The following is a 72089-nucleotide window of genomic DNA, read 5'->3' on the forward strand; positions in this document are numbered from 1 at the left end:
TCCAATAGAGCTGTTCAAAGACACCACCACCTTTCCTTCCATATCAAGTCCTGCTGGGTTGTGCGTGCTAGAATCAATCAATGCAACATCCATAACTTCATGCTGGGAAATTTAAAATGCAAATAACCAAGGAGAAAGGTAAAGCTGGTCCAGCCATTTCAAAACTAACATTACCATATGTACAGGGGTGCACATAACTATTTTGATCTGGTTCTCAATGGAGCACCTGGAGATGTTGCTTGGTACTCAGTCTTTATGCGGCACAGTTATCTTACAAGCTGTCATCATCACTACCCTCCTGACTGCTCTCCTCACTGTCTTCCTCTCTTTCAAACATGGCAGATGAAGCTGTAGACCTACTTCCTTCTCCCTGGTTGAGTCTCCAATTAGCTGTTTGCATCCATAAGTCAACAGCTGGCTTCAGTTCAAAAGTCTCTGTTGTCCTCTTAGACAAGTGGATGTGCATCAGGGATGAGAGGCGAGAGTCTAACAGGCGGGATATGTACTTGCTTTTTATTATATTGAGATGTGAAAAATCCCCTCTTGCATGCAGCGCTGCTCAAGGGGCAGTGTAAGAGACAACAGAAGGACTTTATGAGTGTTGGAGTAACTATCTGGATTACTTATCTTCACTGTGTTGACCAAGTCATACACAGAGGAGGCTGCCAAACGTTTTCCTGCTTACTTTAAACACGTCCATTCTCTTACAGTGGAGTCTCTGTCAACAGACAAGCTGGCCTCATATTTCTGGAGGACATTAGTAAGTGTCGTGTTGCCAAAACTATGGATGTCTTGCATTTCTTGAGGGCAAGTTGAAGGATCAAAAATTAAAAATTGATCACATAACTTAAGGGATTCATATCTGCTTTCAAACTCATGAATTAGACCTCTCAATACATCAGCCTTGTCCCTGTCAGCATCAGCATTTGAAACAGTGTCTTTCCGGTTACTTGTCTTCACTGTCAAGCAATAGTGTCAGCTGTCCAGCAGCTATCATGAGCTCATCTTTGCATTCACTAATAGTCAGTTTATCTTGCTGGAACCCGAGGGAGGTGAACTGTAAAATGTTTCCAGTGTCAAGCATGTTGGCTAGGAAACACGGAAAACACTCTGTGCAGATATGTTTTAGGTCACTGTCATCACTTGTAGCCACTTGAATTTGAATGGCAGGTAATAGCCTCCATATTTTCAACAGTCTCTTGCCTCCAGGCAGACCATCTGATGTTGGGAAACTTTCCTAGTTTCACAAAGGCAATGCCATTCTCATCACATATCTTCTTTAGTTCTGTTCTTTTTGCGCCCCCTCTCTGTAAATAAAAACTCAGGAACCTGACAACGGAGCGATCAAATGTCTCACAGTACGGTACCATGGGAACAGCTGACTGAGCAGTTCTCGAGGGTGTGGGCAGTACACAGACGCAGACACAGGCACAAGGGAATTCTCGATTGCCACCATCTGACACAATTTGGGAACGACCCCACTGTAAACTCCAACGTTGACTGCTGCTCCGTCTGTACACACCGAGACCAACTTTGTCTTCCACTGATCCCCTAAACCACAAGTATGGAAGAGCTGCTCCAGTCCGTTCACTATGTCCTGTGCCACTCGGTTCACACCCAAATTAATTAACCCAAGGAATCTGAGGTAAACTCTCTGTAGCGAGACACAGACACAACGTACACAATTTCCTGCTCCACTTGTGTTTTGACTTCTGATCCATCAAAGTGCACTCCCCAAAATTCAGCTGCCTTCAATTTTTCACTCAATTGTCTGTGCGATGCTCTGCATGATGCGGGCCCCCCCCCTTCTCGTGAATACGCACTCCTGACATTAACTTAAGCCTCTTGAAAAGTACAATATCCTCATATGAACGCATCAGACGTGCATGTTTTGCTTTGTGAAAGGCCAACAGAAAAATATGACACAGTGCGTGATGCCGTTCTTCATTCAGTTTGTCCTGCCACCTGTCAAGAGGATGGGTTTCTGATCCTGACTGCACCTGTTATCAATAGTTTGCACCATGTTCATGTGCTCTGCTCTTCTCACGCTTTTCAAAACCTGGATGACTGAAATTTTTTGCCCCTATATAAAAGGCGCCGCTTTTATCCGCGAGACTGGGATTTTCACCGCGTATTTTGCACCACATCTCTGCGGTCATCACCTGTTTGGAGCCAGGCTACTTCCTGCAGCCACTTTCCCGCGTTTTTTTTTTATGTACACGTTCAGTCTGGCATTTCTTTGGAGGTGGTGCAACACCAAAGTAATTAATTAATGTAGCTTGTTTCTTGGACATTTTGATGAATGGACGAAAATCCTAAAACCAGAGAAAAAACATGTAACATTAAGCTAGTTGTAACGTAAGCTAACTATTTGCTGGAGCTCAAGGTTTGACAGTTAACCTTGCTAACTTGGAAAAAAACTGAATCCACTTAATCAAGAATGAAGGTTAAAAGTGTCACGATTAACAGCTGATTATTAAAATTGACACATTTGTCATAATGACTTTCGGATAACGGATGGATGGATGGACTTTCTTACCAGTGATATATGGAGAAAATCCTGTTGTTTCAGTAAGTAATTGTGTCCCAAAAATGTTGGTAAGCAAAAGTGCCTCTTTTCATATTATCTGCTGCGCAATTTATTTTGACCACACGTGTGCACCTGCGCCGCAGTTAGTTGCACCTCTGCACATGTATATTGAATTAGAAGAAGAGGTGATTGGATAAGGTCCTGGTCAGCTGTCTGGGGGTGCAAGCTCACCCTTATCCTCAGTCATATCCTCTACCAGAGTACAGTTGGCAATGATATCGTTGTTGGAAACCACTGGGGTTGTTGGCTGAGTGTCAGGGGCCAGTTTGACAGGCTCATTAGCCACTACATTTATTGGGGTTAGTCACTGCTCACAGTCAGCTAAAGTCACGACCCTCAGCCCTGTAACTTCTCAACACGAACAGCGAGTCTCCCTCTAAACCAGATATGAGGCAAACTGATTCAAAGGTCATATCAGTATGTTTAATATTTTATCTTAAAGTCAAGTGTCAGGAGTCCCAAAATTAATTGCCAAGATGCAGTGAGGTCTAACATTGCTGTTTTGGGTTCAACTAACCTGCCTACTGCACAGACTTTGTGTTGGGTCTTTATTTAGGGTAAACTGGATAGTGTACTTTCCAACACATTCTGGGATGGCTTTACCTCTAAAACAGAACACACATACACAACCTTACAGGGCTTGACATGATATTCCTACACATTTTTTTTACCAAGATGTTATGACCCTGGTACCGTGTGTCTGTGATTTTCCCTCTCCAGGTAATGCCCCACCTCCTTCTGGAACTGCTGATTGAGCCCTGGTGATCCCAATTGCTCATCAGCTGGGTATATACCTTGGAGAAAGACACCCAACAGGGCCAGTGGGCCATTGTTGGCAGAGAGAGAGCGAGAGTGAGAGCGGGAGCGGTCGGTTGGTTGGTCGGTTGGCCGGCCAGCCGGCCGGCCATTGTTGTCAACCAGAGAGCAAGCTCTTGTGTCAGAACTCTACATTCCTTGAGAGGGAGGGTGAAACCTGTTAGTGTTCTTGTTTCTTTCTTTTGATTTGAGTTTGTTTTGTTATCTAAGCCTGGTTTGTTAAGAGCCAGCATCTTCAGTTGCCTTTTCTTAGTGTATATAGGGTTAGTTTTTGTGAATAAATCTGTTTGTTTTTACACCTGGTTCCACCTCCCACCTTTTGTATTTCCCCGGGGCACTTCTATTTTCTTTGTTACTTCCCCTCATCCTCTAGACCTTTAACGGAGTACATAACACAAGGCAAAAAGGAAAGCCGCTGGGATCTATATTCACTTCACTAGAAGTAAAAACAAGTCATCACTTTCATTCTCCATGGGTTTATTGCATTTCAGCTGTATGGCCTTGACAGGAGAAGTGGAAAGGAAACAAAAAAGCAGCCCTAAAAAATAACACATCATCAATACTTAATTGCTGTTTCAACCAATTTATCATTTGAGACTCCAGCAAGCAAAAAATGTGAGAACGCCACAGTAGCCCCTCAGTCTATTAGTCACTCACCTCTTTCAGGGACATTTTTTTCTGATGAGTCTCCCTTTTCCATCAACATGGAGACATCAGCAGGACTGATGTTCTTTATTGGGCTCCCTTCATCTGACACAACGGTGACTAAAAACAGTGAACATAGAGACACACCCATCGCTATAGTTTGTTGAGAGAAAAAGAGATATTACAATTGTATACAAAATAACTCAAGTAGGCCCATAATTATACAGTAAACAAACATGGATACAAATGCAAACCTGGAAGGGTGCCTCCTGCAGGAAGTTTAGCGCCTGTGTCATGCTCTACTGCTTGGCTGATGAGTTTGTTTGGCTCAAGGACAATAGTAAATGTCACTTAAGGTCCAGGGATGGGTTTATCATGGCAGAGTCCTGTAAACTCCAGCTCATATTCTGCTCTGGAGGAACAACAGACTGTCAACACTATAGGTTGATGTCTGGTGGGGTATCAAATAGGAAGCCACTTAAAAAGGGGATTAAAAGGTTTTGGCACTCACTTTGGCCTGCTCACATTTTCAAAGTATAAAAGGAAATTCTGTCTACATCTACTGGTTGTGAAATAACAGTTGACCTCACCTGAAATTACCAGAAGACCCGGAAACTAAGAGAAAAAAACAACAACACTTATCAGGCATCACAAAGGGATTGTAATTGCACAGTCCTTCATGTGTCTTCATTCCTTCTCAAGATAACTTTCAGGGCTGAGGATGAGGTTTTCAGAGCCACCACAACCCTCTGGTCTAGGGAAGGGTTTCCCCACTCGTCACAGAGCTGCATGTGGAAGGGTTTGGGGATGCCATGTTAATTCAACACCTGCAAAGGCTAGTACATGAACAGTGTGTGGTTTAATGGTTAATTTGGGCTATTAAAAATTAAAGAAAAAAAACAAATAAAAACCCAACACAGCTACAAAAGAACAACACACCAAAGACCACCAAGACCAGGTTTTACCTGCTCAGTCACTTTGATCGTGATGTGCTCCATATAGTCTCTGAATGTGAAGCGCAAGTTCTTGAGACCAGGTACACCAGGCTGGAACTGCACTCCTGCAAAGACATCAGTGTTAGCCAGCTAGTGTCTAAATTCAGGATTATCCAGGTTCCAGGTTCTCCTCTGAGACAAACTTCAGGGCTAAAAACTTCCATGGGTGTGTAAGAACAAATTTGTATGTACAAACGATTGATGAATGAGGGTCAATGTCTCTATAATTTTCCCGAGTGGGATATGTAGACTCATTTTGAGCCCCTGTTTTTCATTAACTAAAAGCTGGGAAACTTGGACAAGGACATACACTTGTCTCTCAAGTGGCAAGTCCAAGTATGACAGCATAGCGGGGTACTGAGTTTGGTCAGGCTAGGTCATGTTACTAGTTCATTAAAATACTCCGCTTACGTTGGAACTGAGGAAGGAGAAATCTGACAGTGATCTTCATCACGGGAAACTATACAACAAAGCAGGATTGCTGAGCAAATGCCTCTCCGTACCTGGCATTTAACAATCAGTTTGGGGTGAGCTGTAATGCTTCCAGCCTCATCATGAATTTCAGTATTAAATTTGACCAGTTTTCCATTCTTTACTGTGATTGGTTCGTCTTCCAGTTTCACATGGAGAGAATGTAGGTTACCTGAGAAAAACAACACAATATTAACATGCAGCTTAGAACTATTTACTTATGCCTGATACTTATACACTGATACTGACACACCACCTGAGGTACCCTGTGTTCAAAGATGGTTATGTGTACCTTCAGTCCTGTTTTAAGGTAGTAGCTTACCAGTACACTACTGCACAAGGTCAGCTGGATGAAGTGTGTGACTTTGTCACGATGGCGAGTACTTCTCTCAAGTCCTCAGACTCCAAACAAAAGGAGGCCCCTGGTAATTACACTGGACAATGAAGATTTTGTTTCCTGAACACTTTTGGGTGTATTTTATTGATTTTAGGCTGATCATGAACATCACCTTCACATTTTCCCATCACATACCATTTTGTAGATAGAACCTAATAATTATAGGTTGCTTACTAGTGATGGTCATAACTATGGCACTAGAAATGCCTTGAGGGGCTATTTCACCTTGCCTGAAGCCAGAACTGGAATGGACTTCTGCAACATTTGGTTTCAATTACTAGCCGAATTGGATTCAAGAACAGGCTGAGAGAATATGTAATGCAGAAAGAGATTGTTTTAGATTAGGTCTAATTTTTATGTCTGCTTACTGTATTCTGTTGTTATGAGATATATCTGCTTTATCTTAATCTTTTTTTCTCATTTACGGTAATTGTTTTTGTTTAATTGGGTATGTTGGGTATATAGAATTTCGTGTAGTGCTCAAAGCTGTTTGATACGTTGTTTTGTGTGATGTTTCTGGTTATTGCTGTTATACTGATATATGTTCTGTTTTTGCTTGTTGACTTTTAAATTGTAACTGTTGTACTCTTTGACCCCCAAGAAGAATAGTTTCTGCTGAGGCAGTGATTAATGGGGATCTGAAATAAATAAATAAATGACAAAATCGTTTTCTTTTTTATTTTCTTTTTTTTACTCGTGTTACTTGAATTTCACAAGAAATAGTTTTCCTATAACATAACATGTATTCTGGCTGCATTCTGAACTGGAGGTTATTTTACCCAGCAACAGAGATAATTACAAATCTGTAGATAAATTTAACATAAAACAAACAAGCAGGTCAAAACAGAAAACTGTATGAAAACTGAAATTACATCAGTAAATTACACAAACTTTAGAACAATGCCTGCAGTTGGTGCCAGACTTGGGCATAAACATTTTACAAGTAGTGAGGAAAAAATGTTTTGCATAAATACACAAGCAAGCACAAATCTTGTAGTTGAAATTGAGAAGGATTCATGAGTGGCTTTTTCTGTTTTACAGCCCAAGGCTTGAATTAAGTTTGACTTGGGAAGCTGAAATGAGAGAGAGAAAATGGACTTGACCAGCTCTCATTGTTTTCCTGCAGTCGTTTCCTCCAGCGATGCCTCAGGGTGCTTTGAATCTGACTTGACAACCTCATCAGTGACAGGCATCTCTGCTCTAACTGTTTTGTTTAAGCATGCCAACGCTCCCTGGGTTTCTTCAACATTACATCTCTCCAGCACCACACTCGGGATTTTGGTCACTTGTGGATGCTTTGTAATCTTGGTCAGCGGCTCAACGTCATAGCTGTGATTTGATGGCTCTTCCATGGTGCGATCTAACACTCTGCTTTCTTGACTGTAACTTCTTAGGTGACGCTCTGGCAGGAGTGATGGCCTTTTTCGCAGAAGCATTGGCCCTCTTCCTCTTTGGGGTTGTGGCATTTCTTGCACCTCTTTGTGGCCTTGTTTTCCTGAGGTTGATCAGAGGTTCATCATTTGAGCTTTCATCAGTTATCGCCTGTTTCTTCCTTCTGGCTGGGGTGCTTCTTGACAGCAGTGTTTTCATTGCAGGTTTATCGTGCTTTGCAAAAAAGCTTTGCCAAGGGCACGTCATCATCTGAACTGCCATCCTTTCGATCTTGTCTCTTCCTTTTAGTTGCACTACTTCTTGACACCAGCGTCTCCTTTACAGGTTTATGCTGCTCGTCAATAAGCTTTACCACGGGCACATCATCTGAGCTGCCATCTTTTGGTTTTGTTTTCCTCCCATTGGATGAAATCTTTTTATCAGAAAGGCTCTTCCTCGTATTTATTTTTATCAATGGCTCATTGGAGCTGTCCCTGGAAGGCTCCAGTTTCTCTAGAGCACTATTTTTGCTTCTCTTGGTTCTTGTTCTGGACAGCATGAGAGGTACCTCCGTCTGTGGCTGTGTCTTCACTCTGTTGGAGAGTTCATTCAAAGGCTCATCATCTGGGCTAATGCCATCATCATCATCCTTTGTCAAAGAGGTATTAGAAGTGAGAACTGGATACTGTGTCCTTTGACACTGCCATTCATCACCCTGTGACTTTTTTAAATTATCTATCCAAAAAAAAAAAAACCTCTTAGGACAGTGCAACAGAAATTAGGAGCTTCGTTTAGCTGCGTTTTTTCTTCTCAAAATGCCCTCAGATGTCCCCTCATCTACCTACACCATCTGAACAATGAAAAGAAAAAAAAGTATCCTCAAATACAACTTGAAAATTAACAAAAACATCCCTGAACATGGGCTTCTTTTTTTTATGACTGTGCTTGACCTAACTCAGTGTCCAGCTTGGCCATTTCCCGAAGGTAAATTTCAGTGCTCTCGCTGTCAAACACGACAATGTAGATGTTTTTCAGGGAGGAGATGGTGGAGGACACAAAATGGTTGGAGATGGCCTTGATAATCAGCTGGGCCACTGTCTGCTGAGGGAATCCGTTCCATCCAGTGGGTAGTGAGGGAAAAGCGACAGATTTGAGTTCCTTCTCCTCTGCCGCAGCGAGGCAGTTCTTCACCGTTTTCTCCAGCTGGTCCTCACACTCCTCTGAGCCCCACTGGGGAATGTTGCAGTGGATCACGAAGCATGCCGCCATCCCGCTGGCCTGACTTACTGCCACCGACGCTACATCCAATGGCCCCTGTGGCTCTCGGAGCGCCTTCACTCTCTCTAAGAACTCCTGGCCCCCGACTTTCTCTAAGGCGTTGCCCACTCCTTCTTTCAGATCCATCTCTGCGTTTGTGGGGTTAATTATTCCCTCCACTTTGATTGTGCCGATCTTACTGATTTCACTCTCTGTTAGTGAAAGCTTTTGCCTGAGGGAGAGGCTTTTTGCAGAGAGGATGGTGAACCCATCTCCTGGACCGTCCTCCACTGTCGAGTTTTGCACCGCCTCTTGGTAATTTTCCACACTACTCCCCATGCTGTTGGAGCGTTCCTCTCTCTCGGGGAGGGAAACCTTGGCGTTCACCTTTACCTGCCCTCCCCTCTTCTCGAGAAACAGCTCTGGGTGGATACGGGGAAGAACGCCACCGTTTGATATGGTCACCCCCTGCAACAGCTGGTTGAGCTCATCGTCAGTGGCCATTGCCAGCTTGATGTGTCTAGGCGTTATTCTGCCCCTCTTGTTGTCTCGCGCTGCTTTTCCAGCCAACTCCAAGACCTCCGCTGTCAGGTACTCGACGACAGCTGCAATGTAGACGGGTGCCCCCATGCTTATGCGGTACCGCGGCGTCTCCGCGCGGAGATACCTCATCATTCTGCCCACGGGAAAAATGACCCCGGCCCGGGCTGAGCCGGACCGCCTAGTAGCCTTCGTTTTGCCTCCTTCTGCAGACATCCTGCCTCAGCTACCTCGCGTGTAAAGTTGACAAACTTCAGAAACGACGCTGAAAAGTTAAATGGTTGGTCCAATGTTCTCCCCCGGGACGAACTATCGTAACACAACGCGGAGACTCGCTATTCCAATATTATTTCCTGTTTGCGTTGTAGCGAATACACATGTCGATTTCTTATTGGCTAAATCAACTATAATCCGATTGGAGAAGGGAAATAAGTCCCGCCCCCTCTAGGCAGCTTTTCGACAGTACAGAGTAGTCGTCTTTCGTCTGAGACGGCCCGAATTTGCGCAGTGTATACCGGCTTTAAGGTTTTCATGTTATCACAGCCCAGTACGCCTGGTGTTGTGGGAGTTTCTGGAGAATGTGTGCAGCTGCTGCCGAGAGACTTTAAAAAAGGCGGCACGGTGGCGCAGTGGTTAGCGCTGTCGCCTAACAGCAAGAATGTCGCCGGTTCGAACCCCGGGGTTGTCCAATCTTGGGGGTCATCATCTGTGTGGAGTTTGCATGTTCTCCCTTCGTGGGCTTTCTCCGGGTGCCCCGGTTTCCCCCACCATCAAAAAGACATGCGTATTGGAATTAATACTCCTGCCTGTGCCCCTGACCGAGGCATGGCAAGACGAACTGGAGTTGGTCCCCGGGCGCTGCACGGTGGCTGCCCACTGCCCCTAGCTACACAGCTAGGATGGGTCAAATGCAGAGAAAGAATTTCCCCATGGGGGTTAATAATGTAGTGAAAGGTTTTTAGTACCTCTTAGAAACCTGTTAAATAACTAGTTTAATTGAGAAGGTTTTTTTTTAAAACGGGTCAATTCTCCTTTCCAGTTGGTGGCGGTAATGCAGCAAATCGTCGTTTGCCAACCGCCAATAACCCCATGAAGAAGAAGAAAGACGAAGAAGCAGGAGAAGACGTGAAGAAGAAAACGAGGACGCTGCTGCTGCTGCCTTTCCACGTTAGCATGGTTAGCTGCTAGCTGGAGTAGATTTTGTTTACGTCTTCGGTGTCACGATGTCGATTACGCATCAGAACATGAAGGGGTGGGTTTTGGACGCTTGTTCGCTAATTGATCGGGGGCATTCACGATGCATCCGATTGAGCAGAGACCCCAAAGCACGTTTCGGGTATCGTTTCAAGCGGCAATGTTTTCGGATAACTAAAAGTTATTATGGTGCGAACTCCAGCAGTGCGGATGCTGGAAGCAACTCGGACACGATGCCGAAGTTGCGCTGCAAGCCACCGAAGGTAAGCAACCTTGCGCCATCAGCAGCTACGACCCACGCGTACGACCGCTGCTATTTTATGAATACTTCAGAAATCCAAGTATACACGAACACTGCTTTGCACACTTTATCTAATATGTCATATTCCAAAAAAAATCAAATAAAACATCGTAAACCACTCACCAGTATTTGTAATTTCTAAATATCAGAAAAGAAAACGAAAAAACGGTGAACTCAACCAAGGGGAAATTGATTCAAGGACCTACCATCAAAAGGTAGGTTCAGTTTCTTTAATTTTTCAATGTGTCTTCTTAAATTCACTTTTTTTGCAAAATTCAAGACTATGCTGATAAAATTGGGACACTGCCCTTAATTTGCAATGCCAGCAGACATGCAGTCAGCCTTTGCACATCAACCTGCCAGACTTAAATGATTTGTGCAATGATACAGATCAGGTCTGTCATTCTGGAGGGAGCCGAATCCTTGGTGGATGCTGTCAAAGCCCATGGACATTTGAATGGAGCGGCAGATGAAGCAGAGGAGCCCCTCCCTAATCAGGAATGTCCTTTGGCGGCCCTGTGTAACATGGCTAAGGAGCTCTTCCAACTGGAGAACGCTGATGGGGAGGACCGAGTTCAGTTTATTAGTGCTGAGGACAGCTGTCCATCACATCTTGATTTATTCTCTAGGATAACGGAGAACAACTCAGACCTGGCCATGGAGGTTACATTAATGGGAGAGCAATATGTAATACCACCGCATACAGCATTTCTGCTCTCAGATTTCAGCAGAATACAACCACTGGTCCATTGTGAGTAGGTACACTATTGTCCAAGTATTTGGCTGACTTTCCAAAAAGAAAAACTGTTCAGGAAAAAAGACAGCATAATACAGACCAAGTAAAATCAACTGTTATGGTTGTAACATTGCAGACCTTGCTAGGTATCACCTTGATTCTGATTGTCCTGCAACTTGGAAATAAACTGTATTGCTTCTGCAACAATGATTGCATCGAATTTCTGTGACAGTTTTTTTCTTCTTCATACAGCTGGAAAGAGATTTGATCTTATAGTAATGGATCCGCCATGGGAAAACAAGTCTCTCAAAAGAAGTGGAAGGTATACACTTGTGCCCATCCTCAGAAGGGTAAAACAGCATGTGAATGATCACAACAAGGATCAAGTTTTTACTCCACAAACGCATTAAATGACACATTCTGATTACTGTTGTTATTGTTCGTTATTTTATTAAGATACAGTTCCCTGCCTTCATCCCAGCTGAAATATCTCCCCATACCTCTGCTGGCGTCCCTAAACTGTTTAGTTGTCACCTGGGTTACAAATCGGCCCAGCCATCAGCGCTTTGTCCGTGACGAGCTGTACCCGCACTGGGGTGTAGAGGTCTTGGCCGAATGGTTCTGGGTCAAGGTAAAGAAAGAAACCTTGGTGTGACAACTCTTAACAACAGATCACATTTGATCTTATTTTAGATTTAATCCCATGTACCCTTATCCCCTTAGGTCACCAGGACTGGTGAATTTGTATATCCGCTGGATTCACAGCACAAGAAGCCATATGAGGTGCTGATCCTTGGACGATTTCGCTGCAGTGCAGAAGACTCCCAAAGGTGTCCAATTAGACATATTGTGTTCATATAATAGCTGCATTTTCTATTAACATTGTTTTATTCTGTAACCAAAGTCAAATTATGTTTTTCCCTGACCGTCTTTCAGCTCTCCAGCGAAGTCTGTGGCCCCTGTGGAGGATCAGCGTGTGATTGTTAGTCTCCCATCAGCTCTCCACTCTCATAAGCCCTCACTTTCAGGTATGTTAGTACTGCCAGTTTTTATTTTCTTAATAGTAAATCTAAAACATTGCACAGCCAAAAATTACTATCAGAAAAAAAGCTATTTTTATGTTTATATTGACTTCTGTCACTAGAGAGCAGCACACCAGCATTAATGATAACAGGGTTTTTTTCATGTAACTCCCGATCTGAAGTTTTTTAGAATTTTGTTTTTTAATGCGTTTCCGCCTCCCTGGCAACCATTGGTTTCCATTCATTTGTCAATGTTATTGTGGTCAGATAATGGTACAGTTGAAAGCTGACAACATTAGTTTGACTAAAAATAGAGGGGTCTAAATGTTCACTGTGATGGAGTTTCAAGTTGATTACAATATCGTACAGATGTGAATGGAAGCCAGTGGCTGCCGTGAAGGAAGGGAAGCGCATTCAAAAAAATCTAAAACACTATGGTATATCTTGGGAAATGGTCGAGAGCAATGTGAGGTAATTCCTTGTAAATGGGCAAAAGCAGGCAAAAACACTGGTATTGTCCTAAACTCTGTCCACCTGGCATCAGGTCTTCTATTTTGCTGCAAATTATGCTTGCATGTGAACTTACTGAGCTCATTGGTCACCTTGACACAAAATATTGTTCTGACATTAGTTTAATAGCAAACCACCTTCATAAAATCATTAAACAGAACTGCAACATTGGCTATTTTTAGTCAGTTCTGTAGTGTTCATGGGCTCTTATGTTAAATATCAACATCTTAGACTTAAAGAGAGGGTGTTTTCCTATTTTTTGACAAATTGGCATAACTACTGTATGTCTGTGAAACAGATTTGTGACTTTCTTCCTATCAAACGTTGTTAGGTTTCAACAAAACTCATTCGATTTACAGCGCTCTACACCCACCTCTAATGAAATGGGCTGTTTGGGGGGGGTCATTAAGGTAATAATGATAACAGCTCAATTATTCATGAGCTGTAACACTGATTGGCTGGCGGTATTGCTGGGCCCGTCCCCTTCCTTGACAAAAAAAGAAAAAAAGGGCTGACCAAACAGAAGCCACCTCTCAGTTGTCATGGGAGGTGGAAAACAAATTTTCGGTTGATCTTTCCCAGTGTGACATCACGCTGAGAGGGCAATTCTGAATGGCTTGTTCAAATCGTGCTATTTCATGTTGAGATGAAAGCATGAAAGTGGTGCTCCTTGCTGATGGCAAAATCCACCTCAAGACTAAACAATGTTTTCCATAGTACCCCCTTTAAAATTCATATTCATGGTGACACCAGGCATGCTCAGATCGTATCCCCGTTGTCTGCAGGGACGTCTTTCTGCCTTAAGATGTCGCCAGTTGATTTGGTTAGAAATGAACAAATTGGACCAGACTTCCTGACTGTGGATTGATGTGGTGAGATGTGAACCAGAATCAACAGATCACAGAAGGATTTATGAATCAGTATAGAGTATTCAATAGTGCCCCCCCAATCACATCTGTAAAGTAAAAGCAGCGTTTCGACCTCTGGAACATTAGGATCTGTGAGGTTATTATGATTGTAAATTAAAAACGGTGCTGTATCGCATTCCCTCACATGCCGAAAGACTTAATTCCACCAAAGGGTTCTATTGATTGGTTGGGAACTTGTGTATCTTATGTAAGACACATTTTCGCCAGATTTGATTGATTGTCAGTTAATTAAATAAGAGTGTACTTAGAATGAATGCGAGACCTTGACAATGTATATGTGGAAACTAAATGAATAAGAGGGGCTTGACGTCATTTCCCTTCTTCTCAGGGGAAAGGACTTTATTGTGCTGTATGACGAGCAGAACTGGGCAAAAGAACTGTCGTTGCCCTTTCAGTGACATAGAATCCATGGAGATGTCTAGATACTGCAAGTGAAAGTTATCATTTATCACACTGCCACTGTAATAGTGTGATATAGTATGTAGATCCAGAGTGTGAATTATACAATGACAATCAGGCAGGGTCAACTTTTTCTCCAGGGCGTAAAGGGAACTGGTACTGTGCAGGCATGTGCTTCAGTGACCTAACGTCTTACAATCCTTATAGTATCTTGCGTGTTTGATGTAATATCTGTAGTCTGTACATGGTGATAAATCAAATCCATTACACCAGCTCATGGGAGACATACCACACAACTTTTGTAGTCAGGGGTCACCAAAAAAGTATTCTAGAGCAAAACTGCCAGCAAGTCAGACACACACACACACACACACACACACACCATCATTTCCACTCAAACACAGACCCACACAATGCTGTACCAGAACCAAAGACACTATCAATACGCCAGAGAGGTAGGCGGATGTCTTACTACCACACAGCATCCAGGCCTGTGTCTGACTAACATTAAAGGCATGGAACACTAAATAATCTAAAATTGTCAGCCATTTTCTTACTGTGAAAATAGCCTAATAGAAAAAATAAATCAGCATTCCACATAATCTCATTCATCATCATCATTCTGTACTACCAGTAGTCAACACTTTATTAAAAGTTTTAGTGTATTAGTTGAGAAGAGTAGGGTATAATTGTTGTGCATCCCATCAATTTATGAAAGTACCATTTGCCTAAACATCTGGTATGATGGCATACATGTTTAAGTGCAGTCTCCTTCGTAACTCACCTCTTTGCTACTAGGTCCTGCCTACTCCCTGTCCTCCTGACCTCCTCCTGCCTGCTGTAATTCTGACCTCCCTCTGCTTCCTTAATACAACATACATAAATGTAAAACTCACCATCACCCATACTATCCTGCTCAGTATTAATCCTGCATGACAACCACAGAAAATACAAGCTGCATTATAATCTCTTAAGTTCCAGTTCTTACAAGTTTCAACTTACTCTTTTTTTAGCACCAGAAAAGTGCCGGATAGCTCCTCTCCTCTTGCTCATGTTGACTCTGTGAATGAAATCAAATCTAAGTTCAATAAAGTAGTCATACATTTGAACTAATACAATTACTCGGCCTTCAGCACACATGGATTTTAATGTTGTTCAATTACCCAACCAGGAAAAACTCCAGCATTCCTGAGTGAAAACAAAGGCAAACATTAGAAACTAGCTAACGTTAGCATTCATCCGTAGACACCAGACACAATCTAATTCAGAAACTCTGAAGGTAAGAAACTAAAGTGTATTAAACTAGCTAGATGGCTAGCCACTTACATGAACCTACAGCATTTCCATTGGCTTGCGTGAAGCATGTGAGCATAGACTTTAATGAGGATGCGAGCCCCTGCAATGAGGCAGGCAGACAAGACGAACTACCGTCAAGGCTAAGAAATGGTATGGTCCACTTTAGGGTGTCTGAAATCATATTACAAGATTCTTTCAGGCATGAATATGAGAAATTAAGATTACAGGTAAGAAGTCTATATACAGTGCTGCTTGAAAGTATGTGAACCCCTTGAGCAGTTTAGATTTTTCTGTTGTTTTACCATGATTTTCTTATTCTATCATCACCAGTTTTTATGTATGAAATGTCAGATATATGTTTATCAGTTGCATGTACTTGTTTAGTGGGACTTGTTTAAGTAGCCCAAAAACTACATGAAACATGGAATTAGTGTATTTGCAAAAGTAAGTGAACCCCCAGCTGCATTGGTTAAGTCAAGCAGGTAACAGACTGAGGTGAAACACATTTGGGTGCTTAATTAATCATTTAAGCAGACCAATGAAATGAGACATCCTTGGGAAAGGGTTTGGCCTGCACCAATTAAAAGAGAGAGGAAACCAACCAAACCACTGTGGTCCCATACAAATCAACAATGCCGAGAGCAAAGGAGATATCCGAGGACATGAAGAAGAGGGTAGTGACAGCCCATCAGTCTGGGGAGGGATATAAGACCATCTCCAAAAGATTCCAGCTCCATCCATCCACTGTAAGACAAATACTTTACAAATGGAGGGCCTTCAACATGACAGCAACTCTGCCTAGAAGTGGATGCCCATCAAAACTATCACCCAGAAGCACTAGAAAAATAATAAATCAGGTAAAGGCCAACCCACACATCACCTCTAGAGAGTTGCAGACCTCTCTGGTAGCATCTGGGACCAATGTGCATGCGTTTACAATCAGACAGAAATTGAATAGCCATGACATTCATGGGAGGGTTGCTAGAAGGAAGCCTCTGCTCTCAAAAAAGAACAAAGCTGCCCATTTCAACTTTGCCAGAGAGCACTTGGACAAACCAGAGACCTTCTGGAAGTCCATTCTCTGAACAGACGAGTCCAAAATAGAATTATTTGGTCACAATCAAAACCAACATGTTTGGAGAAAAGCCAACACTGCATATGAAGAAAAGAACCTCCTCCCAACAGTGAAGCATGGTGGTGGAAATGTGAAGGTCTGGGGCTGCTTTTCTGCTTCTGGACCTGGACGACTCCATATTATCCAAGGAACCATGAATTCTCCGGCATATCAACAAATTCTTGACCAGAATCTCCTGCCATCAGTCAGGGAGTTGAAGCTGGGACGAAAATGGATTATGCAACAAGACAATGACCCAAAGCATTCCAGTAAAACTACAAAGGCATGGCTTCAGAGAAAGAGGATTTGTACTCTGGATAGGCCCAGTCAAAGTCCGGATCTTAATCCAATTGAAATGTTGTGGCAAGACCTGAAGAAGTTGGTACATACCAGATGTCCCTCCAACCTCTCTCAACTGGCTGAGTTCTGCAAGGAGGAGTGGGCAAAAATCCCCATAAGCAGATGCGAGAGACTGGTTACAGAAGACGTTTGGTTGAAGTAATGGCTGCAAAAGGAGGAGCCACAAGCTACTAATACAAGGGTTCACATACTTTTGCACATGTTAAATTTTCAGTTTTTGTGAAATAAACTACGTTTGTTGAATTAAATAATGAAAATATATCTCTTTTTGTGTGTGTGTCCATTATTTGGAAGGTGTGCTTTACAAATTGGGATTTGGATGTATGTGTAATAAGCTTATTTTAATGTTTTTTACAAAAACAGTGACCATGTCTGGAGGGTTCACAAACTTTCAAGCAGCACTGTATACATATATATATAATATATAGCGACTAATGAGGAGCGGAATATCACATACACACACACACACACACACACATATATATATACACACACACACACACACATACATACATATACTATATACATATATATGTTTCAACCTCCCCGACCTGTTGGTTTTACCTCGTTTGGGGAGTCCAAGTCTTACTTTATTCAATTAATTAGTTAAGTTTGTTTATTTAGTTAGTTAGTTAGTGGGTTTCCTCCGGGTGCTCCGGTTTCCTCCCACAGTCCAAAGACATGTAGGTCAGGTGAATCGGCCGTACTAAATTGTCCCTAGGTGTGTGTGTGTGTGTGTGTGGGGGCTCTGTGATGGCCTGGCGGCCTGTTCAGGGTGTCTCCCCACCTGCTGCCCAGTGACTGCTGGGATAGGCTCCAGCATCCCCGCGACCCAGAGAGCAGAATAAGCAGTTTAGATAATGGATGTATTATTATTAATTAGGGGGGGTCAGACCCCCCATATCCCCCGAATCATTCGAACCGTGTGTAGATTAAGATGAGGTTCAGGATGAATTTGATCTCTGTATCTCCTGGTTTATGGCGTTAGGGTTGTCATCTCTGCATGCCAGTTAATGCTTGGCAGTTTGTTTTTCGCAATTGATTTGGCCATTGTATAACTTGTGGCATATGTTAGTTTTATTCTTCTTTTTTTTTTCTTCTTTTTTTTTTACATTTTTACCCCTTTTTCTCCCCAATTGTACCTGGCCAATTACCCTATTTTGTGAGCTGTCCTGGTCTTTGCGCCACCCCCTCTGCCGATCCGGAGAGGGCTGCAGACTACCACATGCTTCCTCTGATACATGTGGAGTCGCTAGTTGCTTCTTTTCACCTGACAGTGAGGAGTTTCGCCAGGGGGACGTAGAACATGGGAGGATCATGCTATTCCCCCGAGTCCCCCCCGAACAGGCGCCGTGTCCGACTAGAGGAGGCACTAGTGCAGTGCCCAGGACACATACCTACATCCGGCTCCCTACACGCAGACAAGGCCAACTGTGTCTGCAGGGACACCTGACCGAGCTGGTGGTAACACGGGGATTCAAACCGGCGATCCCCGTGTTGGTAGGCAACGGAATAGACCGCTACGCAACCCGGATGCCCCATATGTTAGTTTTATTCTTGAAAGACCAGGGAAACTAGGAGATGTTGTGAGTGGGTATGGTGGAACAAGCGCCCATCTTCCATCAGGGCTGGAGACTCGCTGATTTCATTCAACGAAGGCTCAAATACTTCCCTCTTCCACGCCTACCTTAATCTAAAGATGGTCTCTAAACATCACTGGGATATGGGTTTTTGGCATTTATTGGCTACTTTCAAACCGCTTTGACTTGCATCACTACTGGTGGTCTATTTATTGCACACTTAGAGTAATTTCTTTAGAAATGACATGCACTCTGTGCAAAATGCTATTATCACTGTTCAGTGCTCTGTGGTGCCTGTGGGTTGACATACCAGTATATCTGCTAATTGCTGACTCTTTTAGTGAGTCGCTTTACTACTTACTACTTTTTATTTTTACTAATCCCCGTGGGGCAATTATTTTTCTGCATCTAACCCATCCTAGCTGTGTAGCTAGGAGCAGTGGGCAGCCGCTAGTGCAGCATTTTGGGACCACCTCCAGTTCTTCTTTCCATTGCCTTGGTCAGGGGCACAGACAGGAGTATGAACCCCAATATGCATGTCTTTTTGATGGTGGGGGAAACTGGAGCACCGGAAGGAAACCCACACAGACACGGGGAGAATATGCAAAATACACACAGAGGACGACCTAAGATGACCTTCAAGGTTGAACAACCCCGGGGTTCGAACCCAGGACCTTCTTGCTGTGAGGCGACAGCGCTAACCACTGCACCACCATGCTGCACTGCTTTGGATAAACATGGTGGCTAAATGAGAAGATGTAAATATTAATATGTATTTCTGTTATCAAACATTAGAGGGGCTGAACCCAAGTCTCGCTGAGATACAGCTGGGTGAAATTCCAGATATTAGATATGAACAAAGCCTTTGTGTCAGGGGATAGTGTGCTAGTCAAGACCCCTGTCACTACCTCTGGAGCGTTTAAAGTGTTAGTTTTCTACAGTCCACGTTATGTCTCTGGAGTCAGAAGGAACTGACAGAATCCCAGGATGAAATCCCAACAGAGCCATTGTTGTTCTACAGATGATGCATGCCTTTCGCTCACAGCAACAATGGTTAATTAAGTACCTGCAATTAATTGTTAATTAAGTACATGAAAAGCTCTATACAACTTCTTATTATTATCGTTACCTGGGATTGCAACATGGGGTTGCATTTTAACATGCAAGGGCATTAACAATGTATTCCTCCTTTGAGCACATCTGTAGCGATTGTACAACAAAATATTCTTAGACGGCCATCATTCAGCACACCCACTCCTGCTCTCCTTACAAGTTATTTATCCTCTGGATGGCATTCGTGTGCCGGTTGAGTGTGCCAGCGTCCTCCAGAGATATCAGGCTGCCGTCTGGTTCTACATTCAGAGGTGAACAAGAACTCCTGACCCACGACTTTGCTCTCTCTCACCCCCCCAGCTGTGGGTCCTGACGGTGACGTCATGCTCGCGGTAGAGGAGGCGAGGGATGCTGATACTCCCTCACAGATAAAATACATCCTTGCCAGATGGTCTGACTGCTGAAAAAAGAAACTGCTTCTTTGAATGTGAATATTATTTTCATTAATTAGGGCTTGCTGAAGCTTTCACAGTTGTGACAAGTTGACTCTCCTGAACTACTGTTGTAATCAGTGGTTATTTTGGCTGCACTGTCCTCTAGTCTGTCTCCTGCACATGCATGCAGTCAGTCATGTGGCTTACATTGCTTTTCAGTTGGGTGATTGGATGTATGTTTTGTTAAAAATCCATCCATTATCTAAGCCGCTTATCCTGCTCACAGGCTCGTGGGGATGCTGGCGCCTATCCCAGCAGTCACTGGGCAGCAGGTGGGGCGACACCCTGGACAGGCCGCCAGACCATCACAGGGCCAACACACACACACACACACACACATTCACACCTAGGGCCTATTTAGTACGGCCGATTCACCTGACCTACATGTCTTTGGACTGTGGGAGGAAACCGGAGCCCCCGGAGGAAACCCACGCAGACACAGGGAGAACATACAAACTACACAGAGGACGACCTGGGACGACCCCCAAGGTTGGACTGCCCTGGGGCTCGAACCCAGGACCTTCTTGCTGTGAGATGACCACTGTGCCACCATGCCACCCTTTGTTTATATATATCAGCTTATTTTAAGTAATGAGGGTTTTTGTGTTTGTGCTTAGAAAATGTAGTTGTTTGTTGCTCATATGAAAACAGCCAGATGTATAACACATTTGGTAGCAGTTGATTAGGGCAAAGCAATTCATTTACTCTGAACGGTCGTCAGTCTAATTGGACTAATGGAGCAGCCTTGTACAGCATGATTAATTTCTCACCTGGCCGCCCCCCGTATCATTTGAAGAGGGCTGTGTGGCGGTGCTGTCTGAATGACAGTTACCTGGTGAGAAAGCAGCCATTTAAAACATTTCTGCCCTTTCTTACCAAAAAAGAGAAAAGACAAGCACATTGTTCTCTTTCAGAGTTAAGAGGCTAATTAGACCTTTTATTCACCCTCTAGCTTCGAGCGCTGAGTCACCAGAAGGGGCTTCGTTAGTCGCAGAAATGCATGTTTGGCCTTTACCCATCTCTGCCCGGTGTGCATAGAAAGGAAGGCAGGGGGAGTTGGCAGTGTATAGGCTGGGTTGTGTGCGTACGTGTATTTGGTTGCGGTTGATCTCATTAGCTCCCAGAGCATCAGCTGAGTTGAGTATTAGGGGGGCGTGAGTGTGCATGCCGGCAAGACCGACCAGCGCAGGGGCGGAGGTGAAATGAAACGAATCTGTCAGGTGTGCAGCCCCTGGAGAGTCATTGTTCACAGACTCAAGGTCAGGACCATCCTCCACAAGCTAGCGCCACGGCAAGAAGTGCCAAGGCTGTTTCCCGTGCCATGTGCCGCCTACAGTGCCTCAAGACTACTGGACCAGAATGCACTCAATAGAAACCAACCCCCGTAATCCCGATCTGGCTCCAGAGTTGTGAAAACCGAAATGCTCAATTGAATCGGCTGCCTCTCATTCATTCCTTTGTCCCCTCCCCTCCCCCCACTTCCTCTCATAGAGGTGTTGATGCCGTACGTCGGAGCTGAAGCCAAGTGCCTGGAGCTGTTTGCCCGAAGCCTGCAGCCGGGGTGGACCAGCTGGGGTAACGAAGTACTCAAGTTTCAGCACACCAGCTATTTCACAGCGACACCCACAGATGAGCCGGCAGACACCCCTTCAGGTGAAACCGCAGGCAGACGCCCAGAGGCCGTCGTCATCTCGGCCGGCGAACCCCCTCCTCCTTTATCACCGACTGATGGATGACTGCTGTTGAACAGCCATTCATTCGCCGATGTCAGTATATAGGTTTGATTTTTGAAAAGTTTAAGACCCCACACCCCCACCCACCCCCCCCAAAAAAAACAAAAAAACCCCATCTTCCATCACATTCCCTTTGATCTATTTTTTTCTATTCATTTGGGACCTTTGGTATCCACTTTCTGGATCTTAGTATGTTTTGGAGGTGGTGAATCAGGGAGTGGGTGATGCTGTGGGAGAGATGAAAGTGCATTTCTGCGGAGCTCAGATCAAGGTTTGGGTTTTGAACTTCCCCTGTTACCGTTAGAAAAACAGCTCTCCGTTTTTCCTCTTTTTGATTTTTGATTATTTATTTATTTAGTTTACTCCAAGTAACGGGTGTAATTTGGCCCGATGTCGATATTGGCAGTGACTGGCTGACATATCCCTGTTTGTAAATATTTTACGTTGTTTTTAAATGTATTGCCTTTTTTTTTTTCAATACAGTTGACTAGAAAACTTTTTTCACCGGCGGCTCCTCTTTTCCTCTGAACTGTCTCTGATTCATCGAACACGTCGCAGCGACGTCACAACTCACGCTGCTTATTATATAAAACTGCATAACAAGCCAATAGCACATAAGCAACCCCCCCCCCCCCCCGCTTTTTCTCCCCTATTGTACCCGGCCAATTCCCCCACTCTTCCGAGCCATCCCGGTCACTGCTCCGCCCCCTCTGCTGATCCGGGGAGGGCTGCAGACTTCCACATGTCTCCTCTGATACATGTGGAGTCGCCAGCCGCTTCTTTTCACCTGACAGTGAAGAGTTTAACCAGGGGGACGTAGCGCGTGGGAGGATCACACTATTCCCCCAGTTCCCCCCTCCCCCCCAAACAGGCACCCCGGCCGACCAGAGGAGGCGCTAGTGCAGCGACCAGGACTCATACCCACATCTGGCTTCCCTCCCGCAGACACGGCCAATTGTGTCTGTAGGGACGCCCGACAAAGCCGGAGGCAACACGGGGATTCGAAGCGAAGATCCCTGTGATGGTAGGCAAGGGAATAGACCGCTACGCCACCCACACCCATTCTAGAGAGACTTTTCCCTCCTGCCAACCATAATGCAAGAGCTGATGCTGATGTTTTTCCCTCAAAACGGTCTGAAAGACGGACACGGTATCAACTAACAACCATCACTGCACCCCTTCACCTCCCTGCCTTGTTGAGTTGATCCTCTCTAATGAGTCTGTGGTCTTCTGGGGGGGCTGTCATTCAGCCAGATGAGGATGAGTAACTGCCACCGCAGCACAGTGCATGGCACAGCTAATGAAGCCGGAGCGAGACTCCTGCAGGATCACTCGCACATTATCTTGTCATGTTTCTCTCTTTTACTCCATCTCTCCTTTTGTGTGTGTGTGTGTGTGTGTGTGTGTGTGTGTGTGTGTGTGTGCCTGTCTCATTCACATAACATGACATACACACACTTCTGTCTCTGTATTTTTTATTTTTCATCCTAAAAAATGTTGGCGAGGATGAGAATAAATGGGCATTTTAATTTAAATGCATTCATCTTGGGGCAAGGTTGAAGATGCCCCCAAAGTTTTCAGGAAACATTAAAATTTGAAAGTTGCACCAAACTCGGCTTGTGTCCCTCAACTCCAGCTATTTGGGTACTCAAGTGACTGTAACTAAAAAGGTTAATGGCCAAATAAATGGCTGATTCTATTTTTAACCTCTACGAGGTATACCGCTACCCACTTTTTTTGGGGGGGGGGACTTGGAGCAGTGGCGAACGCACCGGCGGATGAAGATTACACAGATAGTATATGAAAAATGACAGCACATAGCCCGGGTGTCTGAAGCGTTCTGCGCTGCGGCTCAGAGGAGCATAGTGGAGCGTGAAGGTGCTCCGTACATATAACGGTATAGGAGGTGGGAGGTGTTACGAGGAGATTGATCTCCCTCCTCGTTCTCCTCTGTCCTGCTGACTCCTGGGAGTCCGGGCTCAGACCTGTGACAGAGCTTGTCTCTTCTTACACGTATTGAACCTGCTGTCACCTTGCTGCCTTGATGCCCACGATGCGTGTACGTAGGAGACCGCTGTGCTGATGGACCATAGCTTTAAGCTTTCTGATAGTGAAAACACTTTTGTTGTTTGTAGATTTTTTTTTTTTTGTGTAGGGTTTAAAATCATTGTGTGTGGTTTAGTAATCCCCTGGTTCTGAGAATCCAAACTATTTTTCACAGAATGAAACCTTGGACAGTTTCGAATTAAGCACACAAAGCCTTATTATCTATTAGATTACTTAATTTACTTTTAATTTGGGAATGGCATTGGGACTGAAACTGAGTTGTGCCCGGTATCATTGTGGTGTATATTCTGTTGTGTATGAATAAGTACAACTGTTTCTGTAATGACAAAGTTGAATCAGTTCATCTGGTTCCAACGTTTATCGACAGATATGTTTCATCACTCATCTAAGTGTCCTCTTCAGTCTCAACTGACTGCAGGTATCCCCACCCTTATAAACAAATTCAGTGGCACAACGACCGAAAACAACGATCAGTTTCATATGCAAATTACCACGACCATTAACTAGAGTGGCCATGTGTACTATTCACAGAGGATTGGGGAATGTTTGCAATCACAGCATTGTAAGAGGGTGACAGATGTACTCTTAGGCCCCCCCCCCCGGTTCAGGGATGGTCGTTCCCTCTTCACATAGATGGCCTCTTTGACTCCCCGTTCAAACCAGCGTTCCTCCCTATCAAGGATGTGCACATCCTGGTGTGAGTCTGCATGCATGGCCACATGAGGGTGACTGCATCTCTTGCCCATGTACTAATCTTTCTATTGTCTCTGACATAATGGTGATTGCCACTTGTCTGTGAGTTTATGTTTGGTCTGGGTAGGTTGTAAAAACTGAATTGCCCTTCTGGGGTAAATAAAGTTGTCTGAATCTGAATCATCCTTGAAAGAGTGGCCACTGGCCTGTAGATGGTGTAGACTGCAGAGTCCTGGCCTGACGTGTTAGCTCTCCTGTGTTGTGCCGTCCTCTTGGCCAGCATCTGTTTGGTTTCCCCAATGTACAAGTCACGGCAATCCTCCCGGCCCTTAACAGCGTACACTTTATTGCTCTGTTTGTGCCGGAGGACCCGATCCTTGGGGTGGACCAACTTCTGGTGCAGCGTGCTTTGGGGTTTGAAAACAACTGAGACGCAGTGTTTGGAAGACACGTGTCTCAACTTTTCCGACCATCCCACCAAATACGGAATCACCACTATTCCCCAATCCTCTGTGAATCGTACAAATGGCCATTGTAACTCTAGTTAATGGTCACGGTAATTTGCATATGAAACTGATCGTTGTTTTCAGTCGTTATGCCACTTTGTTGTTTATAAGGGTGGGGGTACCTGCAGTCAGTTGAGGCTGAAGAGGTCACTTAGATGAGTGATGAAACGTTTCTCTCAACGTCGTGTCCAGATGAACTGATTCAACTTCCTGTGAGTTCCTTACCTGGATTATTGAGCATGCATAAAGACATTTCTGCAATGCTATAATTCTTGAGGAGAGAAGGCAGAATATTATCTACATCATCTCGGTGAGGCCCAGAAGCCTCAGTCTAAAAGGAGTTGAAGGTGGGGTACTTTTGAGTTAACATGAGCTGATGATGCTGGAAAGACAGACATGATTGACACCCTGCGGGGTACTAGTGGTCGCTGCAGGCGGCGACAAGCTTCTGACGTTGTTTCTGCCATTTGTTAGACTCCTGCTTTGTTTGTCGTCGCTGCAGGACCTTGATTCTCTTTGTGTGTGTTCTGATGAGAGCTACGGCGGTTAGGTCTGGGCAAAATTCAATATTATCGTTTATTGTCTTTTCAGTGGTATAACAGGATGACATTTGGATATTGTCCTATTGTAATAAGTCAAGTCAAGTTTATTTTTATAGTCCAAATTCACTAGGTAGTCCCGAAGGGCTTTACAGTCAGTACAATATACATACAACATTATACGATATACAACACCTTCTATCCCTGGACCCTAAACCCGAAGGAGGAAAAACTCCACAAGAAAAATCTTATAAGGAAAAAATAAAAATATGGGAGAAACCTCGGGGAAGAGCGACAGAGGAGAGATCCCTCTTCCAGGACGGACAGGCATGCAATAGGTGTCAAATGCACAAAATATACAAAACATGACAGCATTGTAATGTAACATCATATATTACACACAGAGCAAGGTAAACAGTTAATGCATACAATTGATGACATTTAAATTAAATTTAAATGGGTAATAAACTTGTTAAGAGAGAGCAATGCAAATTTAGTGAATCTGTATCCATGCAAGACAACGTCAGGAACCTCACAGATGCAGTGTAGAGCCGGCAGGACCCTGTGCCACAAACCCAGCTCTGCTCAGTGGAGCCCTGCAGAGAGAATAGACTTCACATGCACACAAGAGGCGAGGCAGCTATGACCAAGGGAAAACAGGACGCATCACAAACAGTCTCTGAAGTCATCAGGCGATCGAAAGAGAGAGAGAGAGAGATGGTCCATGGTCATCAGACAGTCGATGAAGGAAGAAAAATTGTCCTGGAAAGCGAGAAAGAGAGACAGAGATAGAGAGAGAAAGCAAAATGGGCACGCATATGCTCGAAGATACAAACAGAAGTTAGAATGGTGCAATGCATTAAGAAAGTTCAGGAACATCCTCGTCGGCAAGACAAAACCAAGAGATGAATCCTAAGACCTACAGTTATACATACATTGACAGTGAGACCCTCCCAAAAGAGGATGGTTGTGAGACTCCTGCTAGTTTGTTATCATCGCTGCCGGATCTCGATTCTCTTTTCGTGTATTCTTATGAGATCTGCAGCGGTTAGGGCTGGGCAATAATTCAATGTTATCGTTTATTGTCTTTCCAGTTGTATCGTATCAGGGTGAAATTTGGGATATGATCATATTGTGTGATAAGCAATTTTGTTGTCTAGATGAATGAAAACGAGATTTTATTACCTAAAATTTCTCACAAAATGAGGTCTGACATGTTTGAGGAGGTATTATTTGAATACTTTGATAGCATACTTTACCAAACAGTTCAATGTGATTCTTAAATATGGTGGTGGGGGATGGAAAGGGGGGGGGGGGGCAAACCATAACAACATGGTTGAACTTGGATATTAGCTATTGATATTTTAGTTTTGGTCAGTAAAGTTCTTCAACAAGCTTGTTCTGCCGTATGCGTTTGTTAGCCACAGCATGTCTGGTTCTCCTTCAAACTGGCCACCGCACTGTCCTCCCCGCCACTAACCATGTAAATGAGAAGTGTTACTCACGGAGATCGCTGGTTCAAATCCCTGTTTTACCTCCGGCTTGGTCGGGCATCCCTACAGACACAATTGGCCGTGTCTGTGGGTGGGAAGCCGGATGTGGGTACGTGTCCTGGTTGCCGCACTAGCGCCTCCTCTGGTCGGTCGGGGCGCCTGTTCAGGAGGAGGGGGAGGGGGAACTGGGGGGGGGATAGCGTGATCCTCCCACACGCTACATCCCCCTGGTGAAACTCCTCACTGTCAGGTGAAAAGAAGCAGCTGGCGACTCCACATGTATCGGAGGAGGCATGTGGTAGTCTGCAGCCCTCCCCGGATCAGCAGACGGGGTGGAGCAGCGACCGGGACGGCTTGGATGAGTGGGGTGATTGGCCAGATACAATTGGGAAGAAAAAGGAGGGAGGGGGGGGATCCAACAAAAAAAGAATAGTGTTACTGATTTGGAAACGGCAATATAGAAAGTATCAAAAAGGACATTTGTTTGCATGGAAATCTTCAGCATCATAACATTAACTGAGGCAGTGTACCGATGAGGTAGTGGGATAAACATTTCATCACTCCAGAGAGTCCTTCTGCTTCATTTATTTCATCAATTTTTAAACAAGCTTTACTCACGCGTAAAAAAAAAAATCAACTTCGACCTATCACAGTGTTACATGAGGAACGGCGTGTGCGCACATGTACATTGTAGAGAATTCCTGAACCCTGTTGTCTGTTGATTTGACTAAAACCATGCAATGGCATTTCTTTCTTTTAACTTGGTAGAAAGAGGAAAACTACTCGGCGATGTGCCTGTAACTAACAAAGCCAGTCTGGTTGCCAGGGGTGTCTCCATAGAGAGGTAGGCAAGGGTATTGTCTGCATTTACTTGGAAACGTAGTGCAAATCAGAAATCATCACACTCATCCTTGACTCTCAGAGAAGCCCTACTGCAAAACAAGGCGTGAATGCGTTTACTCCGGGGATGTGAGAGATACCGCATCGTGTCCGTTCCACAAAGGTTTCATCAGCTTGCTATTCACTGAGGTCTTCTCAATTTCTTCTCTTTTCAATGTCGTTCTTTATCCCCCCCCCCCCCGATACACAGGCTCCTGAATGGCTTGTAAAATGACTTTAGCCCCGGAGAACACAGCCGTTGAGCCGGGTCGTTCGTGTGGCAGCATTGCACCAAAATTTCTTTTGTCCCATTTCGTTTGGGCGACTATGTTGTATCTCATGGCTCACAAAATGTGCGCTGTTTTCTCACAATATTCAGAAGGGAAGAGGTACAGTAAGATGGGTTGAAGACAACAGTAGGGCTCCCTCCTGCTTCCCTTGTCTCCACCTGAGGGTTGATCTATTTAAAGTTCCTTTATGACAGTCTGCCCCCTGTTCACAATCTCCTGTTCTGCCCCCTTCACAACCGTCTTGGTGTCATCGTCTCCTCCCTGTGCTCTCCTTCCCCATCGCCGACTTTCATGCTCGGCGGTGCTTCTCTCTGACCACGTAATCACTCTAAAACATGCAACCCACTGCGCCGCATGATGTCACCGCGGTCATTAGGACCTTTCCTCCAGGCGCCAGCTCGGGGTAAGTGTCCTGTCTACCGCTACATAAAGCTCTGCAGCCCAGACTTGGACCCTACCCCACCCTCCCCATCCCCAGTCCCTCCTTTTCCTCCTCATTTCTCCTGTAATAGCCTGCTAAAGTCAGGGTAAAGAGGCCAGTGTGAGCCGGCTAAAACTTAACCGTCTCTAGTCTAATACCTGAGCATAAATAACCATTTCTAACTGTGTACTTAAATTTAACCGTGTCTAATCCAATAGCACTAAAGCAGATGATCAGAGTGGATGTCCTGAAAACTGTCCTGAAATATTGATAGTATACGTTGAAATTTGTTGCATGCAGGGGGAAGGGTGTAAATCTGAGAAAGGGATTTGCTATGTTGACATGTCGTCTCATGAGGCCAGACACATATGTGTGTTCTTGTCACGAGGTGGCGTAGTCACGTCCGGCCCCGAGAGACTAGTTAACATGCATCGTATTCACATGACAGTACATTAGCAATTAACATGTTTTGGGACTTACAAATATTTTACACTGCTCAAAAAAATAAAGGGAACACATAAGCAATGCAATGTAGCTCCAAGTCAATCACACTTTTGAGATATCAACCTGTCCAGTTAGGAAGCAACACTGATTTGTGAATCAAATTCACCTGTTGGTAAATTGTCTAATTTCCACCAGGTGGAAATTAGACAATTTGCAAGACAACCCCTATAAAAGGAATGGATTTGCAGGTGGTGGCCACAGACCATTTGCCTGTCCTCATCTTTTCTGGCCGATCTTTGGTTAGTTTTTCATTTTGCTAGTGCCCTCACCACTAGAGGTGGCATGAGGCGGTATCTGCAACCTACAGAAGTTTGCTCAGGTAGTGCAGCTCATCCAGGATGGCACATCAATGCGTGCTGTGGCAAGAAGATTTGATGTGTCTCCCAGCACAGTGTCCAGAGCATGGAGGAGGTACCAGGAGACAGGCCAGTACACCAGGAGACGTGGAGGGGGCCGCAGGAGGACAACAACCCCGCAGCAGGACCGCTATCTGGTCCTTTGTGCAAGGAGGAACAGGAGGAGCACTGCCGGAGCCCTACAAAACGACCTTCAACAGGCCACTAATGTGCAGGTTTCTGCTCAAACAGTGAGAAACAGAATGCATGAGGATGGTATGAGGGCCCGACGTCCACAATTGGGGCCTGTGCTCACAGCCCAACACCGTGCAGCCCGATTGACCTTTGCCAGAGAACATCTTGGTTGGCAGATTCGCCATTGGCGCCCTGTGCTCTTCACAGATGAGAGCAGGTTCACACTGAACACATGTGACAGACGTGAGAGAGTCTGGAGACGCTGTGGAGAACGTTCTGCTGCCTGCAACATCCTCCAGCATGACCGGTTTGGCGGTGGGTCAGTGATGGTCTGGGGAGGCATATCCTTGGAGGGCCGCACAGACCTCTACGTGCTAGCCAGAGGTACCATGACTGCCATTAGGTACCGGGATGAGATCCTCAGACCCCTTGTCAGACCATATGCTGGTGCAGTGGGCCCTGGGTTCCTGCTCATGCATGACAATGCTCGTCCTCATGTGGCCAGAGTGTGTCAGCAGTTCCTGTATGTCGAGGGCATTGATGCTATGGACTGGCCTGCACGTTCCCCAGACCTGAATCCAATCGAGCACCTCTGGGACATCATGTCTCGTACCATCCGCCAACGCGATGTCGCACCACAGACTGTCCAGGAGTTGACCGATGCCCTGATCCAGGTCTGGGAGGAGATCCCTCAGGAGACCATCCGTCGTCTCATCAGGAGCATGCCCAGACGTTGTAGGGAGTGCATACAGGCACGTGGAGGCCACACATACTACTGAGCCTCATTTTGAATCGTCTTGAAGAATTTCCACAGAAGTTGGATCAGCCTATGTTCTCATTTTCCACTTTGAGTTTGAGTATGATTCTGAATCCAGACCTTAATTGGCTAATGATTTTGATTTCCATTGATCATTCTTAGGTTATTTTGCTCTAAACACATTCCTCTGTCTAATAAATAAAGATTTTCAGCTGAAATATTTCATTCATCGAGGTCTATATTGTGTTTTTAGGTGTTCCCTTTATTTTTTTGAGCAGTGTACATACATCTGTTAGCCTAGGTTGAGATGTGTAAGTGTCAGTAAAATAGGAAACAGCCCATTCATTTTTTTTTGGGGGGGGGGTGGGGGGGTTCTCCCTTTTTTCCCCCAATTGAATCCAGCCAGTTACCCGCTCTTCCTTTCAAGCTGTCCCAATTGCTGCTCCAACCCCCTCTGCCAATCCGAGGAGGGCTGCAGACTACCACGTGTCTCCTCCGATACACGTGGGGTCACCAGCCGCTTCTTTTCACCTGACAGTGAGGAGTTTCACCAGGGGGACATAGCGTGTGGGAGGATCATGCTATCCCCCCCCAGTTCCCCCTCCCCCCCAACAGATGCACCTGACCGACCAGAGGAGGCGCTAGTGCAGCGGCCAGGACACACCCACATCCGGCTTCCCACCCGCAGACACGGCCAATTGTGTCTGTAGGGACGCCCGAACAAGCCGAAGGTAACACGAGGATTCGAACCGGCGATCCCCATGTTGGTAGGCAATGGAATAGATCGCTACACTACCCAGACAGCCCTCATTAATTCTTAACATGTTTAATCGATTGCTCTTTAACAAGAATGGACAATTGGCCCATTTGTGATAAACTAAGCTAATTTTGTGCTATCATCCATAGCGCACTGTGAGAGGGTATTCGATACCTGTAGGTTTGCCAGGCAAAATTTTCCACAAATTTCTGCATGTGAGGTAGACGGGAGAAAGTGATGGCTGCAAATAGTTGGCAAATTTTGTCAACAGCTCGACTCACAAAGGGGAAACAGAGCCTTTGGTTAAGAGACAGCCGTGTGGCGAACTGGCAGCCATCAGAGCTCCAGTAGATTTCCCCAGAGGACGGGGCTTGAGGATGAGAGAGATAATTATTTCCTGAGAGTTGCCTCTTTATCCTTGTCTGTCTCTATCCCAAGACGCTGTTTCTCAGTGGAGAGAAACTTCTGGAGACACGCACATCCCAAACTTCCAGAAAGTCATTGGAGAGAGATAAGAACTACAGCGTATGAGTAGTCACACGCTCGGTAGTTTCATCAGCTGTATCCGTCCACATCATCAGACAGAATATCTAATAAAAAGCTGAGTGTGCACGCTTAGATTATATTCCCATGGACCACATTCATTACGACTGACTGGCATTTGTAGCTGTAGACTCTTTTTGTTTCTTATGTTATTTCCGATAGAAGCGTTCATGGGGGGTGGGGGGGGGGAACCAAGCGATGGTTTGATTTTATTACAACAAACTAGACTTTGTCTTTTCTTTCTTGCCTTATTTGTTATCACTGAGTGTACTCATTAATTGCTTTTCTTAAGGGTTTTATTTCTAAATTCCTTACTGTATTGTCTACCTATTGCATGCCTGTCATTCCTGGAAGATTTATCCCTCCTCTTGAGTTTTACCTCATCCGAAATCGAGGATCCAGGGGTGGAGAGTGTCGTCCGTTGCTGTTTACTGCATCTACCTGTTGTTCACGATGTGAACGCAAAGCGCTTTGAGGGCTCGGTCTTCATGAAACTGGGTGCAAACGCAACACGCTGGCACAAGTGGCACAAGTGGGTGTGTCCAATATGTTTTGGGTAATTTGGTGACCAGGGATGCAAGCGCAACCCTGGCGCAGTGGATAAAGGGGGTGAATACATTATAAGCAGGTGGAGTTGGTGGCGGGCTTCGGCCAATCAAGTCAGCTCCTCTCATACCCTTTAAATACTTTGTGGTGCAGCGTGTTGTCGTTTTGGTGACGGATGAAGGGGGAAGCCATCAGAACAGCTCTGCATTCCTGCTCGATTAAATGGACGAATGAAATCCGGCGGCACTAAATTCTTTCCCTGCACCGCCGCCACCCCCCTCCAATTACATACCTGTAGATTGTGGCAAAACAAAATATACGTAATTTGAAGCAGCACGTGGAAAGATTGTGGTTCAACAGCCTGGCTAGCATAACTTACAAACTTACTGCCTTTCAGAGCTCTCATGTCATACTAGAGCCCAGAGAGATTGACAGTAGATACAATAGTTTACTCTATGCAGCCTGACATGGTAATGGATTTTCATTCTGTTTCCACTATGTAAAAAAAAAACTCCCCTCCTACTCAAGGGCTTAATTGTTTGATTCCCATCCCGCAGGAGTCCCGTTACCAGATGTCAGGCTCCATCAAGACAATTAGTACTCATGGATTAGTGATGCGGGTCAGCTCTGGAATCGCCCGAACATGCTCACAGCTTTAATGGACCCGCCCACAGTGGATGTCAGTGGCTCTGTAGTCCACAACTTCTCTTCTGCATTCAGCATGCAAGTTTCTTCTTCTTCTACTGTTCCTTTTGAGGCAGACTTGACGTATACCCTGTGGATGTGCTATTACACTGGAATACTTGGCAGGGCTGGGGGACCCCGAAGGTAGCAATGGAAAATAGAGTACAGAGAAGCAATTATGCAACACTAATACATTGAATGGCTGTGCTATGCAGGAAAAGATCCCCCCCCTTTTCTCCCAAATTGTATCCAGCCAATTACCCCATTCTTCCGAGCGTTCCCGGTCACTGTTTCACCCCCTCTGCCGATCCGAGGAGGGCTGCAGACTACCACATGCCACCTCCGATACATGTGGAGTCGCCAGCCGCTTCTTTTCGCCTGACAGTGAGGAGCTTCACCAGGGGGACATGGCGCGTGGGAGGATCGCGCTATTCCCCCCAGTCCAAACAGGCGCCCCGACCAGAGGAGGCGCTAGTGCAGCGACCAGGGCGCATACCCAGATTCGGCTTCCCACCCGCAGACAAGACCAGTTGTGTCTGTAGGGATGCGCGACCAAGTTGGAGGTAACACGGGGATTCGAACTGATGATCCCTGTGTTGGTAGGCAACGGAATAGACCGCTATGCTACCCAGATGCCCCAGGAAAAGGTATCTAATATGGCCTTTTCAATATCGAAAAATTACTGATCGTATCTTTAAGGAATGCCTTCAGATGAATCAAACAACAAAATTCTGCCTTCACGTTGACAACTCGAGAAACAATACAACATCACCTGAGAAGAGTTCAGAAATAGTTCTGTCTACTATGCAAAGTCTACGGCGCCGGTGATGACTAATGGGAGAGCGGAGAGATGTCTTGGCTTGATGAATGTGTCCGGCTCCAGCCAAAAATAGCCTTGAAAGTGTTTTGGGTCCGAAGCCAAAGCTGATTTCCTGACGCTATCGCAGTGTAAATCATTGACGGACTTTCCGTTATCCGGTCTGATGTGATGAGCAACAGGGAAAGCAATCCGGACAAGCGGTATTCTGCATGGCGCTCCTTTTAACGAGCCACGCAGCGTGGGTTTAAAACCCCTCTTTAATGCATATTTAAACAAGAATTTCCCCCTCTTCAAAGAACTTGGTTACTTATATATTTAGGCAAAAGGGGGACAACGGATCAAGGCAAACTTTGTTTCTGAATATCTGAAAAGTGTTTTGGAGGAAGTGGAATCTGGTCATATAATGTGATTTAATGCGGCTGAAATGTTTCCCAGGCACCCAAGGGAGGAGCTATATCCGGCAGTCATTAAATATACATGTGAAGACGGAGGGAGGGGGGAGCGAACAAAACGCAGCTGCTCTATCGTTTACAAAACTGGCCAAGAACACGTACTACCTTTTTTTTTTTTTTTTTTTAGCTCGAGTTGTGTTACTTTCTAAAGAAGTGTAAGTGATAGTGGAACATTGTGTTAGTTCCAGGAAAGGCGAGTACATGTACGCTCTATGATCGCAAATTAAACATGTTGGTTGGGTCAAAGGTCGCCACAGTGTTGTAACCAATGATTGCTGCTTAGTGATTATGGATAGGAGGTTTTCGCCCTTGTCTATGTGAGTAAACAGACTTATCTGCAGCAGATGTCTTTCTTTTGTGGTTTTGATATAAATGCATATACAGTGGGGAAAATAATTATTTGACCCCTTGCTGATTTTGTAGGTTTGCCCACTTACAAAGAATGCAACAGTCTATAATTTTAATCGTATACACTCACCGGCCACTTTATTAGGCACACCTGTCCAACTGCTCGTTAACGCAAATTTCTAATCAGCCAATCACATGGCAGCAACTCAATGCATTTAGGCATGTAGACATGGTCAAGACGACCTGCTGCAGTTCAAACTGAGCATCAGAATGGGGAAGAAAGGTGATGTAAGTGACTTTGAACGTGGCATGGTTGTTGGTGCCAGACGGGCTGGTCTGAGTATTTCAGAAACTGCTGATCTACTGGGATTTTCATGCACAACCATCTCTAGGGTTTACAGAGAATGGTCCGAAAAAGAGAAAATATCCAGTGAGCGGCAGTTCTGTGGGCGAAAATGTCTTGTTGATGCCAGAGGTCAGAGGAGAATGGCCAGACTGGTTCGAGCTGATAGAAAGGCAACAGTAACTCAAATAACCACTCATTACAACCGAGGTATGCAGAAGAGCATCTCTGAACGCACAACACGTCGAACCTTGAGGCAGATGGGCTACAGCAGCAGAAGACCACACCGGGTGCCACGCCTGTCAGCTAAGAACAGGAAACTGAGGCTACAATTCGCACAGGCTCACCAAAATTGGACAATAGAAGATTGGAAAAACGTTGCCTGGTCTGATGAGTCTCGATTTCTGCTGCGACAATCGGATGGTAGGGTCAGAATTTGGCATCAACAACATGAAAGCATGGATCCATCCTGCCTTGTATCAACGGTTCAGGCTGGTGGTGGGGGTGTAATGGTGTGGGGGATATTTTCTTGGCACACTCCGGGCCCCTTAGTACCAATTGAGCATCGTGTCAACGCCACAGCCTACCTGAGTATTGTTGCTGACCATGTCCATCCCTTTATGACCACAGTGTTCCCGTCTTCTGATGGCTTTTCCAGCAGGATAACGCGCCATGTCATAAAGCTCGAATCATCTCAGACTGGTTTCTTGAACATGACAATGAGTTCACTGTACTCAAATGACCTCCACAGTCACCAGATCTCAATCCAATAGAGCACCTTTGGGATGTGGTGGACCGGGAGATTCGCATCATGGATGTGCAGCCGACAAATCTACAGCAACTGCATGATGCTATCATGTCAATATGGACCAAACTCCCTGAGGAATGTTTCCAGTACCTTGTTGAATCTATGCCACGAAGGATTAAGGCAGTTCTGAAGGGAAAAGGGGGTCCAACCCGGTACTAGCAAGGTGTACCTAATAAAGTGGCCAGTGAGTGTATACATTTTAACAGTGAGAGATGGAATCCCAAAGAAAATTCCAGAAAATCACATCATATGAATTTATAAAAATTAATAACCATCTGATTTCGAAAAATAAGTATTTGATCCCCTACCAAACAGCAAGTATTCTGGCTCCCACAAACCAGTTAGTTTTTCTTTAAGATGCACCCCCAATCCCAACTAATTACCCACATAAAAACACCTCCATTACCTCGTTACCTGTACAAAAGATACCTGTCCACACCCAATCAATCAGATTTCAACATCTCCATCATGGGCAAGACCAAAGAGCTGTCTAAGGACACCAGGGACAAGATTGTAGACCTGCACAAGGCTGGGATGGGCTACAAGAGAATTGGAAAGCATCTTTGAGAGAAAGTAACAACTGTCAGTGCAGTTATCAGGAAATGGAAGGAACACCACACCACCGCCAACCTTCCTCGGTCTGGGGCTCCACGCAAGATCTCGCCTCGTGGGGTGTCCCTGATCATGCGAACGGTGAGGAATCATCCCGGAACCACAAGGGGGGAACTGGTTAATGACCTGAAGGCATCTGGGACCACAGTTACAAAGCAAACGGTTAGTAACACACTACGCCATCGTGGATTAAAATCCTGCAGCGCACGCAAGGTCCCACTGCTCAAGAAGGCACATGTACAGGCCCGTCTGCAGTTCGCCAATGAACACCTGGACGACTCAGAAGAGGCCTGGAAGAAGGTGATGTGGTCGGATGAGACCAAAATAGAACTTTTCGGGCTCAACTCAACTCGCCGTGTTTGGAGGGTGAAGAACACGGAGTACAACCCAAAGAACACCATCCCCACTGTCAAGCATGGGGGTGGCAACATCATTCTTTGGGGGTGCTTTTGAGCCAAGGGGACAGGACAACTCCATCGCATTGAGGGGAGGATGGACGGGGCCATGTACCGTGGAATTCTGGACCAACACCTTCTTCCCTCAGTGAGAGCGCTGAAGATGGGTCGTGGATGGGTGTTCCAACACGACAACGACCCAAAGCACACCGCCAAAGCAACCAAAGAGTGGCTGAAGAAGAAGCACATCAAGGTTCTGGAATGGCCTAGCCAGTCTCCAGACCTGAATCCAATCGAAAATCTTTGGAGGGAGCTTAAAATTCGGGTTGTCAGGCGACAGCCTCGAAACCTGAACGATTTTGAGGCTGTCTGCAGGGAGGAGTGGGCCAACATCCCTGCCGAAATGTGCACAAACCTTGTCAGAAACTATAAAAACCGTTTGACATCTGTGCTGGCCAATAATGGCTTTTCTACTAAATATTAACATATTGTTTGTCCAGGGGTTCAAATATTTATTTTGGACCAAAAATATGCAAATAAATTCATAAAATTCATACAACGTCTTATTCCACTTTTTTTGGTCATATTCTGTCTCTCACTGTTAAAATGAACCTACGCTTAAAATTATAGACTGTTGCACTCTTTGTAAGTGGGCAAACTTACAAAATCAGCAAGGGGTCAAATAATTATTTTCCCCACTGTATTTTTGGTAAATGTACATAACATTTCAAAGACTGCACACTTATTACACACCAGTCCTCAGACAGGGCTGGACCAAGTTTATTAAAGAATTGGGATTTTTTTTGGGGGGGGGGGGGTTCACCCTTTTTTTCCCCAATTGTACCCAGCCAATTACCCCCACTCTTCCGAGCCGTCCCGTCCCGGTCTCTGCTCCACCCCCCTCTGCCAATCCAGGGAGGGCTGCAGACTACCACATGCCTCCTCCGATACATGTGGAGTCGCCAGCCGCTTCTTTTCACCTGACAGTGAGGAGTTTCACCAGGGGGATGTAGCGCGTGGGAGGATTACACTATTCCCCCCAGTTCCCCCTCCCCCCCCGAACAGGCACCTCGACCGAGCGCTAGTGCAGCGACCAGGACATATACCCACATCCAGCTTCCCAGCTGCAGACACAGCCAATTGTGTCTGTAGGGACACCCGACCAAGCCGGAGGTAAGACAGGGATTCGAACAGGGATCCCCGTGAATGGAATAGACTGCCACGCTACCCAGATGCCCCAGAATTGGGAATTTTTGACTGTTTGATTGTGAATTACATAAGAATAACTTCATATGGGTACATTTTTACCTCCACCCAGTTCTGTCTGTCAAGGTATGGATGCAGTACTTCACACTGAAGTTCTACCTTGAGCTTTTGTTCGCATTTTTATATTACATTAAATCCACCTATTTATTTTTCCCGTCTCTTTCCCTTCCTGTCCTACTGAACACACACACACACACACACACACACACACACACACACACACACCCACCTCCTCCCCCTCCTCCGTTGGTTCTGAAAGTCACTCTCCCAGGTCTGTGAGCTCACCACTAATATTTACTTCCTAGATTACAGCGCAATAAAGGAAGACGTACCAGTAAGTAAGAACCAGATTTAGCCTGGTGCTTACAGGAAATCAATCACTATTCAACCTGCACCTCCCTGCTGTGCTCTAAACAAGATGGGTATGGCAGAGAAATCATTCCATGAGGGTGACTGTATTTCCTTTTGACCATGGAGGAAATTGGACCCCCCCCCCCCATCACATCAGGCCCGTCTTGATATTCTGTTCAGCATCTTTACGCGTCTATTGCTTTCAGTGTCAGCTTGAGTATAATGGTGGATGGACAGATGGAGGGCTTTATCCATATTCATTCGCAGGATACCTCATGTCTCTCAGATTTACAGATCTGTCAGTCAGTGAGCAAGCATCAATGAGTCGGATTGAAGGTGTTGGCACGGAGACGAAAGAAAGGGGGGGGATGCCACTTTTTGAAGTGAACGCCTGAAAAATGAGCGGCTGGCCCTAAATAGCTGTAGAAAGAGACAAATTGAGGGATATTAGCAGGATAGGTGTCAGAACGACTGACAGGCGGATGGTCCTTTACCCAGTTTGGAGCATCAGGCAGGAAATCAACCCGTGCCAGATTTACATGTTTGGCTTTCTTAAAACAGACAGATTTACAGCACCCCCACCCCCAAGGGCACTCTCATCCACTCTCTTTGCTTTTGTTCTTTGTTCTCTCCATCTCTCTCTCTCTCTCTCTCTCGCATCACTGTTGTGTTTGATTTTATTCACTGGCCGAAGAACGAGGTGCCAGCTGGCCTTCCACAGGGCTTTGTGTCGGTAACTTGCGAGATGGGCTCCGTGGTTGGCTGGCTGAGTCGAGGACAACAGGTTTAGCTGTGTTGCATCCTTCTATGGGCACGAAATGCACTTAACCAGCAATGCGGACACAAAGGGCTCCTTGTAAAGTGCTGCTGCTGTTGAAGCTTGCTGTGGGAACACATCATTATTGTGCTTGTGAAGTATTTGAAATGATTTCTGTGTCAGCGATTGGTCATGTTGCATCGCAATAGATGCATCGCTGCTGGGTCTTCCAGTGTGAGGAGAATAAATGAAGTCGGGGAAGGTTTTATTTTCTTATCTGTGAGAGGAAAATTAATCTATGCAAATGAGTAAGATCCGGGGGCTCCTTTTTAATAAAGATTCATTCAAGTATTCCTTGGTAGAATGAAATTTGTGACTATAAGACTAAATGATGAAACGGTGTTCATGTTTGATTATCTAGAGGAAATTGGTCTATAGAGTCCGTTGGCATTTGGATGCAGTTGAGTAGGGAGCTACAGGTTTAGGTAGGCTGGTACCTTGTGGGTGCTAACTTCTGATGGGCAAATCCTCCATAGCTCTGCTTTTCCCCGTCTGTGTAGCTCCCTCTGTGGCTTTCTTTATCTCGCTCTCTCACACTCACGCTGTACTTTTAGCTCCCCCTCAAATGCAAGATTGTTTTAAAATGTCAGTCTAACGAAGGCTTAATGTTTGGAGCAGACAATAAAAGTTACCTGATGAGAAGATCGTTCAGAAAATATCAAGGTTTTCAGAATTACAGACTTAAGTCCATGCAAAAATCAAGCACTACAACCACTGCCCTGAATGGACTGAGCAGCTGGAGGGGAATAACTGGATAGGTGAGTGAATGAAGGCCGAAACAGTGACATGCAGGTTATTCCAGTGACATATCATTTAGATCCCTGAACCTGAACAAGTTCTTCCTGAGACAAAGACCAAGACTTTAATGGTTTTATCAAGAGACAACATCTAGCATTTCAAAACTTATTGATATTGGTAAACTGAGTAGATGGACTCGAGGACTATGTGGACACAGGGGCCACTTTTTTGGGGGGGGGTGGGATTTTTCGCTTTTTCTCCCCAATTGTACTTGGCCAATTACCTCACTCTTCCGAGCCTTCCTGGTTGCTGCTCCACCCCCTCTGCCAATCCGGGGAGGGCTGCAGACTACCACATGCCTCCTCCATTACATGTGGAGTCGCCAGGTGCTTCTTTTCACCTGACAGTGAGGAGTTTCACCAGGGGGACGTAGCGCGTGGGAGGATCATGCTATTCCCCCCAGTTCCTCCTCCCCCTTGAACAGGCGCCCCAACCGAGGAGGCGCTAGTGCAGCGACCAGGAAACATACCCACATCCGGTTTCCCACCCGCAGACACGGCCAGTTGTGTCTGTAGCGATGCTTGACCAAGCCGGAGGTAACACGGGGGATTCGAACTGGTGATCCCCGTGTTGGTAGGCAACGGAATAGACCACCACAGTCCCCGGACGCCCAGGGGCCACTTTTTAATCAGTGTTGGCATTGTAGGCATTGGCATTTTTATGTTCGTGGAAATAGCATAAACTTTAATATCGTTAGCATGCTAATGATATGAAGTGAATAGAACATTACGTGCATTAATAGACCTTAAAAGCAGTGTGCGAGTAGATTTTTTCCTGTTTCATTGTGTTGGATTTGATTACCCATCAAATGTTTTGGATGTGCATGTGCCTTTTTGTACCATGGCTATTCACATTTCCTGTTTCGTATTACATGCTAATACTGCATGCTAACAATACTACATAATATTTAGTACTTACTGTCCATTAAAATGTGTCTAGTATACAATATAAGTCTATTGTACTATCTGCAGTCAACACAGCGGAAGTGACAGTAGTTGGATGTAACTCCATATCTCCGTGGTATTTATGGGGACTGGTCAGGTTGGGACCCGGGGGGGGGGGGTGTCCATTTCCATTACCAACATCTCCCCCCCCAACTCCCAGCCTGAGCACTCCCCTCCCCCTTACCACACCTTCTCTCTTGATTCAAGAGAGGGATATTAACAGGCTGGTCAGGAGACAGAACCCCCCGCAAGGCAGCTGGACCTGATGCTGTCTCCCTTAAACACTGTGCAGACCAGCTGTCTCCAGTGTTAACAGACATTTTTAACACCTCCCTGGAGGACTGCAGGGTGCCAGCCTGCCTCAAAGCCTCCATAATTATCCCTGTCCCCAAAAAGCCAAGAATCACAGGCCTAAATGACTACAGACATGTCACCCTGACCTCTGTAATGATGAAGCCTTTTGAACGACTTTAACCCCCCCCCCCCCCCCAGATCCACTACAGTTTGTATACAGAGCCAACAGGTTGACATACAACACAGGCAACATGTCTCTCCACTCCATCCTCCTTCACCTGGACTCTCCTGGTACCTATGCCAGGATCCTGTTTGTGGACTTCAGCTGCACAGTCGGTACAATCAGCCCTGCTTCCTGACGAACAGGAGTCCCCATGTGAAGATGGGGGAACATGTCTTGGATCATCAGCACCAGTGCCCCTGAAGGCTGTATCCTGTCCCCTCTGCTTTTCTTGCTTTACATCAATGGCTGCACCTCCAGACACCAGTCTGTCAAGCTTCTGAAGTTTGTGGACGAGACCACCATCTTTGGACTCGTATCTTAGGGTGACGAGTCTGATTACAGGTGGGAGGTTGACCACCTGGTTTCCTGGTGAAGCCAGAACAACATGGATCTAAACCCCCTGAAGACAGTAGAGATGGTGGTAGACTTCAGGAGAAGCCCAGCCCTGAACCCCCCACCCCCAGACTAATCAACAGCCCCCCCGCCCCCCAGTCTCTCACTGACAGACTTACTTTTTGCCATTTTTTTCTAGATCTGTTTTATGTATGTGTGTGCTTTTGTATATATATTTTTTCACAAACTTATTTTACCTCATTTTTATTTCATTGTTTTTTATTCTCTGTACCAACAACAGCAAGCTAAATTCCTAGTGCATGTAATACACATTGCAAAATAGGAATTTCTGATTCTGATGGTATCCATGCAAAGTTGACATTTTCCTCCTTTTTTTGGAGGGGGAAGGGTAGTATACATCCTGGCATTTTTAGTATACTATATTTTTTCCATACTGAACATTGTAAGCTAGTATACTGAAAATGGATACTAGTGCATACTACGGCAATAGCATGGGCAAAACCCTGGTCAGAATTGTAGAATATTTTTCTTTAATGTTAGCATCCTATAGTGACAGTGCAGGGTGTTCTGAGTCATTGTGTGCTTTTCCTCGCCTCATTAGACTTATTGCATTCACTGGACTTTAAGCAAGGGCGCCAGCCAGGAAACGCATAGCCATACCGTACAGAATCTACCTCCCTTATCACGTTCAATTTTGCTAAATGCGGTACTTGAAATAAGTCAGCCATGGTCAGCCTTTCTCATTAACAAACCAGATTTTGTTGAGCAAAACTTCCACACCTGCTTGGGTTGTAGAGCTGCAAAACACACTGTGAGGTTCTCGTGGAGAATACCAATTGTCCAATCCCTCCAAGGATAAAGGTCAATGGTGCTCCAAACAAAGCGCTGTCAGATGTCGGTAATAAGATGACAGCGGACCCTATTCCGCTCTCAACTCGCCTCTCCACGGAGCCTTCTATCTCTACCGATCTGCAACACACTCCCACAAATAGACAAGCGGCTCAGGAAAACATTGCCGAGGCTTAACCTTGCTGATCTCTCTCCGTGCACACAGCATCAGAAGTAGCAATTATTAGTGGTAGAAATAGTTGGGGAATAGCAAAACAAAACAAACAAACAAAAATTAGAACTAGTTTCCTTTATCGTTGTTGTCATGTATTTTTGCCATACAGTAAAATGTGCATGTCGGTCATTGTGGGATTGTGAGCATGTGAATGAGTCTAAATCTGTGGGTTTGTGTGTGAGCGTGAAGCCGCAGCACCGGCAGATTGTGGCTACTAAGAAACGGAGACCCGGTCAAATGAAGGTGGTTCCATCAATCACAGTTCCAGTGTTGTGTCGGTGCCCTTCTGAACCCACTTCCAATGGTTACAAGAAAACAAATGTCTATTTGATTCTACCGTGACCTTTGAAAAATACCCGACAGTACAAAGGTGACGCCATGATTTCCACGGCGGCGTGTTTGATGAGTAACATGCATGCATTAACGGGCTGCTTGATGAGCATCGATAACTTTAACCTGTATAAGCACTGCATGCATATCGATGTAGAGTTTGTCTTGTTAATGGAAAATAAGCTTTGCTTTAGACTATCTAAACTCAAGTCTGTTTTACCCAACAACACATGCACTGGAGACATTTTTAAATGCAAACCTTTTTACAACTTCATAATCCAGGGTAAAGGGTAAAGATCGCTTTTACGTATCAGTTTCAGATTCAAGAAATACCATCAGTCAAGCCCAAACCAGCCAAGGTCGTGGGTAGCAAAGCGGTCACATGGTTTAAACAGGAGACATTACCTGGCAATTTGAACTAGAAACCCTGATCTCAGTACTACGGTAAAGGCAGAGTAAAACATCCGGGACTGTTGATAAGTAGGCAGGTTGTGTTGCTTACTGATCCAGTAGAAAGAATGCCAACCGAGTGTCGGTTTGGAACTCTCTCAAGTCCCGGGTGTCGCGTCGAACTCTGTTTCCTCAGCGAGATCTGTTTCCCCCCCAGCCAGAGTTCGATACAACACCGGGGGACGCTTGATTAACCTTAACCTAACCTTACCCTCAACCTAACCCTGTCCTTAACCCAACACTTACGTTAACCGAGAGCTAACCTGTTTGCATGCGAATGCTTTCGTCTGGCGAGGAGGAAACGGATCTCACCGGGGAAACAGAGTTTGGTACAACACCGGAGCTCGCTCTATCAAGTGAATGCCCATCCGAGGTTCACTCTTGTTTTACCTCTGTTTCTATCACTCTCCCTCTTCACCTTCTTTGCCTCCTCTGTCAACAGGTTCATTTTCTCTTGGAGTGTCAATAAGTTGCATGAGAATTAAGGAGTCAGATTGGTCTTTAATATTATCACAGACGGGAGAGGGCCAATCTCGGGTAAGGTCGCCCATTCAGGTTGAGTGTTACACGAGAGAGAGAGCCAATAGTGTCTTTTTTTGTGGCAGATGGTGGTCTGTAGCAGCCAACAACAGTGAGGTTTAAGTCCTTGGATAAGTTCACTTTCACCGCCAGTAGTTGAAATTGTTTGGCTTTATTTAAAGACAATGGCATCGAGCTCCAAAATGTAGATTTAACATATATAGCAACTCCGCCCCCCTTGTCTGAACGATCTGCTCTGAAAATATTGTATCCATCAATGGTGATCAGATGATCTGGTATTGTTGATATTGACCAGATATCTGATAAGATGATAATGTCCATATATCCATATGTCCATGTATCCATCCATATCCTTAGCATGTCCTTTGTAGGGAGGAGATCGCTAACATAAAATGCACAATTACAAGTCCTACTTTATTTTTGTAGTCAGATGGGGAAGGTATATTTTGCTATGGGCCAGGCCCAAGATTTGGCTTTATGTTCCCTGATAGCAGCAGCAGCAGTAAAACAATAAACTTGAATCCCCTGTGCGCTTTTTGTCCCAAACACTGCATGCAAATTGTGAGGAGACTCCACATCGCACAGTAAAGTGGCCATTTAAGGCTTTCAGAGTTTGCAGGTATAACGAGGGGGCTCACTCGTGTTCGAGACTTGTAAAGTGTCTGTTGATGAGCTGGGTGGATTAGCTGGCGATTACTGCATGCGTCCTTGGTTGGAGGGTGAGATGTTAGAAATTCACTCACCCAGTTATGTCCATCATTGTACCTCGGGTCGATCCCGAGGTAAATCCAGGGGTACACGTAGTAAGTAATAAGAGTATTAAAAGATGCATTATGCTTGCATAGAAACATAAACAAAAGGTTCCAGGGGCTCAACTGCACGGTTTTGTGCGTCTGGTTGTGGTGATCAGTCCTGATGCGCCCCAGGAGTGCAGCGTGTTGTCTGACATGCAGGCTATCAGTGTAGGATCCAACACGTCAAAGCCGCACTGCACTAAGTCTTGTAAGGGAATGAGGCCAAAGCCAAATCTGTGCTGCTGGTGCATCGCTGAGCCACCAAGGCGTGCAGGGAACAGACCAGGCCCCCATCAATTCAAATGGCACAAAAAGTATCAATTTGGGCCCCCATACAAGCCGGTCAGCTGCAGTCAGGCAAAGCAGTCCATCCAGTAAACAGAGCAGGTTTCAATTTCCCAACTGAGGCCACTTGACTTCAGTAGTCCAGTAGTAGCAAGTCTTATTTTAGCATTGTTTTAAACATAAAATGAACTGTGAAAACCTCTTGAGTTTGAGTGGAGAGATCACTTTCCCTGGTTGGATTTCCAGGAAACCAGAAAACAAACCATATAGAAACACAGAACTCAAGATCCAGCACACAAACTGGGTTGGCAGCCATCAACAGTAGGAAAGAGGCGTCGTTTGTGTTTTAACGTTTCACTTATGAGTTATTGACCCGGGAAGTTCAAATCTGGGAATATTTTCAACTTTACCAAACTGTCTCTGCATCTCAGCCGATTCAGACCCTGCCTCCAACCTCTGGGCCACACCCCCTCATTTACATACAGCTTGAAAAGCCAAATAGACAATAATGAAATTCAAAATGTCAAATGGTAAATGCCAAAATGGAACAGATAAAATTTAAAATGCTAAATCAAATGCCAAAATGGTAAAGGGCAAATGCAAAAAAAATTTTTTTTGGTTTTTTCCCATTCACGCTTTTCCATTTCTAATATTGAGTTTCATAATTGATGTTTCCCTTTCCTTATTTCCATTGTCATTTTCAATGTCATCTTTACAATTTAAGCTTTCAGTTTACATTTTAAATTTGATTTTTGGATTTCCTTTTTCTTTTTAACATTTAATCATGGCCTGATTATTCCTAGTAGTGGGGTAAATTAATAACCTATTTAATTTTCTCTTTTTTAATTCTGTATTTGGACTTTTACTTCTAATTGTGACCAAATAAATCCTCCATAGATACTTTTCTTTACGTTGTAAATACATTTACAAAGCACTAATCTGACATGGAAACGACGCTCCAAGGAGCAAGTTCAGTCAGGAGGTCCGCTCCTCCCTTTCTTTCCATTTACTCAGTTACCTGTTCACTTTCTCTCTCTCTCTCTCTCTCTCTCTCTCTCTCTCTCTCTCTCTCTCTCTCTCTCTCTCTCTCTCTCTCTCTCTCTCTCTGTCTCTCTCTCTCTCTCACTCACTCTCGCTCTCTCTCTCTCTCTCTCTCTCTCTCTCTCTCTCTCTCTCTCTCTCTCTCTCTGTCTCTCTCTCTCTCTCTCATGGCACGGTGGCACAGTGGTTAGCGCTGTTGCCTCACAGCAAGAAGGTCCTGGGATCGAACCCTGGGGTTGCCCAACCTTGGGGGTCATCTCAGGTCGTCCTCTGTGTTGAGTTTGCCTGTCCTCTCCGTGTCTGCAGTGGGTTTTCTCTGGGTGCTCCGGTTTCCCCCGCCATCAAAAAGACATGCATGTTAGGGTTAATCCTCCTGTCTGTGCCCCTGACCAAGGCATGGCAAGACGAACTGGAGTTGGTCCCCGGGTGCCTCACGGTGGCTGCCCACTGCTGCTAGCTACACAGCTAGGATGGGTTAAATGCAGAGCGTAATTTCCCTACGGGGATCAATAGATTATATCAAAATCAAAAAATCAAAACAAAAACATCTCTCTCTCTCTTTCTCTCTTGCTTTCTCTCCCCTTTCACATGCTCTGTATACCAGGTTATGACATCCGCTCATCTGTCTGTTCAAATCTGCCTACCTAATCATACATCATCGCTGTCTTTTCATTGCCCCGCCCCGACACTTCCTTCCCACTAACAGCTTTATGGTTCCATCCATTGGAAGGAAGGAGGGTTGACTAAGGTCTATATAAATGGCATCCTACCTCCCTATAAATGTGCAGTACTTTTCCTTAAATGTCAGGGTTAATGGCAAAGCTCGAGATCTGCATCAATTTAATTTTAATATTCTATATAGTTATCTTTGCGCCATAAATTGTATCTCCCCTGACTAAAATGGGACATTAGCTCATTTACTGGGCAAAAAAATGACTCATACGGCTATACGCAGGGGACATCTGGGTTTCTTGCCGAGCCACTGAGCTGTTATTTACAATCTCCCACTTAAACACTTTTTGACATTTAGGATATTCAACCCAATGAAATATTGATTTCCTATGGCTCTGTCAAAACACAGGGTTACGGACATAACCTTATTTGAAACCTAACTTGATCATAGTCCTAATGGCTAAATGTTGTTGTTGTTTTATTTTGGGGTTTTTTTCGGGGGGGTTCTAAAGAGGTCCGGGTCTATGGCGTTTCCTGAGCAGTCGCTCGGGGTCCGAGGCCCTTTTCCATTGAGAGGGGCAAGTTGTCACTGAAGATTAATGAGTTTCACCTTTAATGCTGAGTCGATGTGATGGAAACAGACCCATCCATAATAAATTTAAGGTCAGATAAGGAGAGTCTGGTTGGGCGGGGGGGGGCGGCGGAGGGGGGGGGCATGGGTTTCACTCTCACGGCTCCTCGCAAATGTTAACTCATTACGTGAGCTTATTTGCTTATTGGAAGGATAAGACTGCCTCTAATTTGTGAGTTCCTAATGACTTAGCACAATAGCTTTGACACAGGCTGGTATTATGGATTTTGTAACGCAATTAGTCAACAACCGCTCATACGCCAAAAACAAACATATTACCAATAACCTCATTGAATTCATTTTACATTAACAGCGACCCTTATGTAACCGGGCATGTGGAAGAGAGGGAAAAGTGAGCGAGTGACAGAAAGGAAGGAGCGAGAGAGAGAGAGAGAGTATTCATGCACCCAAATCCTTTGCAATGTTTTCATCTGAGAAATATACCCCTTCTTTGGTGAAATGACACTGGAATAGGCTGACAAAAAAATAAGTCTGCAAGTTTTCTCTAAGGTTAATCATGCAGGTGACTAATGGGCTTACTTCCTCAAACAATCTAGATTATCAACAAAACATAACACAAAACCAAAATACAGCCACTCCACACCCTCACTTCCAGCTTATATTATCCCAACAAAACTAAAATTTCATCTATAATTCTTTCAGTACCAAGGCCTGCCCTGTGGCACACGCCACGCCACATTAGGCGTCGCTCTATTTGGATTGAGTTAGAATTACATCTCCACATCAGTCTCAACCACCCTTTGTTGCTGACAGCTCACAAATCTAACACAAACCGGGTGCATAGCCTCTCTTTAAGGGTATAACATAGTGTTTCGGGAAGCTAACAAATCCATTCCTCCGATACCTGTACATAACTTACTCTCCCTCCTGGCACGGACTAAAGACTTGAGGCCGTAAACCAACCCAACCACAGCTAAGCGCTAGTCTGTGTCACAGGGGCGGATGTAGTAGTATGGAGGGATGCAGGACACATCTCTGCTTGAAGTGGCTCTCGTATTACAGTTCATTCGGGTCGAGCAGGGAATCTAAAGCTAGGGTGTTAATGACAAGGCGGTGGTGAGACATCACATTACCAACCAAGCACAGGCAGGGAGAGCGACAGGCCAGTGACAGGCAGGGGCACACAGGGCTCTGTGAGTCACCGAGATGGGACAGTCGTGACACGCCGTCACTTCAGCCGCTCCTCTCCAAGGACTCCAATGGGTCTCTGTTTTGTGGAAGGGATTGTTACGAGGGGAAAATAACCAGAAGGGTTAGAGGAGCGGAGTGGGAAGAAGACAGCTGGAGGGCATTTGGATTTGGGAAAAGGTAATTGTTAGAAAATGACCAATCTTGGCCTTGGAAGGCCTGTCAAAGGTAATGGCAGTTTTAATGCACGTCGTCGACTACAAAGCCAAACCTCCTCTGGAGGCAGAACATAAAAAGTATGCTCATTAAACAAATTAGGAGACAACAAACCCATGACCCAATGTGGGAAACAGGTGGCGTGAGGAAGATGTTTTGGTGGAAGTTTTATGTTTGTGTTGAGTAGACTGTTGGTTTTTGCATATATATAGCTTTAAAATAGTATGTTGGGTAGTATTTGATTCCAAATTCTTTTTGTTTAATGAAAACTTCCTCTTATGTAAAAAAGTTTTCTTGGGGCGTCCGGGTGGCGTGACGGTCTATTCCGCTGCCTACCAACACAGGGATCGGCGGTTCAAATCCCCATGTTACCGCCGGCTTGGTCAGGCATCCCTACAGACACAGTTGGCCATGTCTGTGGATGGGAAGCCGGATGTGGGTATGTATCCTGGTCGCTGCACTGGCGCCTCCTCTGGTCAGTCGGAGCGCCTGTTTGGGGAGGGGGAACTGGGGGGAATAGCGTGATCCTCCCACATGCTACGTCCCCCTGGCGAAACTCCTCACTGTCAGGTGAAAAGAAGTGGCTGACAACTCCACATGTATCGGAGGAGGCATGTGGTAGTCTGCAGCCTTCCCTGGATTGGCAGAGGGGGTGGAGCAGCAACCGGGATGGCTCTGAAGAGTGGGGTAATTGGCTGGACACAATCGAGGAGAAAAGGGGGATGGGGGTTCTTGTGAAATGTAGTGAGCTGCATAGTGTCAAGTCACAATTGACATTCAATGATAATTGGTTACCCTACTGAAGCGTGAAAAGCCCACCTGGAAAAGATGATTACCAATAGTTGATCAAATCCATAAACATGGTAGTCTTCTGGATGGACCTCACCTGGGTCTGTCAAATCTTAACCATCCATAGAAACACATGTCTGGCATTGTCAGTGGTTCCTGAGTTGGCAAGAGTAGACAAAGACTTTTGACTTTTAAAGGACAGTTAACGACCCCAGCCCAGAAGTTACCATCTTTATACAGGCATTAGGATGTGAATTACACAAGGATCGAGTGACATTAAGACTCATCCTTCTCGGAGAGTGCTGAACAATCAATGCTGAAGGCAGTCGGAATAACAAATGACTCGGTTTGTGCTCGATAGTGGGCAGAAATTATTGCCACCGATGAGACGGGAGTTAGCCTAAGGCCAAGCTTGTATGTCTGGACAAGTACTAAAATGTGACATAAAGAGTCAGCTTGTCATTAAAAATATGAATGGGCCAGCTGGACCACAAACAACTCGGGCATCGTATTGCAATATTACAGGCAGTAAATCATGAGTTTAATTTATATGGGAATACGTAATAGGCTTTGATGTGTGTGTTCTTTCCAAAGTCACATAAAGCATTGCACTGCAAGCGCTGCGCTTACAGACAAAGTGATTCTTATGAGGAATGATGTAATGCCTCGACCAATGAAAACAGAATTCACCCTGTGTTGCATAAACCTCGTTCGTTCTCTGCTGAATTCACCTAACATGCATGTTGTTAAACTGCTGGAGGAAACCAACGGAACTGGAGGAGACCGGTGCAAAAACACCCAATCTGCACACACAAGGAGTTGCACGGATCAAACCCAGCATCCTCTATCGTCAGGCAACGGCGCAAACCACTAAGTCACTGTAATGGCCGAATTATCCCACGGTACCACCTGCAATTACGCCGATGTATCTGCATCAGTCAGCGTGTTGCGACATGACAGAAAAACTATGGTGCAACAAAAGCACGCCAACAGACAATGCTCGCGTACTCGCAAGCACACGGAGTAGCCGAAGCCAACGTGACCTTGGATGTCGCGTCACAACACCGAGGGTTTGTAAACCTTGTCTTGTTTCTATAACAGGTAGCAGGTTCCACCTCGTCGTGTGAACTGTCTTCATTAAGCATGCAGGCCCTGTTTGCTTAGCTGCTGTCCTGAGGAGGATTCATTTGCATGCCATCATTTTGAGTTATATCACCTTTGTTGTGATGATATATGCAGCCAATAAAAACTCTAGAGGCACTGGTAAAGGCTGGTGGGGGCAGGTAAATAAAAGCAATTTGATTCAGTGTGCGTGCACACAGCAATGTGCATATACACACAGACAGACAGAGAGACAGTATTGAGGATTTGATTTCGGTAGGCAGGCAGCACAAGTCCTAAATATAACACTAATTCATATGAATTCTGCCATGACTGGGAGAAGCAGTCTTGTGTGTGACATTTCGATTCTTTTTTTTTGCCCCTTTTTCTCCCTAATTGTACTTGGCCAATTACCCCACTCTTCCGAACTGTCCCGGTCGCTGCTCCACCCCCTCTGCCGATCCAGAGAGGGCTGCAGACTGCCACATGCCTCCTCCGACACATGTGGAGTCGCCAGCCGCTTCTTTTCACCTGACAGTGGAGTTTTATCAGGGGGGACATAGCGCATGGAAGCATCACGCTATTCCCCCCAGTTCCCCCCCCCCTCCCGAAAAGGCGTCCAGACTGACCAGAGGAGGCGCTAGTGCAGCAACCAGGACACATAGCCACATCCGGCTTCCCACCCGCAGACACGGCCAATTATGACTAGGGATACCCGACCAAGCTTGAGGTAACACGGGGATTCAAACCGCCGATCCCCACGTTAGTAGGCAACAGAATAGACTGCCATGCCACCTGGACGCCCAACATTTCGATTCTTGATTGTGTGTGTGCGATACTTTGATTCTCCAAGTTTCTCACTATGGAAAGAAGTCAGCATATATGCTTGATGAAATGTAGGATCATCCCCCAGGGTACATCAGGCTTCTTTTCACCAGGGCTCTGGTGAGTCAGCAAGTGTAATTAAAATGTAATTTGTCCATGCATATTTGAGCGAGCTAAAGCGCAAGTAACAGAGACATGAGTGAGAATAAAATAGTGACTGTGATGCTCAACCTAGGCGTGTGCTAACTACATGTACATCCATTACCCCAAATGCTGGAGGGAGGCAGGGAGGCATAATATATCGCCTCCATCACTCATTTATTGGATTGGATTTAGGAGTTCTTCCCCAGAATTATAAAACACAAAGTCTTGCGTGTCCGTCATACAGTAACATATACCACGGGTTCCTCCCCGAGGCTTTTCAGATCCAATTTATCCAATTAGCTTGGGTCGGGAAATGAGAGACGCGCCATCAGGCTAAAAAGTCTTTCATTAGCATGACACTTTGACCCACGTTCAACTGATTTCTGCCATGAGGATGATTTACATTTTGTCGTGTCTAAATCTATACGGGCGTGAGGAAAACGAGTTTATAGCCCGACAGCATTGGTAATCACTGCACAAGTCGCAAATCTACATCCTCCCCCGGACAAGCTCAATCAATACATGAGTGATTTCCATCCGAACATAGCATGGGATTCCCTCACGGGCTCATCCATAACTAGTTCAATAATTACAGATCCTAAGTGAGAGGGGAGGACATCATGATACGGCTGCTAAACTCTCTAATGCAGCCACAGAATGGCTTAATTGGGCACCTGTTTGTGTCAGTCTGGCGTTCTCCATCACCTTAAATAAGGTCTTGTCCAGCAGGTCTAGCCTCTTTTCCCTCCCACGTGTGTCTTCCCAACCTCCCCGCCAGTCTCGAAATTTCCACCTAATCCTCCGCTGACCCGACTGTTATTCCCGGGGTTGACGGGATGGAGCGCTCCCTCTCCATGTGGACCGAACGGGGCTCTAGGTGCAGTGTCGCTGCATTAATGCCCGTCTAATTGCTCCATCCACCAGACTTCCCGCTCGCCACCTATGACCCCGAGCTGGTCATCATTAGCGTACACCACCGCAGTTGGAACTTTGCTAACCGACCTTTTTGTTGAGTTTTGTGACGAAATCTGAACCCATGAATTAAATATTCTTGCTGGTAGTCGCTGTCGTGCAACGGAAATTTGCTTATTACTAGGTGTTGGGGAGGCAAAAAAATATGTTGAGGTATCTGCAAGTCAGTTAAATGTGTGATATTATGCTGCAGCAAATACCTAGGTATCCATCCATCCATCTATCTATTATCCAAACCGCTTATCCTGCTCTCAGGGATGCTGGAGCCTATCCCAGCAGTCGCTGGGCGGTAGGCGTGGAGACACCTTGGGCAGGCCGCCAGGCCATCACAGGGCTGAAACACACACACACACACACACACACACACACACACACACACACACACACACACACACACACACACACACACACATTCACATTCACACCTAGGGACAGTTTAGTATGGCTGATTCACCTGACCTACATGTCTTTGGACTGTGGGAGGAAACCGGAGCATCCGGAGGAAACCCACGCAGACACAGGGAGAACATGCAAACTCCACACAGAGGACGACCCGGGACGACCCCCAAAGTTGGACTACCCCGGGGCTCGAACCCAGGACCTTCTTGCTGTGAGGCGACCGCTCTAACCACTGCGCCACCGTGCCGCCCATACCTAGGTTTATGTTAGATATAAAAACAGAAGGATTCAATTTGGTTGTTTGCTTATATCAATTAATTAGATTAAAATAAACGGGGCCAATAAAAACGAGCTTTCTCCTGATTACAGTCATGCAGAGATTACATAAACTCCAGCCTCTCATCTTGGCTTTCCCCCCAACGAAACATAGCACAATAAATTTTCTCTTATTCAATATATGTCAGATCGGGACAAGGGCTACCCTACATCAAATGATTAGAGGGCCCATAGGGAACACTATAGCCCTGCGTGGGATTTAATAAACGGAAAATTACCATGAATCGCAAACTGTGGCATTCAATAGGCAGAAATGTCAGAATTTATTTAGGTAGAGAACAACAAATCCAATTAGGCTCGGAAAGTCCCTCACAGAGGCCACAGCGCCGAACCCCAAAGTCCCGGACGAGCCTCCATGTAAACGAGACGCTGCCTGGGTAAAGTGCCAACATGACTTATCGGCCTTTAAAGGAAAGCCGCCGAACGGATGTGTGCGGTAATGTGAGTTAGCGCCGTCCTGAGACCTGCAGAGAACCGAGTCTTGTGCCCTACTTAACCTGTCAAGGCCAGTTTGAGAGCCACTCAATCAAGTCTCCACGGGAGAAAAAGATAGAAACAAAAAAAAGAGAAAAGCTGAATGAAGCATCGAGGGTCTTGAAGGGCCTGTGTGTATTTTTATCTCGGGGCATTAAGCAGTCTTCTATCAGAACACGGAGCCACCCTGTCCATCAGGGTGTTAAAGCTCTCCGAGAGGGCTATTTCTTCAAGCCCTTGGAGAAATGAGCTGGCTACCTGGACCACAGCGGCACGCAGCCTCTGGATAGAGGGATGGAGTAGAGGGATGGAGTAGAGGGATGGAGTAGAGGGATGGAGTAGCCGGCAGAAAAATCCGATTTTCAATCCGCTGCTGCTGCCGTGCATGCGGACGTGCATGCGTGCATGCGTGTGCAGGTGACGTCAGGGCCTGGATGCTGATAAGAAAATTATTTATGGAAGGCTGATTGTATATTTTTGAGGGTACGCCGTTTATAAACAAGAAGCCCATCATCATCATCGTCATCATCATCACCATCACACTTCATCACACACAGCATCACGGCACTTTGTCTGCAACCCCCAGAATAACCAAATGGCATCGTCTGGTGTCACAAGCAGTTTACATTTGCTGTTGCGAAAAAAATTATAAACCAGTGGAGGAAACGTATCATTTAGAGACTTAAAAAGAGAATAGAATTGCTTTTTGCTAACGTAATGTAATTACTTATTAGTAACGTACTGTAATTTGGTAATAAAATTACCAAAATTCAGGCCACCCTCATGGTAAACCCAGTGTACCTGTCCGTCTGTTCCTGTTCAGGTAATGGCAGCAAACCAGTTCCTTTGGGCGGCGCGGCGGTGCAGCGGTTAGCGCTGTCGCCTCACAGCAAGAAGGTCCTGGGTTCGAACCCCGGGGTTGTCCAACCTCGGGGGTCATCCCAGGTCGTCCTTTGTGTGGAGTTTGCATGTTCTCCCCGTGTCTGCGGTGGGTTTCCTCCGAGTGCTCCGGTTTCCCCCCACCATCAAAAAGACATGCATGCAGGGTTAGTACTCTTTTCTGTGCCCCTGAGCAAGGCATGGCGAGACGAACTGGATTTGGTCCCCGGGTGCTGCACGGCGGCTGCCCACTGCTGCTAGCTACACAGCTAGGATGGCTTAAATGCAGAGAAAGAATTGCCCCACAGGGATTAATGGAGTACATCAACATCAAAAATCATTGCACTGCCCCCGGAGTGAGAGTATTATCCCAAATCACTTCTTTCTCAAAAACAGGGGACCGCTTAGCAAAAAACGCCTTAACCTTGCTCCAACACCTTTATCGCCATTCAACAGCATTATGCAGCCGACGTCTAAAAATGCCATTGCCGTCAACACAACTCGGAGATGAGTGCTGCTGGAGAAAAGGCTCTTCCCTTTATTGCAAGCAACGGACGCACACATGCACATCTCCAACAAAGGAAGAGCTGGGGGATGATACGGAAAGTGAGAGGCACGCGTGTCATGTGAAAATCTAATCAATCTGAAAGCCATAGAAACATGGTGGGCGCCACCTCCTACAACTGCTAATTAACTGTCAAGCAAATGATGCACGGGGAAAGATCTAATTGTTCAAGAAGAGAGAAGAAGAAAAAAAAAGAAGCAATTTAAGCTCTCTTTTTCCTCGAGAAGATATTACCGAGCTTATCACGCCGATGTGCATCTAAAGTCCCCGCTATTGCTGGTGGAGACGTTTAGATTAGACTAAAGAACCGCCAGCGTAGATGTCTTATTCCACCGCCGGTCCTCTATGAAGCTGCAACCCCGAATCTCATATCTGCAGTTTTAAACAAAGATGCATTGTCAGAACATAGAAGACAAGAAATACAAAACAAAAAAACATTTACAACATGAAACCAAGATCTTATTTTTTAAATGGGATAAAGAGATGGTAACTCAGATGTATTACAATTAGCCATGACACAGAAACTACAATGTATCTACAGTACAGCTACATTGTAGCTACATTGTAGCATAACAGCAGTGGCTTGGTATTACTCTGTTGGGGGCCGCTGGTGACATTTGACTAAGGCTCCAGGAGGGCTAGCTGAGCGGCAACGTGTCAGTTGAAGGTCCCGGTGTGACAAGAGACGAGGTTTTACCAGGCGAGACCAGTCAGGGGGGTATATAGCTGCCACGTCCCTTCACCAAAACTCGGGAGGGGAGAGGGGGAGCGCAAATAACGGGAGTGACACGCCTTCACTGAAACCTCTTGACTTCTTCTCCATCTCAGGGGAAGTAGAGCGGGTCGAGGACATTGATGTGTTTGCGGGGGGGGGGGGTCTGTGTGTGCATGCACGCCCCTTGGAGTTGCCCTGAACGGTGCTACACAAAATAAAAGGAGGAAACAAATAAAGCGGACTTATCACTTGCTCACTGTCAATTAAAGCAAGGTCTTATTGAAGCGCCCAAACTTTATTAAAGCGCCGAGCGCTGACGGGCCAATAACCTCTTGACAAACTAATTGAATTTTGACAGACGGCTCATAACAAGACGGGAGCAATCTCGACAGAGAGACGTAAGCTTGTCTGTTTGGAGGCAATAAATCCCAATATATTACTTCATTTCGGCGCAGATGTATTTGCCTGCACGTCGCCTCTCTTATATTTCCATTCAGCGACAGACATGTTATTACTTATAATCACACAAGTAGAATTTAATTGTTCAGATTCACCTTTGGTGGGGAATAACGTCGCCTATGCTGTCACTTAGCCAGAGATGAGCATTTCCAAGATAACTGCGTCTTTTGCGGTAGGTAGGTTGGACTGTATGTAGACAACGTCCGCGAGTCTTAAACCAACACAGAGGTCTGATGGAGCAGCTGACAGCAGATACAGCAGTTTGATTTGTCGCTGCTCGCTGACAGGCCTCAAATAGACACAAACACCAAAAGGCGCACACACACACACACACACACACAGTGAACTACATACAAATCCCCATCTGGGGGGAAAAGAGCACGTTGTTTCTGTCAGCGGTTACAAACAAAAACAACACTATTGTGAACCCATTTGTTTAAAGGCGTCCATCTCAAAGGCTGGAATCAATACAAAACAGTAAGGTATTGTTTTGGTTTACATCACTTGTACGTGGACGTACTGTAATGGGTAGGAGAGGAAATGATGACCATCTGTTACACACACACACACACACACACACATATATATATATATATATATATATATGTATAGTTTTTGTTTTGTTTTGTTTAAGGAGTAACTAAACCCTAGACCATTTTAGTGAGTTTGCTGGCATCTACAGGTTGAAAACCACATAATGCTTAAAAACATAGCAGGCTAGTCTTGGTACTCTGTGATGTTAGCATAGCAGGGTAAACACAGCTGCCAATAATAACATGGTGTTTTTGATTTAGATGTGCCAGCACATCTATCAGCATTGGCAGACTGACGAGCCAATACCAGCCTGCCATGTTTTTAACCTCTACATGGCTTTTAACCTGTAGATGTCAGCAAACTCACTAAAATAGTCTTGGGTTTAGTTACTCTTTAAGGACATTAAGGATGTAACAAGTAATTCAGTTATACTTAAAGGAGTCCTTTTCTCACAAACTGATTTTCCGTTGCTGTTTCATAAGTATAGTAGCGTGCAACCTCAGAAATGGGAGCATATCAAACCTTGTTAGCGCTGTTTTGCCGTAGTTCCTGTATTTAGAAACCACATTCTTATGAGCCATTTTGGTTTTGTGCTGTTGGTGATGTGATGACTGGGAATATTTGAATACGCTAAATGCTCCAACCAATCAACTTCACCCTACTGTTCGCAGAAGCCCAGCCATTGGACAGCTCCCCTTGTCTGTCCCAGTCTGACAGCCAAGCTGAGCAGTGTATTTAAAAAATGCTCGACACCCACCAAAACAAAAAAGAAAAAAGAAAAGTGTATTTTCTCCATAGGGAGAAGGAGAGGCTGTAAAATAATCAAGAATTTATGGATTTCAATTTTCTTTCTTTCAAAGAAACTTCATAACATGCTTCACAGATGTGAGGAAATGATATAAAAGTGCCCAAAATTGATAAAATATGACTCCTTTGTTGGAGGAAAAAAATCCCAAGACAGGGTATTTTGACATGTCATACTCGGCTTTACGATCACATTATTAGCATGAGACCCCCTTCACCAACTGGCCACGCTTACACAAACCTGATAGCATTACACCACACCTCCACCCAAGACACTCTCACCTATGAGAGCAGACTGACTTGAAGAATTCTGAGGCGTCTTGATATCCTCCACTCTTAATTTAGCACCTACCCCACTCCATCCTGAGAGGGCACTGTGAACTAAACCTCTCAGGCCCTTTCCTTAGGGAGCACTGTGGCGTCTGCAGTCTTACCACACCAAGGCGACAGCGCAGGCAGCTCTCAGCCCATCTCATCAGGTGTCAGGTATCTGGGTCGTCATCCATCTGGCCCCGATGGATGCTGAGGTTTGGGGGGGCGGGGGTTTACTCAACACCTCAGTCTATGTCTCTGGGAGATATTGAGAGTTAGACAAAAATAGATCTTTCTTCAGGGGTGGATTTCCTTTAGAAACACATCCTCACTTTTTTTTTGATATACATATTTTTTTGTTTAATACTACTTCCTGTTAATACCGAGCGGGCGCTTAAGAGGGAAACGTGGAGCCTTCGTTTCAGAATTGAACAGAAGCACACAGACACGAGGGTAAAGATGCTGCCAGAGCCGCTGTATTCAGTTTGTCCTCTCCGGGTCATTATACGCTGATTTCCATTGTCATTAACAAAGAAAGACGACGTCTCCCGCCGTCTCCAGCGCTGGAGTGCATGCCACACACTGACGGAAAGCTTGATCTCATTTCTTACAGCCACTACCTTCCACAGGAGACGAGCAAAATGAACACTTCATCAATTCATGTCTGACAAGTGTGCTATTAACTCTGATTAGAGAAGTATAATCCTATCATGGCGGCCTGGAAGTATTAATTCATAAAGTCTATGTAACACACAGTGAATATGAGAGGAAGAGAGCGAGAGGGAAGATTTTAAGGTCAGAACGTGAGGCTCATATCGGGTCAGAACATTAGTATAGTATAATATTAGGCATAGTGAGGTCTTAGGTGTCAAAAGACACCCACCCGGGCTCCAGAGCGTTCCTCGTGTGAAGACGCTCTTGCGGAGATAACACGACGACGAGGCTTTTTCTAAAGAGGGCTGCATCCCGTTCAGATATTTGTTTAAGTTTATTTTGCCTTTGACAACTTCACCCGCGCTGGTTTTTGGTCAGTCCGCCATAGCACTTGGATTCGAGGCGTCGGCCGAGCTCTGGGAGAACGGGGCGGGCTGTTTGCACGGGCGTGTTTTTGCTTTGGCGCGGGAGATATCATCATCATCGTGAGGGATTTGCCTCGTGAGCTGTGATGTTACCTGAGTTGACCTTTCCCCCAGCAGGCGACAGGATGCAGGCCGGCGAAGAGGGGGGCGGGGCGCGGCGGTGGGTCCTTGATGAGAACAGATCCGAACCGCAGGGGTGTGGTGTTCTTGTAACTGCTGTCAGAGGCATCAAACGGTCAGGCGTCTCCGTCAGGCGGCGAGGAGCGGTGGGGAACTGGGAAAAACTGGAGCTGAGGAGTGACTCAACGCTTCGCTGTGCCGTCTTTCCTGTTCCCTCTGCTGCCCCGATGACCTCTGGGCTTGTTTACAGCCCATGCTGTGTGTGTGTGTCTGTGTGTGTGTGTCTGTGTGTGTGTGTGTGTGTGTGTGTGTGTGTGTGTGTGTGTGTGTCATCTGTGTGTGGGGGTGGGGTGGAGAAGCACGTCTTTGACCGCATGTGGCTGCGTGTTTGTGTCTGCTCGTGCAGAGGCTTGTGTGCATGTTTTGTGTGTGTGTGTGCGCAGGTACTTGTGCGATGTGTGGGCAGACACAGGTGTGTGAGAGAGAGAGAGGGAGAGGTGGGGCTGAAAAGTGAACGAGTGCAAATTAATTAACCCCGAGTAGTTTTCACACTCGCCGGAAAACAAATTTACACCTCTTCCATACGGCTCAGGCCTTACACGAGTTGCCGGCCACTCGCAGCCACAGCAAAGCGCGTGGCATTTCAAAAGCACAGAAGAAACTGTAAAGCGCGCGTCTTATCTTTCCACTCGCACTGTTCCAGATATTTGAATGAATTACCTCTGACAAATAAGGCCATATCCAAAATCTTTACGGTGAATTAAGTGCCCGTTGCATTGCCGTAGTGATTTCTGTCTGCAGTCAAGAGAAGCTGGCGAGGGACTGCAGGGAGCGTGTGCGGGCTCTCTGGGCTTTTGTTTAACTTCCCGATATGTGATAAGCGATGAGAGTTGCCAACACGCCAGCCAACCACCCCCAAAGATGAACGTAGATCAGTACAGTGATGAGATCGATCTTAATTTGTGTAACGATGCTGGATTCTCTGTGAAATACTAATCCTCCCAAAAGAAAATGTTCTTTCACATTAAACATTCAAATGGTGGGAACAATGGCTGCTTGGTAAGAAAGATTTTCTTTTTCTTTTGGACTGATAAGTGACAGCGATGAGAGGGCCTATAGGAGGGACCTGGAAGATTTAACCATATGGTGCCATGATAAGAACCTTCTCTCTGAATGTCAGTAAGACAAAAGAAATCATTGTTGACTTTAGAAAGATCAGAGAAACTCCTGTCTGTTTCCATCAATGGGTCATCTGTTGAAATCGTGGACGGTTTTAGATTTCTGGGTTTACACATCGCAGACACCCGCACAGGGTCTCTCAACACCAGTTGCATCCTGAAGACACAGCAGAGACTATTTTCTGAGGCATCTCAAGAGTTTTGGTTTATGAACTTTTTATGGCAGTACCATGGAGAGTGTCTTGACGGCAGAGGTGGACACCCCGGCTTCAGAAAGTAAAAGTCCTGCCACATATTTGTTCCACCCATGCACTACACCAGCTGAATTTGATTAGCACAACTCTTCAGCCAGGTATCACCTTGTTAAGTGAATGGCTAGAACAAATACATGGCAGGGCTTTTACTTTCTGAAGCCGGGGTGTCCGCCTCTGCTTGACAGGCTGTGCCACAGTGTGGTTTGGCAACCTGGCTGCTCAGGACTGCAGACTGCTGCTCAGGACTGTAAAGACAGCAGCAAAAATCACTGGCGGGGACCTACCACTGCTTCATAATATGGTAGCGAATTCGGGAGGGGGGGGGGCAGCCGGGAATCCGCCGCTGCACTAACCAGTCAACTCAAGGGTCCGTCCCATTAGCCAACTAACTGGCTAGCTAGTGAGTCTACTCATTCATGCTCATTACACTACCCCCCCCCCCCCTTTGGGAAGCACGTCCCCGGACTTCAGCATATCAGCTCCCTCACGCCTCTGGGTGCACGTGCTTCCAATGGCCTCACGGTCTCACCATCCCACTTCTGGCACCAATGTAGCGAATTCAGGGGGTAGCCGGGCTGCGAAACCGGGTCACCCGCATCACGAGCGACTGCACCAATCAGTCAACTAAAGGGTCCGACCTGTTAGCCAAGGGCTAGCGAGTCTACACATCCTTGATCATTACAATATTTACACTACTACTACTACTACTACTACTACTACTACTACTACTTTCAGCTGCTCCCGTTAGGGGGCGCCACAGTGGATCATCCGTTTCCATCTCTTCCTGTCCTCTGCTTCTTCCTCTGTCACACCAGCCACCTACATGTCCTCCCTCACCACATCTATAAACCTCCTCTTTGGCCTTCCTCTTCTCCTCTTCCCTGGCAGCTCCATATTCAGCATCCTTCTCCCAATATACCCAGCGTCTCTCCTCCACACATGTCCAAACCATCTCCATCTTGCCTCTCTTGCTTTGTCTCCAAACCGTCCAACCTGAGCTGTCCCTCTAATATACTCGTTCCTAATCCTGTCCTTCTTCATCACTCCCAATGAAAATCTTAGCATCTTCATCTCTGCCACCTCCAGCTCGACCACCTCCAGCTCCACCTGCTGTCGTTTCGTCAGTGCCACTGTCTCCAAACCATATAACATTACAATATTTACACCACTTGCTGCAAAAGGAAAGCCCAAAACATCATTAAGGACATCAGCCACCCCGCTCACGTTGTGTCCTCGCTTCCTCCATCTAAAAAAACGTTACCGGAGCATGACATCACACACCACCCGCCTCAGTTTCTGTCCACAGGCAGTCAGGTTGCTGAGCAGCTGACGCACCCATATGCACCTTACAATGTTGTGTTGTGTATTGTGTATATAATGTATGAATTTCATTGTGTACATAGCCTGTTTTCTGGGGGAGGATGGTGTGTCCTTGTGTGCTTTGTCCTTGTGTCTCTTGTGTTAAGGCAGAGAGAGCCAGAGCACAAGAATGTCAGTATATTCTACATACACATAACAATAAAGCTGAACTTGACCTGAAGCAAGGGAAGGTGATGCTTGTGTGTGTGTGTGTGTGTGCACGCGCGCGTGCGCGCGTGCGTGTGTATTTGTATGAGATGGCGGCAAAAGAAGTACATTTATTCGTCACACAAAGTAAATACCAGTAGATGTGTTTGGCAGGCCGGGTCAAGGAAAACTCATTTGCAGTCAGTAAAACTGCTCTGTCTCTTTGTCTACAAGCCCACGTGACTGCACGTGTGTGTGTGTGTCTGTGTGTTTCTTTTTGTATGTTAGTGTATCTGTGCAAGTTTGTTTGTCTCCACTAAAATGTGCGTGTGTGTTATGCGTGTGCATCTGTTGTTCTCTGTGTACAGTATGTGTGTGTGTATCCGTGTGTGTTTGTTTGTATCTACTAAAGTTCGTGTGCACACCCACGTTCACGCATGTGTGTATGTGTGACTGCACGTTTGTTTGTCTCTGATAAAATGTGCGCGTGCGCGCGTGCGCGTGTGTACATGCATGTGCGTGTGTCAGCGCGCACGGGCACGGAGTGTGCTGCCGGGGCTTCCGGTGTGCGGCGCTGTGCTGAACATCTGGCCGGAGTGTTGAGCTGCGAAGTGTTGGGCGCGGATAGGAGCCGGCCCGTTTTAATCACGCTGCTCCTGCACCAGCCGCCACAATCAGTAGAGTCGCTATGAATTAAGAGCGCTGTCGCGTGCCGCTCATGCTAATGAGCTAAGACAGACGACGTCTCTAAATAAACACGGGCTGTAACGGCAGACGACGTCGAGTGGGGGACGAAGCGCATGTCACGCATGCGCACTAGTGCCAGCTCAGACTATTCCTCAAGGTGGGAACCCATACGCAAGAATCCTTGGCCCCGCCAACGATGGGAGGGGAGGGGAGGGGGGGTGAAATTAAAAGGGCTTCATCTCTTCGAAGATTCGTTGATTTTAATGAATCATTTCCGCCCGAACATTTGATAAGCTCGACTCAAACTGGATGGTTGACACAGAAAGGAGGGAGTCAAGCCAGCCACGACCCCCCCCCCCGAGCTCTCAGGAAGGAAGGCAAGCGTGGCGTTGGCTTGCTGCAAATGCTCTGTAGCTGTCAAACTGCAGCTCACAGAGCTGCTGTTTGTAATTACAAATGCTCGGGGTTTGCCGGGGGGGGGGGGCAGATTTCCTCTGGGACCTTGGAGCAACAAAACCAAGAATGCAGAGAGGTACGCTGAGCATTTCCTCTGCATGCGGATGGAGTCCGCGGACCTGGGGGTAGCACGGATTTGAGTCGTGACCGTCAGAGAGGGCCACGGCTCGGCTCGGCGGCCAAGCCCGTCAGCAGCGTGGTCAACGGGACATATGTCAGGTGTCCCGTCTGGCTTTGAAGAGCGCGCCTTGGCTCCCCTGATCACAGGAAGCCCAGCTGAGGCCCAAAGTCAATATGACAGGGGTGAGAGGAGGGGGACGGCACCGAGCAAATGGGTAGCTCAGATGCACATGGTGCCCGCTCTAATTATCCTCTCTCTGGGTGTTAAGGAGAAGTGGAGGAGAGGGTTTTGTTGCCGGCGGTGGAGGGTGGTGGGCTAACCCCACAACCCCCTCCCCCACCCCCAGGGTACAGGGAACAGATGGGGCCCCGTTCTCAAATCGCACAAATCACTGCCAAAGAAAGACCCACACCATCCACCACCACCACCACTCCCCACCAGCACCACTCCCCACCTGCTCCTATGTGACGCAACGCTCCCGTTTACACGACAAGCCGGTCAGTGGAGAAGAGGAGGAAGAGGTTTGAATGAATACTGAGGTGGTGACATCGATGTTTTCTATAATAGAGCAAATTCAAATCCAAATGACAGAACCTGTCACCTTTCTTTTTACATCCTGCCGTGGCGTCTTGGACGAGGGACCAAAGTTATCACCAAAAAAGACCACAAGTTGAAGTATCACAGTAACTCACAATGGGAAAGTCGCCCATTAAACTTGTCGCTCATCCACGTGAGATCCAAACGAGATGGGCCGTCACTGAAACGGGGCCATCTCGTGTCTGCCCATCTGTCGGAGGCCCGGGGTACCTGGGAAATGTAGTAGCGCATCGGGGACGTAATTAAACAGCTGCCACCTGCACTGCCTCTCCTGTTTCTTCCTCCACACTTGGACAGACCTTGATAAGGGAGACCAGAGCCTGTCCATGTATGGGGGGGGGGGGTGAGAGTAAATGAATCTACAAGGGAAATCTGATACTAATTAGTATTTTTGGCCAATGCTTCTTTAGGGTCCGCAGAGACAAAGCCATTGATTCACTGACTACATTTTAATTGTCCTCGTTAGATGCAGGAAGCAAAACATAGCGGTTGCATTTTAATGAACAGTTATTAAGCGGGACAAACAGCCAGAACAGTAAATCCCATATCCTCCTGAGCATGAGGGGGGGGGGGGTAAAGAAGGTGGTAGTGATACATACATCTCAGTCAGCTTACCGTCAAGCAAGACTCATGGAGCTGCAGTGTGTGTGTGTGTGTGTGTGTGTGTGTGTGTGTGTGTGTGTGTGTGTGTGTGTGTGTGTGTGTGTGTGTGTGTGTGTGTGTTGGAGAGAGAAAGGATATTTACCCACTGTGGACTTTCTAAGGTGATCATGTAAACATAATGTTGTGTACAATTTAGAGTTGTCACATATCCCCCGGTGCACATACGTACATATATATATTCATGCTTTCCCACTTCTGACTGAGTTTCTATCGTGTTTTACGGAGCCTATATACGTAGTATGTAAGCTGTGCTCAGGTGTGATGATATTGGTCAGGTTTACTGTGACTTTTTCCTCCTCAACTGTATATTTTCACAACAGCTTCCCTCCCGGATGGTGTACTGTTGTTTTCTCTGACACCCTTGCTTATGGTTAGCTTATAAAGTATAACATCAGGATCGTCCTCAGCCATATCCCGTCCTTATCATCTTCCTCGTGTTGGTGTTGCCGTGTTGGTTTGGTTGTTTGCTGCCCTCCGTCATTCTGTTGCTATTTATGTCCTGTTTTATTTTAGCTGCGTCCAAACTCTAACTCTGTCTTTACTCTGGCTTCCGTTAAAAGTCCCAGTCACAGCACAACAGATCGGGTTTTAATTGGTAAAAATACATGAAAGTACACCTGTGTAAGCCATTTTTAAGACTTCAAATAACTTAATAAACCTTGATATCCCTATAATTTCATGAAATTTAATGAAATTTAATGAAAAATGTTCTGGCACAGGATACGAATCCTCAACCCCAGACTCAACAAATCGAAACAAACACCATACAAAAAAAAACGAACCACAATATAGTTATTAAAATCACAATGATCTCACAAATAACCACAAATCACACAAATACATTAGTCTCACAAATAATCATAGTCACACAAATACCCACAATGATCACAACTCAGCTTTATAATTGTATAAGTCCTTTATTGTGCTGTTGTTTTTGTTTTTACCGTTGTCTTGCTCTCGGGGCCCCCACACACTGACTGGACGCTTGTGGCCGACTGAGCGTTTATGTCATGAAACGTCACACGGCGGGTAAAAGGTAAGATCTGGATTCCTCCTCTTCGTCGGTCTGTGGGACTTGAAGTGAGGCTACTGTCATATTGTGCGTTTTGTTGAACAATCTACGCTCGCCGATGACAAGACGACGGTGCGAGACAGAAAAAGATGGTCTCGCAAAAAACACAACAACATGTAAATGCAGAAATGACTGCAAGAATTTGCCTCAAGAAACTTAAAGTCGCCACACTGAGTCTAGAAGTTTTGTCCAAAAAAAGTTGGCACATCAAAAGACGAATTCGACCTCATGTTTTGTCCGTTAAGTACACACCATATCGGATAAAGTCATCTGTCACAAACAAACAGTTTTGACTTTTTGTTTTTTCTTTTCAATAAGCTCTCAGAGATGTTTTGGAGTTGTTGGACCATGATGACGGATATTTAAAAGAGCACATAAGAAAATATTCAGCCTTGAAGTACAAAATACCTTAAAAGAGAGAAAAGGAGGAGGATTTAGACCTGTTGGACCGCTGTCTATTTCCTGTCCACAGCTGGCGAGCAAAGATGTTGTCATTTTCTACCGTGCTGCTATTGGCCACTCACCAGGATGGTGTCATATCCCCGCCACGCTGCACCTGACATTTTCGGACACTGCTAGAGCTTGGCGGCATGGTGGCGCAGTGGTTAGCGTGGTTGCCTCACAGCAAGAAGGTCCTGGGTTCGAGCCCCGGGGTAGTCCAACCTTGGGGGGTCGTGCCGGGTTGTCCTCTGTGTGGAGTTTGCATGTTCTCCCCATGTCTGTGTGGGTTTCTTCCGGGGGCTCTGGTTTCCTCCAGCAGTCCGAAGACGTGTAGGTCTGGTGAATCGACCATGCTAAATTGTCCCTAGGAATGAATGGGTGTGTGAGTGGGCCCTGTGATGGCCTGGCGGCCTGTCCAGGGTGTCTCCCCGCCTGCCGCCCAGTGGCTGCTGGGCTAGGCTCCAGCATCCCCGCGACCCTGAGAGCAGGATCAGCGGTATGGTTAATGGATGGATAGATGGATGGATGGATGGATGGATGGATGGATGGATGGATGGATGGATGGATGGATGGATGGATGGATGGATGGATGGATGGATGGATGGATGCTAGAGTTTGTTCGGTGAACAGCGACTCCAGTTACGCCGAGTGAAACAAGACAGCCGACCATCGTTCACAACCGAGGATTTTGTTTACGACTTAAAAAACTGGTCTGAGATGGCCCGAAGAAAGCCAGAATTGTGCACCTGCACACGTGCACGAGGGCCTTTACTGCCACATATCTTTGGTCTTTGTGTTTTTTAGCACAAACAGTGATTGAGTTAGCCATAACCAATGTTAAAAGTAAATGACCTTAATTTTAGGTAGCTTTAACACCCCCTTGTAACTGTTTGCACATGATCCTTCAGTGGAAAAGTTGTCGACGGCAAGCCGGCAATTAGATGAGTCGTCGTAATGCTAATTTTACTGACAGTTATCAGGTAGTGAAACTATCCCTGGGTTTGCAAGATTTGTCATTGAAATTATATGATTCAGGAAACTCTGGTGACCGTTTATTCTTCAGGCAACAAGGTAGAATAGGGATGATAGCCAACATGCAAACAGAGATGGGAGACAGATATGACTCAATGTGTTTGGCATCTGAGAGGAAAGGGGATGAAGTAATGACAGAGCACATCTCTCACCTGACCACAGTCATGAGAACAGAACAAGTGAGGGTCCCATTTTACAGTGGGCCCAGTCAAAGCAGAGGTAAAGGTACACAGTGCAGGTTTAGGTTGAAGGTCTGGTATGATAATAGTCTTCAGTAGGTGCCGTGTGTCTAGAAGTCCACCATGTTCCACATTAGCCCTGCAGCAGCCTGCCCTGAGCACATCCTTTCTCAAAGGTGGTGCTGAGTGGGAAAATTGCATCAAAACAGTTTTTAGACAGGCAGTTGTAGGACAATCTGGATTTTCCTTTTTTTCTTCTTCTTCTTTTTTATATTAACCACCTGACACCGAAGCAGCAGAAGCAATGCTGCAGCAGTGTGCAGTTGCATGGAATGCATGCACAATGTACAGAAGGCTACATCTACACAATTTCCAAATGTATTGATTTGCAATACGTTTGTAAATATTTACAAAACAAGGCACACATGAGTTATCATCATAGTGAGATTTTTGTCAAATGTTGGGGTTTAAATTAGCATTAGTTCAGTCAATCGTGAAGTGGGCTGTGAAGGGACATGGGATACTGACTGACTGGCAGGACACCAGATGGCCATGATACATTGTTGCTAAGCAACAGCTAACCAAACACCCCGAGCACGCCGTGGTGCAAAGAAAAAAAAACCCTGCATGCTGAATTCAAGTAAATTCTTCAGTTAAGGTGTAAGTTTCCCTGCAAAGTGGAAAACGATCTGGGGCCTTAAATTCAGTTAAAGGCAGATCGTGTCGGCGTCAGGATTTGAAAGCGTGCTTTATGTTCACCGGCAGAACGTGAGAGAAAGACCCCCGTGTTGACTGCACATTAAGGACAATCTAAAGTTTGACCTCATGTTGTGTCGTAAACATTCACAGGTGCCTTATTATTATTTATCAATAATAATAATAAATAATAATAAATCAAACTTATATGGCGCTTTACAGGTATGTCTGGGGGAGGGAGCTGGGGTAACAAACAAATCAAACTGCAGGAGCAAGCGGCACAGGAGTGAGAGTTTCACTCATCAACACTCTGAATATAGCGCTCACACAACTCAGTTGGCGACAACTGATTTGAATGAATAACACACTCAGATGACAAGTTAACAACTCTCTCGGAAGAGGATTTCAACAAAACACCGTTTTTCCCCCACCTCGGCTGTGGAAATTGATGCCCTGTATTGTTTACTCTGTTTGCTGGCTGGTTTTAGCTTCATTGTGTTTCTGTCCTGTTCTTGCGCATGAAGAGTCCTAGTCCTTCCTCTTCCTTTTGAAGAGGAAGGACCAGGACCAGTAACATCCCACCAAATAAAGACCCAAGGCGGAGGTGTCGCTGTACATCTACAAAGAAAGCTGGAGCTCGGCGATGTGGGAAATACAGGACTATGTGAAGGTGAGGGGGTACAGACGGAGGAGGCGGGCTGAGATGTCGTAGGAAGTTCGTGTGTCCCATGGCAGCATGTTGAAAGAGCACATCAGCACATTGTTTTTGCCACCACGGTGAAGATGAAACAGGTGGGAAGAATCCGCCGAGGGACGGGAAGACAGGCAGGTATAGGGGGTATAGAGAGTACGGGCAGCGTACGAAGCGAAGTAGATGCTGAATATGGAGCTGCAAGGGAAGAGGAAAAGAGGAAGGCCCAAGAGGAGGTTTATGGATGTGGTGAGGGAGGACATGCAGGTGGCTGGTGTGACCGAGGAAGATGCAGAGGACAGGAAGAGATGGAAACGGATGATCTGGTGCGGTGACCCCTAACGGGAGCAGCCGAAGGTAGTAGTAGTAGATGAAGCGAAGTAGATGTGCCTATAACGATCAAAAATTAAAGCAAGAAAGAGAAGAAAATTATATAATAAAAAGATGCTGTTGGACTTACAGTGCTGTGAATAACACTGGCCGGTTTGTGTGTCTGCTGGTAGATCTCATTTCTGCATGGACAGGCCGAGTTTCACCAGCTGAATAAAACGGCTCTGCTCATTTCACACGTCTTGTTTGTGAGATGAGGAAATCTCCAGTATGTAGTCACCACCAGCCTCAAACCCTCCATCCCAGTTCACCTCAAAAATGTACCAGTGGTAAAAAACTTGTCTAGGCTACGTTGTGGACAGTTGTCAAGTTATCACAACATTTATTCAGTGTCTTTTTAGATACCTTTTTTCAATTCAAAATAAAGATTTTAAAGTGCCGTCCATATTTTTTTTTAAAATATACAACAATGGCACTTTTGCAGAGGAACGTATTAATGCCTTTGACTTATTTGACACCCATTTATTTCAATGGAAGGCAAAATACCATTCCTATAATTGCACAAATGCAGCAGCTTTGATAGGTCTCTAAATCTGAAAATGAGACAAGAAATTTGGGGATTAGAGGAATTGCAAATCACATCACAAGAATCCAAATACACGGTATGTCAATCAAGTCCTCAACCTGCCAAGAGACAAAAGATCACATAATGTAAATTTATTCATGTAGTAGTTTTGAAAAAAAAGTTTACTGACCATGCTGTACAATCTAAAAAGATAGATAAAAATAAACCATTAAAATAAGACAATGGTCGCAAGACAGACATGCAGGTCAAGCAGAAAAGAGTAGTTACCCTAGATGTAACTCCAGTTCTATGAGTACGTGTGTAGCCCTCTAATGGGCTTCGCTATTGGTTTACCCTTCGAGGCTCCACCTCAGCACCTGAGACAGATCTTTTTGCTCGCCACCACCTATGAAACCCCGGTGTCTCTGCAGTTCGTCTCCTTTTGAATTCAGCAACAAAGACTGGGGCCAGCTGGGCTAGAGGTCAGAGGGCTACACATGTACTCATAGAACTGAAGTTACATCCAGGGTAACTACTATTTCTATGTCATACATGCTCCGCCCTCCGCTTCACTATTGGTTCACACCTAAGACGAAGGCCATTAGGGATGGACGTACTCCCAGCTGGGCCTGACTGATACTAGCCAGATACCGGCCAACATATAGCATCCTACACAGCAGCAGTCCAGCGGTCGAGTACTGCCCCCCCTGAGGGTCTCATACTGTACTGCACCACAACAGGAGTCCAATGGTAGAGCACTGCCCCACCTGAAGGTCTTTTACTGTACTGCAACAACCCGCCGAGGACTTGGCACAGCTGACTTGTCAGACGACTGAAAACGAGGCCCCCCTTGATCGTGCAATGAGCACCGCATGGGGTACCAATCAGCAGTCATGCCCCTGAGATCTGACTGTGCAAAGGTCAATGTGGAGGACCAGGAAGCCACCAAGCAGATGTCCTCCATTGACACTCCCCTGAAAAGTGCCATTGAGAATGCAATACCCCTAGTAGAGTATGCCCTGAGGCCCACAGGGGCGGGGCAGCCCATAGCACCATAACCATGGATTGTGTCCCAAATCTAGTGTGCTAGCCATTGCGCTGACAGAGGACCCCCCTGAGCCCAACTGCCATGGGCGAAAATTTGGTTGGATTTCCTGACCGTCGCTGAGCACTCCATATAACAACAAAGTGCCCTGACCAGACACAGGGAAGGAGGCGCTCTTCTTTCTTGTCAGCATAGGGGGGGGAAAGAACGTTCTCAGATGGATGACCCTCGACCTGAATGAGGAAGTGACGACCTTTGGCCAGATGACTTTCGGTGGGAAGGACGGGTTGGGGGGCAATTCCACCAATTCCTTGTCTCCACTGACAAACTTGCAGGAGGGATGTACCGACAGGGCGCACAGATCCCCCGCCCTCTTGGCTGAATTGACAGCCAAGAGAATAGCCATCTTGTTAGATAACTCCCAAATCTGCCTGGCCAAGCGGCTCAAATGGCAGGCCAGCAAACCCGTCCAGAACCATCTGCAGGTCCCACTGAGGAATAAGGCTTCGAGTAGGGGGCCTCAGCCTACAGATCCCCATCAGGAAGCGCTTGACCAAGGGGTGGCTACTGATTGTGAAGCGACCAAACCCATTATGGCCAGCTGTCATCGCTGCTGCAAACACCCCCAAGGTGGAAGCAGCGTGGCCACCATCAAACACATCATATAAGAACTGTACAACATCCTGCAAAGGCCAGGAACGTGGATTGAGGTCCCTGGCCTCACAACAGACTGCAAAAATCCGCCAGCATGTAGAATAAGCCCAGTAAGTGGAAGGGGCATTCGCATCCTGAATAGTTGTGACCACCGCCTCAGAGAGGCCCATGCCGCTCAATCTCATCCTCTCAACTTCCAAACCATGAGGTGCCGTCCCAGAACTGGACGCAAGAGGATCGCACCCTCTGCAGGTTTATATTAATAGTTTATATCAGTTTATATTAATTCACATGGCCATGGAAACATCTTGAGATCTAGTCTGGGGAGAGATGGCATATAAGGCCAATATGTCCAAACCCCGTCTGATTGCCTCCTCTTATGCGTCATTTACAGCGGAGGTCAAACT

The 72089-nt window shown here is 45.9% G+C and overlaps 2 protein-coding genes across 2 annotated transcripts; one reads left to right on the top strand and one right to left on the bottom strand.

Annotated features, from left to right (window-relative positions):
* Positions 1-7304: 7304 nt before the first annotated feature.
* On the bottom strand, positions 7305-9298 carry LOC130129634 (core histone macro-H2A.2-like). Its single transcript, XM_056299224.1, has 3 exons — positions 8231-9298; positions 7539-7934; positions 7305-7409 (listed from the first exon to the last, which is right to left on the bottom strand). Exons 1-3 carry the CDS (start codon positions 9296-9298, stop codon positions 7305-7307), a joined length of 1569 nt encoding a protein of 522 aa, XP_056155199.1.
* A 921-nt stretch (positions 9299-10219) lies between these two features.
* On the top strand, positions 10220-21806 carry mettl4 (methyltransferase 4, N6-adenosine). Its single transcript, XM_056299225.1, has 8 exons — positions 10220-10539; positions 10727-10792; positions 10968-11328; positions 11566-11635; positions 11770-11944; positions 12037-12143; positions 12250-12341; positions 21562-21806. Exons 1-8 carry the CDS (start codon positions 10306-10308, stop codon positions 21804-21806), a joined length of 1350 nt encoding a protein of 449 aa, XP_056155200.1. The 5' UTR covers positions 10220-10305.
* Positions 21807-72089: the final 50283 nt, after the last annotated feature.

The sequence above is a fragment of the Lampris incognitus genome, chromosome 19, assembly GCF_029633865.1.
Source record: "Lampris incognitus isolate fLamInc1 chromosome 19, fLamInc1.hap2, whole genome shotgun sequence".
Lineage (NCBI taxonomy): Eukaryota > Metazoa > Chordata > Actinopteri > Lampriformes > Lampridae > Lampris > Lampris incognitus.

Bases quoted from the DNA above. Each gene is read 5' to 3' on its own strand.
- LOC130129634 (XM_056299224.1), bottom strand. From the start codon at position 9,298: ATGTCTGCAGAAGGAGGCAAAACGAAGGCTACTAGGCGGTCCGGCTCA. The intron at 7,935-8,230 runs GCACAGTCATAA...TCTTTGACAAAG, and splicing joins TGGACACTGAGTTAGGTCAA to GATGATGATGATGGCATTAG. The intron at 7,410-7,538 runs GCAAAGCTTTTT...GATCAACCTCAG, and splicing joins CAGATGATGACGTGCCCTTG to GAAAACAAGGCCACAAAGAG.
- mettl4 (XM_056299225.1), top strand. From the start codon at position 10,306: ATGTCGATTACGCATCAGAACATGAAGGGGTGGGTTTTGGACGCTTGT. The intron at 10,793-10,967 runs GTAGGTTCAGTT...GCAATGATACAG, and splicing joins CAAGGACCTACCATCAAAAG to ATCAGGTCTGTCATTCTGGA. The intron at 11,945-12,036 runs GTAAAGAAAGAA...TTATCCCCTTAG, and splicing joins CCGAATGGTTCTGGGTCAAG to GTCACCAGGACTGGTGAATT.